We start from the raw sequence: 60,948 nt of genomic DNA on the forward strand, positions 1-60,948 counted from the left end.
AAGTTGTTTGTGTACATCTATGTAAGACTACACCAAAATACCTTCTTTCTAGGCAGCTGATAACTTTACCCTTACATTGGATATGAAGTTGTGAGTTTTTCTGGCTATGAACAACACTCTTAGGAGATATTAGGGGATCCATTGGGTAGCAAGAGGTGGCAGAGTGTGCATCAACCTCTACTGATGTTGGCCACTATCTGCACTGCAGTGGCTGATGGTTGACTGCTATACTACCTGGAAACCACTCTATTTTGTGAGACTCATGGTCATTCTTTAGTCAGGCTGGGAATGTCTGCCTGTGTTTAATCAGTGGTGCATAATTTGGATGGTTGACAAAGAAAGAATAAATGGTACCCCAGCCTAGAGTCTGGAAGAGAGTTCTTGCCAAGACAGGGAGAGCCCTAGGAAGTAGCAAGGTTTTCTATATATGTCATATCATATGTTCTGATATTTTTTTCCTGATTGATGCAGTGGTTCCCCAGAAGCACCTTTACAAACTGGGTGCGTTCGAACTTCAGAAGAGTACACAGAACTGGAGATTCAAGCCTAAAATTGAGAAACTAACAAGTATCCTCTCTCTGAAGGCTCAGAGATGAGGAGAAATTTTGCCTTGTCTCTTCTAGCTTTTGAGGATTTCTAGAAAGGCTTGACGTTTCTTGGTGTGTAAATCATACTACTCCTCATTTTCATGGCACCTTCTCCATCACAAGATGTCAGTTGTTTAGGTCATGGATTTTTATGCCAGTGTGATTTCATCTTAACTTGATAACATTCACCAAGACTTGCTATCTCCAAATAAGGTCATATTAGCAAGCTTTGGAGCCTAGAACTTTAACACATCTTGGTAGGGGAGAATTATACTTTTCTTGCATAGCCTTGAACATAAACTGCTGTATCTCCCACTGTTTAATGGACTTCTGCATCTCTTTAAACATAAACTACTGAATCGCCCACTGCTTAATGTACTATCTCCTCTCCAACACAATGTAAGCCTAATTGGATAATTGAGGATGTGCAGAGCCATGAGAGGGCAGAGTCCCAGGACATGTAGCACAGAGCTCCACCAGTACATGGAACACCAGCCTCCAACTTCCTTGCAGTTCTTTCTCCCCATTCCAAACTATGCTGAGTTTATCATTAGTAAGAAAAAAAGGCATACTTGGAGTAATTATCCACCCAAAGTGATAAAATCTTTGGAACCACCAGTCCTACATCATGTTCCTGCTTACTCCAACTATCAGGAGATGCTCCACCAGGCACGATCAAAGCACTTCAAAGTGCAAGAAAATTACCTAAGAGAGGGCTCAGTGGAGGTCATGATGCTCGATGCAGGAAGTCTATCATGAAGCTATTCATCACCAAGCAGCCAGAAAACAATCGCTTAAAGGTAGTGCTGGGCCTATCTCTGATCTGCACAAAACAGAAATGTTGACATCGATCTACTTTCTTTCTTTTGTTGAACACAAAATATATAAAAGTGCAAAAATAACTTTGAGTTGTCTTCTGTACCAAAGACAACTTGTACCAGATTTTGCTATGAGTTCCAACTTGCCAGCCAAGAATCAGAACCTCAGCATGTCAGGTATAAGAAAGTATCACAAGTACAGAGCTTGAATCTGTTCTTAGGGTATGTTTATGTTGACATTGACCCATGACAAGCAGCAACAGCTGATGAAGCTTAACACAATTACACACATCCTGTGTTTTTCCTTAAGTACACTATAATAAATTCTTGGTTAAGTAACTTGTACATTTCTTTCAAGTCGCACTAAAGTCTAAATCTGATGAGGGAAGAGCTTTAGTCTGAATTATAAAATACTCATTATTTAGTGGAGGCTGGGTAAATACCAGAGAGACTTTTTATGCAAAGCAAACCATGAAAGAAAATTCTCATAAGACTTCAGAGTTACTGTACCAAGGAACAGAAAGGAGGATCCAGTGAGTCAGTGTTTGAGTATGGACCCTGTCGCTGAGTGAGTATGAGTCACGATCAGCCCCTTGATTGCTGAGCTAGGACCATCTTAGCTCGAAAGCTAGCTTGGCTCCACAGCCCACTCAAGATCCAGGTGCCAAAGGCAACAATGATTTGAGACATCAGTGACTGAAAACTTACTCATCTCTCCCACTCAAACCCAAAGTTCTTTTTTTTTTAAAGCCAAACAGCTTTTATTATTAACCAATGGGAGTAATATATATTTATAGCATACAGAAGGATCATTCTAAAGCTCCTTATAGATACTGTAGAGAAGGGAATAGTGCTGGACATGGCAGCATTAGCTTGTATTGTTTTGTTTTGATTGAGCTATCATTTTTCCTACTCCCCTTCTTCCCTTTCCTCATGGCTTCTCCCTTCCCCTTGCCCCTGAACTCACAATTTACTAAGGAGATCTTGTCTTTTTCTCCTTCCTAAGTGGACTCATGTCTCTCTTAGGATCATCTTTATTGTCTAGGCTCTCTGGGGTTGTGAACTGCAGGCTGATTAACCTTTGCTTTATGTCTAATATTCAGTTATGAGTGAGTACATATAATATTTGTCTTTCTGGGTCTGGGTTACCTCACTCAGGATGTTTTTTTCTAGTTCCATCCATTTGCTTGCAAGTTTCAAGATATCATAATTTTTATTCCACTGAGTAGTACTTCATTATGTAAATGTACCACATTTTCCTTATTCATTCTTCAGTTGAAGGGCATCTGTATCGTTTCCAGGTTCCGGCTATTATAAATAATGCTTCTATGAACATAATTGAGCAAATATCTTTGTGGCATGGCAAATATCCTTTGGATATATGCCTAATTATCTGAGAAACCATCATACTGATTTCTGAAGCAGTTGTACAAGTTTGCACTCCCAAAGGTCTTTTTTAAAGGGAGAAAATATGGAGTTGCATAAAATGCATGATTGCTAAAAAAAAATCTAGCACAACAAATTGCAAATGAATCTACTATACTTCAGAATGGCATTTATAAATTAATGGTGTTATTTCACTATTTATTTTAACTACACTTTATAATTGCATAAAGTTATGTGCTACAAAGTTACTTTCTGATATGAATACAATATAAAATAAATAAAAAGCTAGATAGTGTATCTGTCATCAGTTTGGAGCAGTTTTCTAATACTCACTGTGTATTAGAATACACAATACCATATCTTCAAAATAGGAGCTTGTAGATTAGATGTTTATTGCACACTTTTTCTCTCTGAAAGTTTTTATAACTGTTTTAAAAAGAAACTACGTAGAGGACTGGAGAAATGTCTCAGGGGTTAAGAGCACTGATTGTTCTTCCAGAAGACCTGGGTTCAATTCCCAGCATCTACATAACAGTTTATTACTGTGTGTAATGTCAGTCCCTGGGGATCCAACACACATAGTGGTATACAGACACACAGATAGACAGAACACTTCTTCACATAAAATAAAAATAAAGATTAAAAAACATTTTTTTAAACTCTGAAAAAGTAAGAAAATTGTATATGAATCGCTAATATCAATGTTTGGAAGAAGGTACTTAATATTCATATAGACATATACACACATATACATACATGTACACACACTTTCATTCATGCATATTACAGGCACATATATATTTTTAGACTTGAAGTAAATCTCTAACAAATCACACAGCCAATGATACTTGTCCTAGTCAGCTTCATCAACTTGACAGAACCCAGAGTCATTTGAGAAGGGAGTCTCAGTAAGGAATTGTTTGCCCGGATCAGATAGGCGATGGCATGTCTGTGAGGGGTTGCCTTGACTGTTAGCTAATGCTGAACAGCCCAACTCACTGTGGCAGCACCATTTCTTAGGCAAGGATTTTTGACTGTATGAGAAATCCAGTTAAGCAGGGGATTACAAGCAAGTCAGCCAGCAAACAGCATCCTCATAGCTCTTTCCATACCTCCTTGGCTGTAATGTAAGTTCTTTGGTCAGAGATAATGATATCTGGAATAGCAAGAAAGTACCTTCAAGTTCCAGATTAGATCCCTGCCTCAACTTTCCTCAACAGTGGGCTATGACCTATAAGCTGAAATAAACCCTCTCCTTCCCTAAGATGGCTTTTGTAGTGGCATTTGTCACAGCAACAGAATAAAATTAAAACAACATAATAATCTGATATATATATGCATATATATATATATATATACAAACAAACATATATATTCAAAATGTAAGAAAGCTAGAAAGTAGGGGAGCTTTGACAAGCAATAAAATAGCAGTTTTTGTAGCAGGAAGGATGTCTTCCTGCCTTGTTTCTAGCTGAGGCATACTTATTTGGCTAAAGATATATTTGAAGCCCTAACTAGAGCAATAGTTAATAATGGTAATAGTTTACATAGCAGAAATCCTTCTGAATTAGCAGATTCATTTTAGTATTTTATTTTAGCCATGTGTGCCCACAGAAATCAGAAGCATTGGGTCTTCTGCAGCTGAGGATACAAACAGTTGCTGGGGTTGAACTTAGGTCCACTGAAGAGCAGTGTAAGCTGTCATCTGCTGGGCCATCTGTCCACCTCACAGAATTACCATATTCTTAAAGCAACAGTGCTTTCAAAGATCAGATTTGTGTTTAAAAATATACTAAATACTAATAGTAGCATATATGAAGCATTTTTGAAGTGAGTTTTACTTCAGTTTTATGTTAAGTACCTTGTTATTCGTAGCGGAATTGTTAGCCAGGAAGGAAAGGGACATATGGGATAAAATCAATGCTCCAGTCATCTGCAGACCAAGGAAAGAAAGTGAGATGCATGTTTTCTAGCATTTCCTCACTGGTCTCTGCTACTTACTGGCAGTGAACTTTGGTGTTCTAATGCATCCATTTCTCTTAAAGGGTGATGGCAACATTGAATACTGAAAGCAGTGGGCTTGGCAGAGATTTGCATGGTCAATAACCAGCCAGCATCTGAGCAGAGTGCAAAGTCCTGAACCTTCAGACTTACACATTCAGAATCTCCGTTCCTAGGAGACCCTGCCTGGTTTCTATGCATGTTAGACAGAGGACCACTGGAATAGATGGTTAGTTCAAGAAAGCACAAAATCCTTTGCTGTCCTTTGCTATGAAATAATCCTTTAGTACACTGTGAAGATGTCACTCACATTAGTTTAATAAAAAACTGATTGGCTGGTAGTCAGGCAGGAAGTACAGATGGAACAACCAAACAAAGAATACTGGAATGGAGGAGGGCTGAGCCTGGAGTTGCCAGTCAGACGCAGAGGGAAAAGGAGATGAACATGCCATGTTAATAAAAGTATTGCTATGTGGCCAAGCATAAATAAGGAATACAGGTTAACTTAAAATATAAGAGCTAGTTAATAATAAGTCTGAGCTTTTGACTGAGCATTTATAACTAATATAAGCTTCAGTGTATTTGAGAACAGCTGTGAGATAGGAAAACTCTGCCTATAGTCCTTCAAGTCCTAAAATTCCTTTCATATGAATGATGAGAAAAGCTTAAAGAGATGGTTTGTCTTTCCTTTTAGTCATCATTATAAATATAGAGATATTATATTTTTTCTATTCTTTTTTTCCTTTTTTTTTTTTTTGAGACAGGGTTTCTCTGTATAGCCCTGGCCATCCTGGAACTCACTCTGTAGACCAGGCCGGCCTCAAATTAGGAGATTTGCCTGATTCTGGGTCCTAAGAGCTAGAGCTAAGAGCATGTGTCAGCGCCACCTAGTCATATATGTTTTCGTAAACTGAGAAAACCAGGAGTTTCCCTTAGATGGAAAAGGTAAAACCATACAGTAGACATCAATTGCTTGGGACGGTGGAAAAAGATCTGGGAGACACTGTGGCAAATGCTTACAAGCATCACAAAGTCAGACATGTTTGGAGTAATTGGCGGCTAGTCTCCTTTTTTCCTCCCTCCATGAAATCTCTCAGAAGCCTGTCATATTGCTCACAGGCCTGACTGAAGCTTGCCTCCACTTCCTCTGAAACTTTTTTTTACCCAGATAAGCATCATCTGTTTCTAGACTAGAGAATTGGTCCCCCAATTGTCTCCTTGCCTCCGTCCAGTCCTCCTCCGGTGATAGTCTGGGGGAACTATGATAAATCTAACCACCGCCTGCATCAGTTCATGGTCTTTCTTGCTCCTATAAAAAGGCTGAGAGAACTTTGCAAGAACAGACCCCCACCTCCCAGCCTTTATGTCCCATAGCTGGCTTTTCCCTGCCTCTGGGTCCCCCTGTCCTTCTTTCCTCCCTCAGTGCATGAACTCTGGTTTCTCATGCCTCCTGGCTCATCTTCATCCTTACATCTCCTCTAAACAGCACCCCCCCCCCAATACCCTAGCCATTCTCTCTGATTTTTTCTAGTAGAAAATGGTATAATCAGTAATAACATTGTCTTAGTCAAGTTATACTGCTATGGTAAAAATACTAGAGTCTGTATTCCTTAAATAATGGGCCTCCTTGCCTTGCCTTGCCCCTTCCTTCCTTCCTTCCTTCCTTCCTTCCTTCCTTCCTTCCTTCCTTCCTTCCTTCCTTCCTTCCTTCCTTCCTCCCTTTCTTCTTTTTGAGACAACCTTGAGGTGTAGCCCAGGTTCTCTTGAACTCACCGTAGCCCCTAAGTACTGAGATTAGAGGTATGAGCCACCATGCCCAGCTCCATAGACACTCATTTCTTATCATTATAGAAACTAGAAATCTAATACTGGTTTCAGGTGATGGCTCTCTCTTTACAAATAATAAATTGAGGGGCTTGGAAGGAAGAAGGAAGGAAGAAAGGAAGGAGAGGGAGGATTTTTGAGTGGTTTATCTAAGACCATGCTAACAAGATGACTCTTAACTTTGAAACCCAAAAGACACTGCTCTTTTTTACATAAAAATATTTGGAGGTTGAAGATGCATTTCACCGGTTAAAAAAAAATACAGGCATTAGACACTGTGTTTCACCATAATAATGGGGAAAAAACATAAAGAAACAAAATCTTCCTTTTTGCAAATAAATTTAAAAGATTCTCTTAATGCATACTAAATTGAAGACTAAAATTTTCCTTAAGATGTACTTTTACAGACATGGTGAGATAAATAGACAATATTTATGGGGAAAAATGACTTTCTGAAACAATATAAGAATAATTTAGCAACACTATCCCTATTAAGGTTCTGGGTAATTTAAATCACCCTTGTTTACATAAATAGAAAAGATTTTGCCTGCATCCTGAAATCAGATCATAAAACTCAAGTATAAACAGTTGCTGAACCTTTAAAACTGCTTCTTTTTTTTCCCCCTTCAGCTATCAAGACTATTTCCAAAGCATAACTATTGCACCTGATTCTAAGCTCCTTGAGGGAAAAAGATGACAATTGTCACCTACTGAGAACTCCACAAGGAACTTTCCAGGGACTGGAAGAAGGCTGAAAAGGTCAAAACACTTGCTAAGCAGCCACAGAAACCAGAGTTCAGATCCTTGACACCCATGTAACAGAGGGAACGGCCAAGAGATCTGGGAGTACAGACCAGAGGATTGGTAGGGCTTGGAAGATAGCCAGTCTAGCTTTGTGACACACTCAGAAAATGATAAAATGGACACCTGACATCCTTCTCTGGCTTATGCACATGAACACCTAGGAGTGTGCACCTACATATACAAGAACATATACACCACACACACACACACACGCACGCATGCACACACATGCACGCACGCGCACACACACACACATACACACAAGAGTGCATAATTAAATCAAAATGAACTCACCCAATGAATGGTTCCATCTTTATTTTCTTTATCTGATTGATTTGAGTTTTTGAGACAGGATCACGTGTCACCCAAGCTGGCCTTGAACTCAATGTGCAGCTGACCTGGCCTTGAACTCCTGATTTCCCTGTTTCCATCTCGCAAGTCTGAGGTTATTTGTGCACATTACCACACACAGCTAGTTACTTTCATTTTTAAAGCAAGCACCAACACATGCATGTAACAGAAGGAAAGCATCTTAGGTAACAATTGCTACTAGCAAGTATTTCCAAATTGTCTATTAAAAATCAACAATATACACAATAAAAAGATCCATTATTGAGAACTTACCATGGTTCAGACACCTCAGCTTCTAAAAGTCTTTCAAGGGTGTATTATTAATATCCATATGTACAAGGCGTAGGCATGGGGACATGTCATGTCGCTTGTCCAAGTTAGCCAGTCATTGAGGGTCAGAGGAAATAATTGAACTCAATTTGGTTTAAATATTGCATTATCCTACCTTCTGTTTATCGTTTACTGCCTGTAGTCACTAAAAATAATTTCATAAGAATCTTTTCAAAAGAGAGGGCACATTCATGCTACTCTTACACCAATGAGAATATCTTTAGGAGAGTCATTTCTGTAGCTTGCAGAATTCACTGCTGGGTAAAACTGTTAATGGTTTTACTTCACCAACAGCCTAGAAAGCACCTTCCATCACTAGAAAGCCCCAGCAGGGAGAATGCTTCCCAATCTGCAGCCACGCGATTTCTCCATGTCCTATGAACCAAAGTGTATGTTGTCTTCTGCGATACGGTGGGACCACCATGTCTTAGTAGGAAACCAAGCACAACAACAAAAGCCTACATTGTTTAGGGAGAGGTTCCTCTGGGACGCCCCTAGCCAAGAGTTTTCTTTAGCAGTGTGACCCATGGTAGGCTGCCCATGCCCTGGCAGATGGCTCCCTATGCTCCTGCACCATTAGATAGATTCCATATGTCCTAGAAAAAGGAGAAAGAGGTTGAAGAGGCATGAAGTTGGCTGAGAAGAGTTGAGGGAGCGAACCAGTGGTGGGTATGATCTAAATATTTTGTACTCAGTTGCTCCAGAGATGGCTCAGCAGTTAAGAGCATTGGCTTCTCTTTCAGATGACCCACATGGCAACTCACAGGGGATCCTGTCCTGACTGCCATGGATATTGCATACAGGTGGGACACAGACATATACACAGATAAAATATTCATACATATAAAAAATAAAATTTTGAAATGTTAATATATATTGTATTAATTAATGGAATTATCAAAGAAAAAGCTTTTTAAAAAGCAAAGGAAGGAGCAAGCAACGGTCTCCTACTCCTAACTGCAGATATGAGGCATATTGAAAGCGCCTGTATAATGGCACAGACTGAAGCCAAGATGGTGGTTTTTAATAAAACTGAGAAAGGGTGGGTGGCTTCCCCACTGAAATTGTGGAAACAGATACTCTCCAACCTTAGAAATGTAAAATTGTTCATGTTTTTGATCTTGGGACCAAAGGAAAAACTACAAATTCCACTGTTTGGAACACTTTCTGGAAGAGATCAAGGAAACCATTATTATAATCGCGGTACCCACTAGCACTGGGAGACTCCAGGCTCTGTCAACATTTTCTTTATAAATTCCCTGCTAGGATTTTCTCACTCATCCGGTATTATTCAGCTAAACCGTCTGAAATGTCAGATCTTTAAGTGTGACTGATATTTTTCCAAGAACTGAGGGGGAAAGGGAGTAGCAGGCGATGCCACACAATAGAAAAATGTTTGCTTTAAGCAGTATTTGAACAGGTATAGCTGCCTTTTACTCCGTTTTTTTTTTTTTTCTTACTCTGGATGAAGGTTTTAGGGAGCGGTGAGGGCTGACCTGAAATAAAAGGTTGTTTGATCACTTAACTATGAGGAAAACTGTTAAAGTTTATTAATATATAATATATAGAGTTGGATAAGCTGTTAAAAACTTTCTCCACTTTTGAGTCTGCTCAAATGCCTGGAAACTCATGCAGAGATCATTTAAAAGAATTCTGGCACTTTGGCTTTAGTTTAAACCATAAACCCCCAGAGGGGCAGCCATTTCTAACCCTGTCCAGGACACTCCTGCTACATGGAAGCAAGGGGATACAAAATGAAAGAGGCATCATAACCCCTCAGAGCTTCAGCAAATACTGGTATCAGTACCTTTCATAGGAAGCCTTAAACCTGAGGGGTTGGGCTTCTTCTGAATTTACTTCCCTTGTCTCTACACTCTACACCCCTAAGGTAATCTTTTCTCCCATCTTCCTCCCTTAAGGTAACTTAACTTAGCCACAAAAGCAGAAATGAAAAAAATAATTATAGCAGATAGTATCTTATGAAGGAAAGCAAACTATGTTTATTTAACAATACAATCTTGGGTTCTATGTAGCCTACATTACTGTTTATCATGAGAAGCATGACAAGTAGAAAAGATACTTAATTTAAATCAGAAGACAACCAAAGAAAGCTGGGCAAGGTGATGCATGCCTTTTATTTTAATTGGGAAGCTAAAGTAGGAGAATCTCATGTTTGAGGTCAGTCTGAGCTACACTGCAAAACTCAGGAGGGAAGTAAAAACATAAAAAGAAACAACTTACTATGGCAAATCTATACAACAATAAAATATAAAGAGTGCCAAGGAAAATAATACCAGAATGAACTCTCCAGGACTACCCTACTGGCTTAGAATCATACATCGCCTTTCCTGGCTTCTTGTCCTAATATGATTATATTCCCACCTTGATGCATCTAAAAATATAATATAATATAATATAATATAATATAATATAATATAATATAATATAATATAATATAATATATATGAGTGTCTATGCATACACTCCCTTCTCCTCATAGAATCTAAAAACCTACTGGATGGTTATTAAAACACAAAGAAGTTTAGGTTTACATTCTAGGGGCACTTGACATTTCGCAACAAGTTTGGCTTTTGGATTTATTTTTAAATAGTGATCTTTCATCAAGAATTCACTCAATGAGTAGAGCCTCATAATCAGTGGGCCGGTATCCAATAACTAAGTCAACTCATGGGACTATAAGTTCACCAGCTCAGCCACTATTAAAATTTACACAATTTTCCTAATTCAACTTTTTAGTACATGACAATACTAACTAAAAATGGCTCGGTAGCTAAGGTATTTTATGAGTCAGCTTAATCTAAATATGGCTGGCATTTTCTTCTAAGCAGAAATTGTGCTAGAATTCTGAAGTTAGGTTTACTGGAAGAAGCAAAAATTCAGACACTCAACCAAAGTTGATCCAAACCGCTCAGGTTGAAAAATACAACAAAGTGGGTTTTTCCAAGATATGACCAATTTTTTATGATTTACCTAAGATGGAAATGAAATATGAACAATACTTCTTGTGGCATGTCACTGCTTCTACTTTTGGTTTGAAAACACCAACAAGTGACTATGAGTATGATGAATCAAAAGAAAAAAAGTTGGAGTAAAGAGGTGTTCTAAGCTAAGACAGGGAGTTAATGGGAACAGAATTTCCTAACCTGACCATTGGTTAACCATAGCTTGGATGCCCAATGGCCTGTGAGTCATTAACTACTTGCTCCAAAATAACACAAGAACATTTTGGGTTAGAAAGATCATTGCTGAGTATATTATTAATAATATTTCCAGAAAAAATGGGCAGAAATAGTTAGTGTATAAAGCAGTAGACATGTAAAACCCTTTACAGAGAATAACCTGGAAATGAGATAGAACACACAATTTGCTCTGCAGATAGTCTGTGATGAATCTCACAACATTCACTTAGAAACTGCAGACAAAATTTAGAGCTCACTTCAACACAGTTGGTAACTCTTGAAAAAAAATAGGGAATTGTTAAAGGAAGAATACACACTGAATCTTCAAATACTTTCTTAAACTGTGAAAAGGGAGAATAGTTTAAATTTTGTGAAAGGCCATATAATGGTCCAACATAATTTCTTAAAAGAGCTTTTTTAAAAAAATGGTTTTGTACTAATAGTTGAACCCTGGTCCTAGCACATATCAATCAAAGTCACTGCCACTGATGTCTGTTTACTTTTAAGTTTTGTTTTGGTTCTATCTAACGGGGGGAGCTCCTCACATTTGCCAGATTAGGCTTGAACTTGGGGTCCTCCTGTCTTAGACTCCCAAGTAGCTGAAACGACAGGCATTGTGGTGGTTTGAATGAGAATGTCTCCCATAGACTTGGATGTTTAAATGCCTGGTCACTGATTGGCAACATTGGTTGGGAATGCTTAGGAGATGTGGCCTTGCTAAAGGAAGCATGTCACTAGGGGTGAGCTTTGGGGTTTCAAAAGCCATACACCATTCAGGGTTTACTGTTTCCTGCCTGTAGCTCATGATGTAGGTTCTCAGCATAGCCAGGCCTGGTGCCTCTGCTCCACCGGTGTGGACTCTAACCCTTTCATGCTGGCAGAGATGGGAGATAAAGGAGAGGCCTGATCTGCACTGGAATAAAGGGAAAAGAGCCTTCGGAGCTGGGACCTTCAACTTGAACAGGAAGAGGCCTAAGGAGTGTTCTCCTTCTACAAAGCAACAATAATAATCACTGCTGCCAATGTGACTTGAGGGGACAAGGATCTGTCCCAAGATAGCCTCAGAATTGGGCAGTGTCTTTCAACTAGAAAAGATACAGAGAGGAGTAAAGGGGTTGTGAATCTTTTCCCAAAGTTTCAGAGAGCCACCAAGGCCAAGTATATGACAGGTGCCTGCACAGAAAACCTGAGAGGCCACTGAAAAAAAAGCTGTGGAAATAAAACCTGGGTGTTGGAGACCCCAACTATGGAGAAACCAGATCTGTGGGATAACTGCCAAGGAAAGCGGTATACAGAAAGTGGAGCAGCCCAGGAGAGAGATGGTCATTACAGCAGAAGAGTATCTGAAAGGGCAGAGCCCCTGCATCCTTTGACACTGAACACAGAACAGGATTTGGCGTTTGCATTGCTTGGTTTCACACTTGTTTTAGGCCAGTATTTCCTCACTTCCTTTTGGGATGATAATGCCTATGCTGTAACCGTCATATGGGGGAAGTACGTAATTTGCTTTTTGATTTTAAGGATGGCTATAATTAAGAGATCACCTCATGTCTCAGAAGAGAATTTGAGCTTCCAACTTGTAAACAGTATTGAGGGTGGAAGAGTATGGGGACTTTTGGAGTTGGACTAAATGAAGTTTCAGTATGATATGGCCACAAGCCTATAGGACCAGGAACTGTAATGTGGTAGTTGGAATGAGAATGTTCTCCATCATCTCAGCTCTCTGAATACTTGGTCCCCAGATGGCAGCTTGCGTATGCTCAAGAGGTATGGTTTTGCTGGAGAACCAAACCCACGGTTCACTGGAGACGGGCTTTGGGATTTCAAAAGGCACACGCCATTCACACTTTGTTCTCTTTGCTTGCAGTTAAAGATGTGAGTTCTCAACCTGCTGTTCCAGTAGCCATGCCGCCAGTCTCTTCTCCGTCATCATAGACTCTAACACTCTGGCATTGTAAGATCGAATAAACTATTTCCTCTATAAGTTGTCTTCATCATGGCATTTTATTGCAGCTATAGAAAAGTAACTATTATAGGCATGCACCATGGAGTATGGCAAAAACTTTTTAGCTGATGAGTTCAAACCACTAACATTCTATTATATTGCTAATGCTTTGTGAGATCTCTATAAAATTGATTTCTGTATATTAAATTCAGAAAGAAAACCTAGGAAGTGATGTTCATTTCTATTTGACTCTCCTATAAATCAATAATTGGTTACAAAATCCTACATGTCATTAATGTTGTAATATAGGAATGTCCTCTTCTATAACCTGAAAATATAACTTGTCCCCTAATACATAAATCTCAATGACAAAGCACACCAGGCTATTCCCAAAATGAGAAATTAAAGAGGCTAGGGGACAAAGCAAGTGCTCAGTATTTGTATTCAAGCACAATTTTATAGTTTACTGTATATAGTCATTCCTCAGTACAATTGTGGACTGGTTCTGCATCTCCCCCTGACACTGGAGACCAGAAATATCAAATTCCTTGTAAAAGAAGTCACCACAGATATACTTTAAATCATCTCTGTATTATGTATACTACCCAATATGGAGTGAGGACTGAGGCAAACAGTTATACTACTGTACAGAAAATAGTGATTTGTTTTGAAGTCTGAACTTTGTTCAGTGCAGACACTGTTTTGTCTGTTGTTTGCAATCAAGTAGTTAAGAGACCTCTTTTTTATCAGACAAGTAATCAAAACCAAAGTATCGAAGGCTGGGGCAAGCAGAACTTACAAACAAAAGGTTGCTTCTAGTCTCTGGTCATGTGAGGTTTTTTTTTTTTATTATTTTGTTGTTTTGTTTTGTTTTTTGTTTTCTCTGTGTAGCTTTGGAGCCTGTCCTAGAACTCTCTCTGTAGACCAGGCTGACCTCGAACTCACAGAGATCCACCTGCCTCTTCCTCCCACGTGCTGAGAAAAAAGGTGTGCGCCATCACTTCCTGACCAGTCAAGTGAGTCTTGGTCTATGTTTCTCTTCCCCTTGCCCACCATAGGGTTATCTGGAGAGCACCTTCTTCCTGGAATAGACCAAGACTTTCTTAGAAGCCATCCTCACCCACAGTTCAGTCTGATAGAACTGGGTGCATTAGGTGAACCGAGTGGTAAACCTATAAAATTGAGAAACTCTCTAGGGAAAAGCAATGGTTTCCTGCATGCAGTTTTTTTCTCTTCCATATTTTCTTGCAGTTTTTGGTTGAGTCTGGCTGCAGAATCCATGGGAATGGAAGGTCAACTGTGTAGTGATGCAAAGAATCTGCATGAGTTGTTGAAAAGAAGAGCAAACAGGAATGTGAAGATGACATGAAATAGCAAGACTAAGACAAGATGGCTATCACTGATCTCCTGACTCAAGCCTGTGCATTCCTGCTAGTCAAGGAGCCAGCCAAACTGACTGATGATCTTTCTGAAGACCCAGAAACTTGATGGTTAGTACAGTGAGCTAAAGGAGTAGGTGTGTGTGTCACTCAGAATTGACTCACCAAGATCTTGATGGTTATCATTCTAGGATAACAGAGAGATGTCAAGATGACAAACAAAAACAATTATGAAAAAGCCTTGACCCTCATAGGGAGTAATGCTAGGATGTGCTATGGGAGGGTGGAGTGAATGAGGACCTGCCTTCCAGGCTAAGGCAACTTATTCTGCTGTAGCCTTTCCCTAGTGTTGTGTCCACTGCCTTTTCGCCACGGTTCTTACTTATCCTCTAGGTTTATACCCCCAATACTCTATATGAATGCTGCTTGTACATTGTTCTTGGAAACTGAGGAATGCTTAATATGAAAACATTAATCAAGCACAAATATATCCCTTATTATTTCTTTTTTACAAGTGGCTTCAAAATTTAGCTAATGGATCTTAAAAAAAAATAATACTGCAACTGTTGTTTGGTGGCAATCAAGCTTTCTTCCTGGAGCCAGGCTGTTGGCAGACTGAAAAAGGCATGTGAATTCTGTTGGGATCATATTCAATGGATGGAAAAGCTTGGAATAGCCTTGCTGAACTTGAGTCTCACAAACTATGTCTATGAGTTTGTCAAACCTTGAATGTATGGCAAAAAGACTGTTGGGTCTCTTGATGAAGATTTGCCTACTGAGGCAATCTTTGGACAACATTCAAATTATTCCTAAGCAAAATAAGTGCACAAAGAGCCAAATAAGTACATAAAGAGCTCTCCAAATCCATCAATTACAGAACAATGAACCCCTTAGAATGAATTATTTCCCAGGGGCAAACCATGCCTTTTTCATTTTTATTTCCAGAGTCCAGGCAAAGTGCCTGGTGTATGTTGGGCGTTCTATAAACACTCATTGAACTGAGCTGACCTGCACTGCTTCATGTCCCCTGCACTGGTTGGTCCCTTTCATCAGGTCAACAGCCACACTTAACCTTGGCTGCCATGATTGCCCAGAGTGTCTCCAACCTCCCCAGCCTCATTCACTCCCCTCATGCTATTCTATTGCACACTCACCTTCTCAGTTCCACACCAGCCGAAGTTCGTACCCATAGAGCTCATTGATATAAACAGTACAAACCGTAAACAATAAATTCCAAGAAGGGAAGGACTATGGCCTTTTGTTTTTCAGTCATGCAGCGAATGTTGTTTTTTTTTTGGCTCTTGGTAAATATTTGTTAAAAATATTGAACCAGGAACCCATAATTTCCACGGTTTCCTCTCATGCTAATAATATTCAGAAGGCTTTAAATAATATGAAATAAATTATCCTTCACATGCTCACATAATAATGGGAACTGGAAAAGCAATGTTTTGTAACACAAGCTATCCAGTCAGGAAGAATTCTGATGAGGAAACAACACACACACACACACACACTAACCCAAAGTTACTCTTTATTCTGGAAAGCACAATGGAAATGTTTGTGGGAAAGTATATTCATTTGTAGGCATTTGCAATGTTGTCTTTAAAAATAACAAACAACCCCTTAAGTTTAACTTGAAGAAGGACTTTTTTAAACATATGGTTAAAAATTCTCAGTATCATCAACTTCATTAGGCTTGAGCTAATCATTCAGCCATATGTAAGCAGTTTTTCCGCGGAGCGGCATTCTGCAGCTCAAGAATGAGAGAAGAACGAACCCTGTTCTAATCTGAGCTACAGTACTAAAGAATATGGGCTGTGGTAAATAAGGAGGCTCTTTTCTGGTTACAGAGAAAGATCAGAAACTGAAACTGGTCACATTTAATCTAATACAGGAACATTTATAGTAAGCCAGAATACAGTATCCAGTTATTCCAGTCAACAACTTAATAAGCAAAATTCCAGGGGAATGATTAAAGCGAGAAGGAACATCCAAGAGCGCTCTTGCTTTCTTTCATTTGGCCGTGTTTATGAAGTAACCACCTTGTTAAGCAGCAGACACAGCACAAAAACAATAGGAAGAGAGCCAGGAACAGTCCCCGCTAGCAACAACATGCAATTAGGGATCCCCAGGCTAGCACTGCACCCCTCCTCTTCTGCCCCTCTCTTTCCTATCTGTCTCTAAGGTCAATACCAGACATGGGCAAGACAATAGGGGCTTCTCACCTTGTCCTAAAGGGAATCACTTCTCTTCATAACTAGGATTTATGGGGACCTTACTCTCTGTCAAGTTAAGTATCAATAAACAGTCCTGAAAGAACAAATTCATAAATGCTCCATTGACACAAGGGAGAAGCAGAATGGTGGCTTGGGCTACAACACCAATGGCTTTGGCTACAATACTAACAGTTTGGGCTACAACACCGATGGCTTAGGTACATTTAATCCAATTTAATCCCGCAACCCCAAAGCAAAACTACAAACACAAACAACAAATGAACAGGAAGTAGCCAGGTATACTGACTGGTGCCTGGAAAGCTAGCATTCTGAGGTTGAGGAAGGAGGACCACTATAAGTCTGATGCATCAAAAGGAGCTCTTTATCAACCTGAGCTATAGAGGGAGACCCCATCCTAATAAAATAAAACAAATGCACAACCAAAAGATCCGTATTCATTTTAAGAAATACGACACATCCATCCGATGCCCATGACTCTTAAGAAAATGACAGAGTTTCATTCCCGTCAATTTGTGACTTTGGAAAAATGACCTACTCAAGCTAAAACATTAGCAGGCATACAGAGATTCTACAGTGATCATATGAGGTAATTCACGAAAATTATTTGGCCTGGTATCTACAGACAGTAAGAGCTCAGTCGATATATTTTTGCATTACCAATATTTTTACATTATTTCTTGTATTATTATCACTCCTGTGTGCTTTTTGTTAAGTAAAATGAAAGTTCTAGTAAGGGTGAAGATTTTAGGTGTAAGAAAAGACCAAGAACTTATATTTTACTGACACTACAACTATTTGTTGAACTTCTGCAATGTACCTGGGTTGGGCACCTCCCGGATTCAAGCAAGTGAGTTTCTGAGAGCTTCCAATGGAGAAGGCAGAACCATAGAAGAATGGGCAAAGTTCATATGAACCGGACAGAACTAGGATCTAAGCCGTAAGGAAACGAAATTGAAACATCTGCAGCAGGTCAGTCACTGAAATGAACATCAGGGTCAGAGTTACATTTAAATTTATTAGTCTGACAGTATAAACCTAGAGAACATTGTTATAGAAGCCGGGGACTTCCTCAACCCTAAAGGCTACGGAAAATTCTCCAGTCATTGATAAGCATGCATTACACAAAAGACAATTTTTTTTCTTTTTGGTGTTATTGGCTCATCATAATGAAAATCATAGCATACAGAAAGGAGGGTTTTATTTTGCCCTTATCCAACATGAACTGGAGGTTGGTTCAGGAAGAAAAATCTAGCAGTAGACTAACAGTCAAATTCCAGCTTAGTAGGACATAGTGAAGCTAACTTCCAACTGTGCTGAGCAACATAATAGATGCTCAGTGCCTCAGTCTGAAAACCTGGATCCCAGGTTGTCCATCACTGCTCATAAACGGATTGACATCAAGAATGGAGGTGTCAGCAGAGTGGTCTAAAAGTCTGCAAATTGTTTGCATATCATTTCCTGACAACTTTGGCCAATTATCTACATGGTTTCCACAGGCAGTGTTCTGGGTGACTGTCGGGATCATGCTGACAAAGACTGCACCAGTGTCTTCTGATTCTATTTATCTACTTATTCACATATTTACTTTACGTAAAGCTAGAAGATGGTAGCCAAACATGGTGGTTCTGATGTCTTTAATCCCAGCATGTGGAAGGCAGAGGCAGGTGCATCTCTTTTGAGTTCATAAACAGCTTAATCTACATAAAAAGTTCCAACCCATTTAGGGCTGCCTAGTGAAACCCTGCCTCAAATAACAAACGAAAAAGTTAGAGGTGATGTGGAAGGGTTCCCCATGGTCCATCAAAAATTCTTAAGGCCAGTTTCAATCCAATATTTAGCATGGCATACTTCTACAGATGCTGGAAGAAGATTAAATCTCCCTAAGTCGGCCATAGCTGACCTTGTTACCCTCAGCAGCAGCAGTGATATCAGGATCTTGTTGCATCAGTTGTTGGATCCCTGATTGTCACAGGGCATCATTACAAAAGGGTCAGGCAGCATCCACACACACAGGAAGTATGATGGGAGAGGTAACTCCAGCACATGGAATCTGAGTCTTTTCTGGTGTGTAGTGGACATTCCTCTCAACTGCTCTATAGGCAGATCTTATCTTGCAATGCTGTTTGCTGTTCATACATTCTTGATTTTGTGTTTTTGTTTTTGTTTTAATTTGAGACAGGGTTACTCTATATAGTCCTGCCTGGCCTGTCACTCACTAAGTAGACCATGGTGGCCTCAAACTCACAATCTACCTGCCTCTGCCTCTCAAGTGCTGGGATCAAAGGCGTGCTGTTGTGAGAGCGGCGGGCTCAGCGTGCACACCACATCCAGATGCACACACATTCCTGAAATGATGGAATGTAGTAGAATCACTTCCTCTGCTCCCAAGACATGTTGAAAGGAGGTAAACCCATGAAAAATCCCCTAGCATCATGATCCCACATGAGGAATGCTCTCACAACAACATTATATGCTTGGCATCGTGTCGGTAGGCAGTTTAAACATCTTTAGTACAGGAGGTCATCTATCTGAAAAAAAATTATTGCACAGTTTTGGGAATAGTTCCTACACTCCTCAAACTACCACACTAGTGTCCCTTCCTCTTTTATAAGTTCCACATCAGCTTTCAAAACCTTCAACTGTCTCTATTTACCATAAGATTTGGGGATTCACACCATAAAAGGCTTCTGCAATCCAGACACTCTCTCTTCTACTAGCAACAAAATAGTACTGCAAACTATGTTCCATAACTGTTACTGGTTTAAAATAGTCATGCTCTTGCTCTCCAGGCCTATCTCTCCTGTGGCCCATGAGCTGTATGTATCCCAGGATAGCTATGATTAAGAGCCAGCACATTGGTAGATGATAGCATTATATCGCAATTTACACAACTGTGGTAAAATATGAGTACATGGCAATAATGATGTTACTTGTGCCCCTCCCCACAGCCAGGCCACCCAAGCCTCCTAAGCGAGCTGTGTAATACTGAATAGTATCAAACACATGAGTTTGGCTTTAAAGCAGTCTAGCTGTTGCCTGAAGGGGATCGCTTCTCTTTCTTCCACCTTACATTCCTCCTTGTGAAATGCGGATAACAATATTCATTCTCTCTCCCATCATTTTTGAGTTCAACAATACAACATCCGCAAAGTGTTTCACAGTCAAGCAAAGATCTTTAAGTGCTTCTATAGAGTCGTTAGTGTGAGCCGAAGCCAAGTGTGTCTGCAGGGAGAGCAAGGGCTGCTGGGCTTCATCTTTTCCTAGCCTCTGAAACTGGGGATCCACTAGACTGAGCAGAGTTGAGGTGATATGTTTGCAGGCCAGGAGAAATTCCCTCATCATCAGGGACCTAAGAAAGGTTGTGGGGTACAGGATAAAGGGAAGAAATACAAAGTTACTTCTAGGCTGTGACTAACTTCTGAATGTGTCCAGTAGCTGAGCTTTTAGGACATAAGCAGTCAGTTTTTAGTTAAACCTAGAGTTGAAAAAAATGGGTGATTTGGAAAGATAATTTTTCATTGTCCTTCTTTGTTTTGTATTTTACTGCTGTGTGGGTGACAAAAAAGCAATTTAGGAGAGAAAATATTTATTTTAGCTCATGATTTCATGTTACAGTCCATGACAGGGAAATCAGCTTGGCAGGAACCTAAGATAACTAGTCACATGACATCCACAGTCAAAAGTAGAGCACAATAAATAGTCCTTAGCACACTCCCTGGCCTATTCTATATGCAGGACCCAGACCCAGAGAACAGAGCTACTCATGATGGGTTTTATCCTCCTGCTTCAATCAGATACTCTAGATAATTCCCTTACAGACATGTTCATAAATGACAATCTTGCTCCCAGACTCTCTTCCCAAGTAAATCTAGACTGAAAATTAAAACTAACAATTCTATCTTCATAAGTTGGCTACCACATTTCTAACTTTCCCTTAAGACCCAATAAGACTGTTGTCACAGTTTATCCTTCCTTCTGCCCCCCAAAACATTAGGGTGGGCCTACAGGCAATGTCTAAAAATGCCATGAAAAGTAATTTAAGATTCATAAAAAGATGTGTGACAGCTGGTAAAACAGTCCTCATGCTTCAAATTACAAACATACTGGATTTTAAAAATCTGATTTCTTCCTAACTTTCCAGCATTTGAAAATCTCATGAACTTTCAAGATACTGGAATGGTTGGAATGAAGTTGATAGCTTCAGTCAATCAAAATAGGAAGGAAAATGAAGGGGTAAAAAGGAAGAGAAAGTGTAATGAGCAGGGGTCTGCCACTAAGCCAAACAGCTTTGAAATGAAAACAAGAATAGGTAAAGAAAAAGAATTAAACCATGGAAGTGTTTGGTGTCTCAGAAGTCTGTGTGATTTTTCTCTAGGAAGAGAATTTGACCCAGGATGTTCCTGCTTCCAAAATCCTGCATCCTGTCCTCAGTTCTCTCTTCAGATGTCATCAAGTCTGAATGAAGATAATACTGAAGGAAAGCATATCTCCCATTAAATTGAAAGTTTCAAACATAACAAAAAAGAAAAAAAAACCCTCCCATCCTCCCAAATTCCCTGGAAAACACAAATTCTTTGAATCAGCACAGAGGCTGAATGTGTCTGTGACTGTCATCAGTGTATCATGTGGTCTGGAAAGAAGTGACTCAACAGTGCAAATATAGGCTTTCTTTCCAGAGCACTGTGCGTTCAGAGGTCGTTTGGTATACCATGTGCCTAGGTGCTTGATGGTATTTACCATTCTGTTTCTCTATTTTGTTTTGACTTGTCTTACAGGTCAAAAGTTCTGGATTCTGATTAACTCACCCACCTGTTCAAGATGTTCAAGATGTTTAATCTTAAGTAATCTAGATCAATTCTAGAATATCCATTTGATTGTTTCAATGCTCTGAAGTTCATCATCTTACGTATTTTTCGTTATTTTCTCTCTCTTCTTAAGTTAATTGTAGACATTTTTGAGTCTTTATATAAAAGCTATAAATATAATAATATCTATGTCATCTATGGGTTTGTTGTCTTTTTAAATTGAGGATTCCAGTCATCTCTTCCTGTTTTATAGCGTACCTTGAATTTTTAAATTTATTACTGTATAATATAAGAGAGAGGTTATGAGGTTATGAATGAAATCTTTCTCGAAAATAGGGGTCAGGTTTTCTTCTGACAGTCAGAAAATAAGCACTTGTGACAACCTCTCAGTTCCCGTTTCCCTAGGACATGCTCCCTGCTCCTAGAACTTGTAAGCATGGTCTGCACTGAGAGCCTGCAGTTATGCACCAATGCTCTGCACATTGGCAGCACCATGTGACTGCAAGCATCTCAGATCAGCCACTTGACAATCCAGATAATAGTCTATGTTCTGCGTTGGATTTGTTGGAGGTTACTGACCTAAGAAGTCTGCCTACGTGCACAACCTCTTGCTAATAAAAGTAGAGAAAGGAGGATGGAACCTGGGGAGTCAAAGGCTAGATTACAATTCCTTATTAGGGAAGATACAAGATACAATCAGAAGATGAGACATAGCAGAGTACATTATTCAGCAACTGCTTCATCCATTTTCTGTCTGGATGTATGTCTTTGCACATCGCCTATGTTTCCGAGGGAGCCAGTTTCCTCACACAGACAAAGATACTATGCACAGTTCCCAAGGCAGAGCTCCAGCTGCCCTTGTTGGGTAGTGATTGCAACCCCAACCCTCCATTACAACAACCACAGTAGTGACTCTTAGTTCTTGTGCAAGATGTCATCTGTTCATTAGGTATCATTGCTAGTTATTGAGAAAGCACGTAAGACTCTAAAGACATTCTTCAGATCTTGGTATCTTTGTTCCTACGCATATAATTTAACTAGATGAACTATCAACATTTATAATCAGGCCCCCAAATAAGATGGCATTTATGATGCTTAATTTGGGGAAGATGTTCTAATGTGAATCTTCCAGGCCTTCATCGTATATCTAATAAATCCATTTCTGTAGTGATGAGGCGAGCAGGCCTGCTTTTCGTCCTGCCCAGCTCCCACACAGCTAGCTTAGCCCTGGAAATAACAACACAGAAAACTATATTCATTTAAACACTGCCTGACCCATTAGCTCTAGCCTCTTACTGGCTAACTCTCACATCTTGATTAACCCATTTCTATTAATGTGTTTAACACCATGAGGTTCTAGCTTACCAGGAAGATTCTAACCTACGCCCATCTTGGGCCGGAGTTTAATGGCAACTGCCTGACTCTGCTTTCTTTCTCCCAGCATTCTGTTCTGTCTTCACTACCTACCTATGTTCTGACCTATCAGGCCAAGCAGTTTTCATTATTAATTAACCAATGAAACAACAGATAGATAGAAGACACTCCTACATCACATGTCTAAAACTCATTTACTCAGAGTGCATGAGGATATTTTTTTTAGAACCAGGGCCACACTAGAAGAACTTCTCACTCTGCTTAACAGGTTTTTTTTTTTTTTTTTTTTTGGTGTAATTTCCAATTTGATAACTAAACTGTGAATTAACCTGGTTTGTTGGGGATTATGCTTAGTGACACTGCTAACTTCCTGCTTCTCTTCTATGGTCTTTGACTTAACAGTGCTTATGAGGTCACTGGCTCACTGTGATGCCCTTTCTAAGAGGTGAATTTTGAAGATTCATTCATTCATTCATTGATTTTAGCATCCTCAAGAGATATGGCTTACTGTGACGCCCTTTCTAAGAGGTGAATTTTGAAGATTCATTCATTCATTCATTCATTCATTCATTTTAGCATCCTCAAGAGATCTGACTCACTGTGACGCCCTTTCTAAGAGGTGAATTTTGAAGATTCATTCATTCATTCATTCATTTTAGCATCCTCAAGAGATCTGGCTCACTGTGATGCCCTTTCTAAGAGGTGAATTTTGAACATTTACTCTTTCATTTATTCATTTTAGCACCTTCAAGAGATCAGGCTCCTGAGTCCAGGCGTGAATCCTGAGTTGAGAAAGTCAATATCCACCAGGCTAACTACCATCGTGGAAAATGTGACCAAGTAAGAAGCTGACAACTTCCTAATCACACAATACTGTCAGAATCCAACCTGTTCTCTTCAATTTATTTCTATTTGATTCAGAGGCTATATCTCTGTGATAACTAAGACAAGAGCATGCAAAAGAAACTAAAGAAACAAGAAAGGGAAGGACAGGGAAGAAATGGAATATGAGAAGGAAGAAAGGAAACAAAGATGGCAAAGGAAAGGAGAAAAGGAAAAGCAACCAGATAGGACAGGAGGGCGGTTAAGAGGAAAGAGTGCAGAAAATCAAATAAAAACAACAGAGTAAACATCAGGAGAGCTGCAGTCAGAGCCAGCTCTGTCTGGACTCCTACAAGGCTTCCCATACATCTTAAATACAGACTCTAAGACTGAGAGGAAAAAGAAACTCTAGTTTTTCTACATAAAAAACTCAAAAGGGCCGGGCGGTGGTGGCGCACGCCTTTAATCCCAGCACTTGGGAGGCAGAGGTAGGCGGATCTCTGTGAGTTCGAGACCAGCCTGGTCTACAAGAACTAGTTCCAGGACAGGCTCCAAAGCCACAGAGAAACCCTATCTCGAAAAACCAAAAAAAAAAAAAAAAAAAAAAAAAAACTCAAAAGGGCTTTGAAAATGCTGCCAATTGCATTATCGCTACGAGATACTGACATCCAAGCTTTAATTGATATTTCTATAATACTGTCCTAAGCTGAGGCTTTGAGAGAGAGAGAGAGAGAGAGAGAGAGAGAGAGAGAGAGAGACAGCACTACAAGGAAGTTTAGAGCAGGTTTTTTTTACAGAAGACTTTTCCTGTAGATAAGAGCAGGACTGACAGTGTTTCCCAAATTAGCCCCCCCCTTCCTTGCAGATAGAACACAGCAAATAATGTGCAGAGGCCAAATTTAGAAGATACGATACTTAGAGCTGCCAGCTAGATCCGCAGTGACTGTACATGTCTTAATCGCAGAATTCCAGAAGCTGCGGGGAGGGGGCTGCATATTTGAAGGCAGCCTTGGTTATATAGCAAGTCCTCAAAAGCAACTACATACTTAAATGATTCTGCTAACCCTAAGAACTACGTGGTTCAGAGTCTTTGCTTACAGGATGAGAGAATCTGACAAAGGTGGCTTCAATCGAAAGTAAGACACGGTTCTGTATAGACAGAGGTTTCTGTCCTGCCCGGTCCTGCAGTCGTTCAGTCCCAAAGAAAAACACAGAAGTCTACATTAATTATGAACTGATTGGCCTATTAGCTCAGGCTTCTTATTAACTCTTATAACTTATAGTCCATAATTCTTGTCTGTGTTAGCCACGTGGCTTGGTACCTTTATCAGTGAGGCAGTCACATCTGGGTGACGACTGCAGACTGAATCCTCTTCCCAAAATTCTCCTGTTCTTGTCGCATAGCCTATATTTCCTCCCTGGTTTTTGGCCAATCAGTGTTTTGTTAAAATACAATTGAAAGGGTACAAACTATTGTCCCACAGCAATTCTGTGTGTTAGAGAAAATAAACTTTATATCTCTTCAAGATAAATTCAATATGTGTTAACTCAGGCTACTATTCAAAGCATAAGGTTGGGACATGGAGAAAGTAAAGACACCTCGCTGGGCCTAGGAAGTTCTAGGGATCATGAATACCTCATAATATCTCTTGAGACAAAAATGCCACATGTGCTGATTCACCAGTTTCCCATGTCAGTTTTATATTTAACTCTCTGTTTCAGATAGCATTCTGGGCATGCGGTGATGTCATTGCTACCACATAACTAACTAGGGCATGCCAATTGCCTCAGGTCACCGCTCGGTTCACAATTGCTACTTTACCTTATATGTAAATAGGGGATATTCTGAGAAGTATTGGAGGAGACTGAAAATTCATAATCAAGTAAATAAGAATATTGTTACAGCTTGTATTCTATTTCATATGAACAATATTACTAAGGGCTGTGTGTGTACATATCTCTGTGTGTGTGTGTGTGTGTGTGTAGTACATGCACTTTAGCGTGTGGATGCATGCTGTCTGTGTGCACAGGACCTGTAATAAAACATCCTGTGTCTTCCTCTGGCACTCTCTGCCTCATTGCTTTAAGACAAGGTCCCTCCCTAAACTAAAAGGCTGCCCTTTGGGTAAGCTTGTTGTAATAAGAGCGGCAGGGCTGCGTCTCTGGCACCTGGCCGCCCGCATGGCTAGCTTATGCCCCGAAATAATTACACGGAAACTGTATTCTTTTAAACACTGCCTGGCCCATTAGTTCCAGCCTCTTATTGGCTAGCTCTTACATATTGATCTAACCCATTTCTAATATTCTGTGTAGCCCCATGAGCTGGCTTACCAGGAAAGATCTTAACCTGTGTCTGTCTGGAGTGGGAGAATCATGGCAACTCCTGACTCGGCTTCTTTCTCCCAGCATTCTGTCTGTTTACTCCACCCACCTAAGGGCTGGCCTATAAATGGGCCAAGGCAGTTTCTTTATTATTTAACCAATGACCTTCCTCCATCATAAGCTGGCTACCCATCAAGCTCTTGGGATCCACCTGTCTTTGTCTCACCATTCTGAGCTCACAGGGTCATACAGGCTTGCCTGGGTACTGGGGATTTGAACTCAGGTCCTTGGGCTTGTGGAGAAAACTCTCCTACTGAGTCTAACCTCATGTTTTCAAAACAGTTAATTTTTTTATGAATCAGTTTCTATTTCTAGTTTAAGGACAATGCTCTATTATTTATTTGTTCTGGGAGTATCAAAATATTTTGCTAGTTGAGTATTTAAACAGTCAGTTCACTATTATCTTAAACTTTTAATGAGCACCATGACTTTATTAATATGAATACTCTAATTTGATTTTTAAATCTAGATCTCTGCTGTAAAAATACCAATATAGTAACATTGATGTGGGTTTGAAGAAAGGATTGTATATATTATAAATGACTGTAATTCCTTTCAAGTAAGTTTAACCATGAAAAATGTGATTTTATTATATAGTTAAACAAAATTTATGATCTACTGTGGCAACAATTACTACTGAGTTTAGCCTTTCTGCTTTTATATGTCCAGGAAATTGTAATTAACTATAAATAATAATAAATCTCTTATGACAAGGTGACAATTTTTTTGTTTATTTGTTCAAAGAAGCATGTGCTCATTCAGATATTGGTTTACCAAGAACACTAAGTAGGTATGTAAATTTTCAAAAAAAAATGTGTTTTGCTTACCTTGACATATGTATTACCTGGCAAATCAAACAATCGCCACATTCTTATTACTTTATAGAAGGTGTCATAATGTCTGGGAAGCCTACAAAATGGCGGCATGTACAGGTCAAGCAAGAGTCCTGGTCTCACCACTAATCTTCTGAGTGAAATTCTCTCCACAACTCACAACCCCAGACTTGTGAAAGGGAACTGACCTTATGAGGTTGAGTGAAGCAGTGCAGACAGAACCTATACAACCACTCTTGCATGGGTCACCTGTGAGTGGCAGTCCACTACAGGCAGAGTATCCCTTTTGTCCAAAATTCAGAAAGGTTTCCAATTTGGGAACTTTTGAATTTTAGAATGTTTCCACCACCCTTTTTATATGCACAGTCGACTAACTGCCTCACAGTAACCTTAAACAGTGTTCTCGATAACATTGTGTACGATTAGTTTCATGGCATGGACTTTTCCATTTTTTACTATTACGTCAGGGATTCAAAATTTCAGGTTTGGCAGCACTCTGGATTTGACATTTTCAGATCACAGATGCTCAACCTGCATTATCGTTCACACATATGAAGACTACCCTTGTAGATTGTGGTGAGGCCTATGTTGTGACCCTTTCCTTCTTCCCTTAGAAGGGATGGTCAAAAAAAAAAAAAACATGAGCGGGGGGAGCCAGTCACCAAGTGGCAGTAGCAGCTTCCTGAAGCCGACTAGGCTAGTAGGAAAACTGTGGGAGGAGGGGAAAGACTGGTACTTGAAAGAAGGACTCTTACAAGTTTGTAGCACTGAGACAACCCCCACCGACATGTAAACTCTAGAAAGAGTGCCTTCGTCTATTCAATTGGTATTTGCACTGAAGTTCCTGTAGTCTGCTGTCTTCACATATAATGCATATTGCAAGGGTTTCTGCAAAACAAAACACTCACTAGAGAGCAAAATTCTGCCCTAAAAAATGTAAGTAATGACCACAATAAGAATCGCTTATAAATGATAACTTGCAGTCTGACAGATTCTCCTGTACATTTTTTTTTTGTTTTCATTTTTTCCTTCCTTTTAAGTCATCTTTTGCCTCAAGTTGATATAATTCTTGGTGGTTTTTTCACTTAGTTTTCTGAGCACAACGTTCAAATGCCTAATAGTCCCGTCAAATCCACATGCACCATCATTGATAACGCATTTGCTCTACCGACACCCAGAACACGCTCATGAAGTGGCACCAAGACACACAGTACTAAGGTTGTTTCAAGGCTAGTGAGAGAGGAGCAGCTCAGTTCTGCTCTTGTGGGGTGAGACATAAAGACAGTCATCATTTGTAAAAGAAAAGCTGTGAAAGGTTCGCTCTGGAAAGTCACACAGAAAGTGCATAACAGCTCGAGAATGGGTGAGGGTGGCCAACTTGAACAGCAGCAGAAAGACGAGAGATTTCTGTAGAAATCACCATTAGATGCGATAGCCTTCATATTAGGACATTAGTCGATGCACCTTTTATTGAGTGAAAGAATGAGCAGAGGAATGTATGGGCCAACTTGGTCCCGCAATGACTTTAGTCACATTTGTCCCTCTTTGATATGACAGTATTCAAGAATTATGTTTGCTCATGTAGACATACCATACCACCTGGAAAACACAAACATGTCACTACATTCTCATTACTTAATAAAAGGTGTCATTGTGACTGGGAAACCTTTGAATTGGGAATGTTCGAAGAGCTAGAAAGAACCCTGTGTCACCACTGATCTGTTCTTGCAATGTTATCCTCAGAACCCATAACACCTGCATTTGAAGAAGAATATTTTCAATACTTTATAGTTGTTGGATGTGTACTGAATGCAAAATATCAACAACAGAAGTGGCAAAAAATCATAAAGAATATGGTACCTTCCTTCAAGAAGCATATTTTAGCTCAATACATACTTATTATGCTTTGTGTCACTTTCCCATACACATAGAATTTTGTAAAGTATGGTAAAAAAAATTAGGTATTATTTGCTGAAACAATAAGAGAAATAAATAAACATTATTATTCTTCCTCCTAAATCTGTCATTCGTTCCTGAAAACTATTATGAAATCACACACACACACACACATGCACGCACGCATCTAAGCATACATATGTTGGTAATAGAATACATTATACCCTAAAAGGACTAGAAATAAAAGTTATAAATTAGACATATGAGTAAAAGATAGAAGGGAAAAAAAGCAGAATGAGTTTTTTGGCTCCTATTTTACAATCCCCTCCTCACAGTTTCCAATTCATCCACATGTTGCCTTAGGTCCAAGTCATCCATCTTCTCTCTTCCATATATGCCACATCATTCCCAGCGTTTTCCATTTTTCAGATCTGTAATGCCTGTTCTGCTTCTCTGTTTCTCTTCTTTTAGCTATACCCATAAGAAAACCCAGGCCATCTGTTTGTACATTGGTTGCTTCCCTTCTTCACTCACAGGGGACTTACCTCCGTTTTGTGACCACCCACTGTCAGCCCATACACTCAGATAGGTGAGCAAGGAATCCTATACTCTGGGCAAATAGCTACGTCATAGTCAGTGCCTCAGATTCGACAATAGCTCCATGTTCAGGCTCATGACACAAGCTATTGCTCTGATACTGCAGAATTTTCAGTGTTTTATGCTCCCAACTCACACAACTGTGAAAGTCATCGATTTATTCTCAGTATATATTTCTGGCTTCTTCAACCGGATCAGAATCTTCTTGCAAGCTAGGACCTGGTACCTGTTCATATTCCACTGTACTTTAACACAATATGTTAAACTGTTAAATGAAATGAAATGCACAAAATATTGTGAATTCTCTTTTTTATTCAGAGGTAAATAAAATAAATTACTAACTTTTTTTTTTTTTTTTTTTTTTTGATTTTCGAGACAGGGTTTCTCTGTAGCTTTTTGGTTCCTGTCCTGGAACTAGCTCTTCTAGACCAGGCTGGCCTCGAACTCACAGAGATCCACCTGCCTCTGCCTCCCGAGTGCTGGGATTAAAGGCGTGCGCCACCACCGCCAAGCTAATTACTAACTTTTATACAGTGCTTTGGAAAAGATTACTCAATCTGTGAGGACTTCACACTGAAATTTTTTATTGATTTTATTGAACTATATATTTTTCTCTGTCCCTCCACCCCTTCCTTGATCCCCAGGGACCCAATTTACTCAGGAGATCTTGTCTTTTTTTAACTTCCCATGTAGATCAAATCCATCTATGTCTCTCTTATGGTCCTTTTTGTTGTCTAGACAACAAAGACAAAGCTGAAATATTTTTATACCTAAAGTTTGGCGACTTTGACAACTCTTTACATTTTCAGTTCATTGACCAGTCAGCAACTTTCCCTAAACATGTACTAGTGACATTATCTGACTTAGAAGTTGTTTTTTTTTAGAGAATAATGGTTTGAGTTACATAGGCACTGAATTCTCTAGTGTTTTGAGAAGCATAAACTTACCAGGTATGAACATAAAACCCTCAGAAGTTTTATTTATGTTATCAATAAAAACAAAATACTTACCTAGAGGCTGATATAAATATGTAGTATTATAAAGCATCATAGTTCCTAAGACCTTAGTAAGCATGTGATCTTAGCTAAATATGGACTTATTTATAGAATATTTTACAGTCCAAGCTATTTCCCAAACTTTATATAAGGAACCCACTCCATGGTTGGTTTGTTTATACTCAGTGCTATGTAAGAAGTTATTCATAAGTTCTCAGAAATCAGCTTCTGAGAAATACCTTAAATTACTAACTTTTTCAAAAAGCAGCATTTTCCCAGGGAGCTCCCTATGGTCTTTGATATCCTGAAGCCAAAGGAATTCTTCTACCTGCTCCCCTCCAAAACTTCAGAATTAAAAAAAAAAAGTTTGTCTCATAATCAAATATCATAAAATAATATCTTTTTGGGTTTTTTTTTTTTTTTTTTTTTTTTTTTTTTTTTTTTTTTTTTTTTTTTTTTTGGTTTTCTGAAACAGGGTTTCTCTGTAGTTTTGGAGCCTGTCCTAGAACTAGCTCTTGTAGACCTGGCTGGCCAAGGTCTTCCTGTCTCTGCTTCCCAAGTGCTGGGACTAAAGGTTTGCTCCACAACTGCCGGACTCACGTAGTATCATCTTCTATATAGCCTACCATGCTTAAAAAAAATAAAAGGCTATGAGGTCTTGTTTTGTCCTAATGCAATGCAGGAATTTTTTTAAATGCTGCAAGTATTACACCAGAAAATATTCACGCAAATGTGAAATAGTATGTCTCCCACATAGGCAAATTCCACCTCTGACAGGATCATTTGTAGTGCAATAACCAGACATCATTTTTTTGCAGATGGGAGAGTATTTGAAAATGTCACACACACACACACACACACACACATACACACACGACAAAGTAGTACTGTCCAGCCACTAAAAAGAACTAGATTCTGCCATTTGAAAAAAATGGATGGAGATCATGATATTAGGCTAAATAAGTCAGACTTACACAAATAACGTGATTTTTTTCTCTCATATGCAGACTCTATCTCATGGGGGACTACTTACAAAGAGAAGGGATCATTTAGAGATGGAGAGGTGACAAGATTTTTGATTTTGTGGTGCTGGGGTTTGAATTCGAGATTTTATGAGCTAGATATCTTAGCTATTGATATGATAACATACTATGAGTAAGGCTATCTGCAGTAAAAGGCCGTTCATTTGTTTCCCTGCCACCCAGACTTCCAAAATGATCACATAAAAACTGTATTTAGATCACTGCTTGGTCTATTATCTCTAGCTTCTTATTGGATAGCTCTTACATCTTGAATTAACCCATTCCTATTATTTTATACTTTACAACGAGGCTCATGGTTTACCAGCAAGGTTCCAGCTCATCTGTCCCTGGCAGCTTCTCCGTGGCATCTCTTGACTCTGCCTTCTTTCTTCCAGCATTCAATTTAGTTTTTCCCGCCTACCTCTATTCTGCCCTGTGCAGGGCCAAGAGTTTCTTTATTAACCAATGGTATTCGCAGCATACACAGGGGAATCCCACATCAGCAATCTATAGAAAGAAGAGTTTATAAGAGTTTATATCTTCAGGGAGTGAGTCCATGAACCTCATGACAGAAAGCACGGCAAAAGGCAAGTAGCAATGGTGCTGGAGCAGTAGCTGAGAGCTTACATCTTGACATGAACACCATAAGGCAGAGAACTGAGGGAGACACTGGGAATGGTGTAAGCTTTTAATACATCTCCTCCATAAGGGCACACCTCCTAATGCTCCCAAACATTTCCATCAACTGGAAACTAAGGTTCAAATATATTAGCCTATTGGAGCCATTCTCATCCAAATCACCACACTAGATGAGTACTCTACCACTGAATTATATCCCCAGCCAGTGAGGAAACATTAAAAGTGATAAGGTAAAAGTTCATTACACACGCACATATGCTATCATCATGAAGCCCATACTTCTGTAAAATTAACATAGATTAAATTAACATTTATTAGTAAAAATAATTAAACACACACATGTATATATATTCAAAGATCTATGCATGACATTCTGTCCTGCTAAGAGCACAAATGAACTTAGAGTGGCATTTCTACTCACAATATAGAGAGCAAGGAACAACAAAACAACAGTTGAAGAATACAACTAAGGATAAAAGATTAGGAGCTACCTATATCAAAGACTGGCAGAAGGAAATGAGGCACAAAGAAACTAAAGAGAATCATCAGAAAGATGGTAAAATCTGGTGAAATACCATCACAGTAAGATCAAGTTATCAAAGATCTGGAAGGTTTGCATTGGGCAATGAAGAGGTAATTTGGTGGCAATTTGCAGTGCTGGAATCACTCCCATTGTGATGGCTTGATTATTTGGAGACAGTAGATATAGGGTGTCTCTGAGTACTTATGTGTGTGGGTACCTTGGTGATGCATGCATTTTAGAAGTATCTAAAGCAGTCTTTATCAACCTATGGGTCTTGATCCCCAAATGACCATCAGAAAAGCACAGATAGATATTTACAATTTATAACAGTGACAAAACCACAGTTATCAAGTAGCATGAAAAATATTTATAGTTGAGAGTCACCACAACATGAAGAGCTACATTAAAGGATCACAGCATTAGGAAGATTGAGAACCAATTCTTTAAAGGAATGTAAGGAGAAAGAAGAAGATGGCTTGTTGGAGAATGAGGAGTCTCTTGTATGTGAGAGACCATGTATATGTCCCTGAGTCAAGAAGCAGAAGGAAATAAAGATAAATTGAAAGACACAGGAAAAAAGGAAAGAGCATGGTCTTATAGGAGACAGAAGGATGTCCGCTCTAAAGTACAAGAGTTTTATTTCAACTTTGTCCAGCAAACTTCCTCCATCGACAGAAAGTTCTCCAAAGTTCAAGTAGGGTACTTACTAGACCTATGTGGCCAGTGGGCATACACACTATAACTGAGGAAAGGAACTTTTCATTTTGATTTCTTAAAGTGCATTTATTTCTTTATCAAGACAGGATTTCACTGAGCAGCCCAGGCTACCCTGGAAGTTGGTATGTACAAGAGGCTGGCCTCAAAGTCAAAGAGGTCTGCCTGTCCTACTCCTGACCCTGCTTCTGCAGTGCTAGTATTAAACTAGTATGCCACCATGACCATCTGAGTGATTTACATTGCAATACTCATGTGTGGACACAGCTACAAAGTGTAGGAACGAGGGAATTGAGGCTGAAGATCCCTCTCTCCATCCCAGCATCAAAGCTAGAGCTGATCCCACCACCTGGTCTCCTACAGGAATGAACACATCACTAAAGCAAGAGGATTGGTTGAAAAAAATGTTGGGAGGATAAATACCAAAGTGGCTAATAAGAGACAGCTGGCAAAAAAGTACTAAGTCATAGAGAAGGAACTAAAACCATGTGTTCAAGTGTAAGGGAAGAAGCAAGAGATCAAAGTCTCAATTCAATCCAAGAGCTGACAGAATGGGTAAGTGAGCAGGGCCGGAATTACAGGATAGGTGACCGAGGACGAAGAGGGACAGAGCGGTTCTGGCTGGCTTAGTAGGAGCGGGCAACAGGAACCTGGCAGGGAGTTTGAATAACTGTTATTTGTGGTTTCAGGGTAAGAGAAGATGGCAGCCAAAATCCGGATGTGAGCAACAGAAGCAGAAAGAGACTGACATGATCCATGTTGACTGCTGTGGGAAGTCTCCCCACCTACCAGCTTCTTGCTGGAGTGGTGGTGATACAGCTTTAAGGCCTCAAAGCCAGACAGCCATGATACAGCTTCCAGATTGGGTCTGAAGGCATGAAAATGAGCCCAAAGCAAAAGAGATCCACACTGTAACTCCCCCATCAGCAGAAGAAGGGAAAACCCAGCTTCCTCTCCTTCAGATCCTCATTGGATTACAGGGTTCCCAACCACACAGGGGTGAGCCTACTGTTTTACTCAAGCCCAGTTGTAATCAGATACTTGGGCACCCCATGCCTTAATACCCACTACAAGGTGCAAGGGAGTGTGAACCAGACACTAGACCGTCAATAAATCAGGGAAACCATAATCCCTCTGTGCTGCAAACAGAAGAGACACAAATGGGGTGATCCTGTAAGGAAACAGGCTTCTTCAGAACACACATAACAGGGCAGTGGGGAACAGAGGAATAAGGTGGAATGGTGGTGTCTATGAGACTGAGCTGAGCTTTGGAGGAAAGGAGGGAGGCTGGAAGGAGGCGGAGTGGTGATCATTTCCCAGCAGGGAGGGACTCTGGGTGTTGTAATCAAACTGTCCACCCTTTAAGATCCTCTCTTTCTAGGGGGGGTTGTGTTTTACCAGCTTCAAAAGGCAAAGGGAGTGATCATAGGGTTTTTTTCTACCAGTGACATAAAATTGGGCAATAGTATTTTGTAACTATTAAGTGCAATCATAATATGCAAAAACTGTTCCAAGCTTCACTTGCATAGTCCTTTCAGTTTGGGGATTGCCCTATGCAGTTTCTGGTTTTCACCAGGACTCATGACCCTATATGTGCTGGATGTCATCCGTTGTGAGGCTGTGGTTTTGTCATCATTGCCTTCCAGTCATCCTTGCCCTCAGGTTTTATAGACGAGCATACGCTCTTCCTCTTTATTAATTCATGATTTTAGTGCAAAACTAAGAAATGTATAATTTCTTCTTCAATGCTAATGCTATACACATATGCACAGACACATGAGTACACAACACTCATGCATACACACACATAAGCACTTGCACACCCATGCACATGCATGAATATACCACACATACAAACATGAACACATACACATGTATGCACACATAAATGCATGCACATCCTGCCATGTTTCACACACATATTTTTCATCTACTATTTCTACTACTATCACAAAATTATTAAGTCCTAGAAGGAACTTACTTGTCATATTTTATTGTAAGCATTAGGTATTTTATATTATATGTATATTGTGTGTATATATATATATATATATATATATATATATGCTTTCCTTCTCTCAAAAACTTATACTTCCCTGTGGTAATCTGATGACAGAAAAAAAGAAGGATGAAGAGGAGGAGGGGAAGGGGGAAGAGAAGGAAGAAGAGGAGGAGGGAAAGAGGAAGAAGAGAAGGAGGACGGAGAGGAGGAGGAGGGAGAAGAAAGGAAAAAAAGAGGGGGAGGAGTGATAGGAGGGGGGATGAGGAAGAAGAAAGGGAAGAGAAGGGGGAGGAGAGACAGGAAGGGAGGAGGAGGAAGAGGAGAGGGAAGAAGGAGAGGAGGGGGAGGAGGAGGAAGAAGAAGAGGATAAGGGTCATCCTAACGGCAGGATCACAGCACAAACATCATTCACAAGTTAAAACAACAATACATATGTCTTGCTGGGAAAAGATTGTCAACACAACTGTCACAACCTTCTTTATCTCGAAGTGGAGTCTGTATAAGACTTGGCCCTGAAAGCTACTGAGTTAAGAGGTTGAGTTTGACAAATGTGCTAATGAAGAATTGACTATCTGAAAATATTTAGACATACATTAAAAGCAGAATGGCCCCACCCAGGGCCAGTCCTCGGAAGGCTACTAGGCAATGTGCCTCTTGCTGCATTTGGTTCATTGAAGCTACCTTACTGTCTCCTGCTCTCGCTCTCTCTCTCTCTCTCTCTCTCTCTCTCTCTCTCTCTCTCTCACACACACACACACACACACACACACACACACACACACGCACATGCATGCACACACACACACACACACAGAGAGAGAGAGAGAGAGAGAGAGTCAGAAAGACAGAAAGACAGAGGGAACCTGAGATTTCCCTTCACCTTTACCACTTACTATGGACAAAAAAAAAAAGAAAGAAAGAAAGAAAAGAAAAGAAAAGAAAGAAAGAAAGAAAGAAAGAAAGAAAGAAAGAAAGAAAGAAAGAAAGAAAGAAAGAAAGAAAAATGGCTTCCAGATGCCATTTCTGCTCAGTGGAAGCCCATTTCCCTTTCTTGGAAAGTTGGCTGTGATGCATGAGAAACATAAGAGTTTGGCGCTCTGGAGTCCAGCTGAGATTGAGAGCAGGCTTCAGCGAGTAAATGAGAACACATGAGAGGCAGATGCTGTACCACCATACTGTGATCCCCCTTCTGACAGCTACTTCAGAAGCTGGCCAGGAAAAATCTACTTGTCGGTAAGGGAGGGGCATACCTGGAAGGTGGTCAAAGCCAGAATGGGATAACTTGGCCATGGTAATGCCCAGCCCTACTGCAAAGAAAGGCTCGTTCAAAGTCTATCCAAAGCTAGCCCGACAGGAAGCTTGCTTACTTACCTACTGGGTTGAAAACAAACAGATGGAGCCTCAGGAATCAGCTATAAGTGGAAAGAGCAGAGCAAAACAAGATGAAAAACAACAGCAACAACAATTAAAAAAAAAAGCATAGAAATGTTAGAAGTCATGAAAATGCTCCAAACGATCCATTTGGACAAAATAAATATACAAGGAAGAAATACCTTCGTGGTAAAATATTTCCAGACATTAGTAAGTCCGTGATTAGATGAAACTTCATGTTATAGTTCTTCACTTTCTCACACACGATGACTTAATGAGAAAATTCCCTTGTCATGAGCATGCCATTCCTAGACAACACTCTCAAACTTTGCCACACGCAGTTACCACAGAGATCACATTCCACTAATGACACGACCTGAGACATGGTTCAACGCCAGTCACTCGTCACCTAAAGGGGAGAGAGCAGGAGCTACAGAGGCAGCTATACATCCAAGGTACCTAGTTTAAGGAATGTGCATTTTCAACGAAGACTAGCTCATAAAATATACTTAGAATTTATTCCATCCTGAGACATGTCTATTGGGCGTCATTCACGGAAACCCCGTGTTTACTGAGGCTGTCACCTGGGTGTGGATAGCCTGCCACAGACTCTTTCATATTTATTCATAAGAGCAGCTTATCAGTGAATGGTGCAGTTATTCAAGAAACCTTTTATGATGTCTGTGGTTGGTCCGATTCTCAGCCTAAACAAGACAGCACAGTGTTGGACATGGACCTTTTCAGCGTGGGATAAAGCTGATGTCACAGTGGGGCACACCCTGACGTGAGCCTCTGGGATTCTAGCCATCATCTTGATTCATTTTTTCTTGTTGAGCTGGATCAGTTCATCTGTAGACAAGATGCAACACGTCGGTCTACCCAGCAAAATCACCAAACCTTAATTGGTAACAATAGAAACAAATAAAGAAAAATGCATCCTTAAGTCCAAATTTCTCTTCTAATATAGGCTAGTAACCATTATCTCTCAACTTCCCATTTATCAGACACACCAAAGTAACAGACTTCCATGCCAAGTAGCCGGGGGGTGTTTCACATGCCTCTCGAGGTGTGTGTTTCAAGAGAGATAACTATCTGAAGGACAGACGCTGTACAAAGAATGAGACGGAAAGCAAGTTTGGAAGCAAAGACAAGGGTATTGTTTGTAGAAAAGCAAAATTCAGCTTCGCACGTTACTGCACCACCTCTAGCGACACTTGTGTTGTGTGAACACCCTTGCACCTCAATTCCCATCCCTACAAACTGGAAAGATTAATACCTCATAGAGTTACAATGAAGCTGAAGCAAGATGCCGTATATAGAGCCAGGTGTTGGCCAGGTCTGTCATCCCAGCATTTCTGGAGGCTATGGCCTCCAGAAGACCAATAATAGTTCAAGGCCAGCCTGGGTTATGTAGCCAAACTTTGTCACAAAGCAAACTGAACTGTCACCATAAGTAAAGGGTTTTATAAATGTGTAGTAACTGTTCCAGGCACCCAGAACTTTAAGGAGTGTTCTAGTTAAATTGATTGAATAAAATCTGCGTGTGTTTGAATATCAGATGAAACCTAGCATGGGGCATTACTTCAGTTCCTTAGAACCTGATATGCCAAGTGTTTATGCAGAATATGATTTTCCTCTTTACATATGGTAATAGTTTTGGTTCTGAGATAATATACCTTCTCTAAAAGCCTTTTTTAATGTGCTGGTATTTTAACACAGGCCTTCACACACAACGGAGTAGTTCCATCAGGTGGGAATGAAACTCACCCCTTCAGCCTCCTCACTTTTTCCTCTAGTTTCTCTCTGATGATTTTCAAGCCCAAATCTAACGGCCCCTGGCATTGCAAAATGAGGGGGAGGGGGGGCAGCAAGCTGAGATGGAAGCACATTTCCAAGTTTTGGTTGATGGGGTTCTGTCTAAATTTATCTCACTCTCCACCAAAAATCTGGGGCATGTTTGTGTATAGTTCATAGTAGTTCTTCATACCCTTTCATTCACTCCTGTTCCTTGGCATGGATAAAGTCTATCTCAATTCTCTCCTCCGACATCTATTGATTAGTCCCTCCAAACTACACCATTTAGTAAGTGAGCATCTCCCTTTTAAAATTTACATGTCACTTTTTTTTGTTGCGCTCAGCTTGATGAGAAAAGAGTGGGGAATGCTCCCAAATTCTCAGTTATAAACACATTGAGTTCACCACCTGAGAAAGCTGGGTCCTGGCGACACTGTGCCCTCTAGCGCCACCTCCTGTTAGCCGAGGCCTAGAACGAGGACAGGCTTCTGAGTCAGCTAACACTCAAGTCCAGTAAAACTAACAAAGAGAGAAAAATGGTATGGTGTGGGAAGCATCTCATTAAAGCACAAACCATCTTTCCTTCCACCTCGCCCCACAGCTCTGGGTACAAGCAAGGAAATGAACAGGCAAACGCAAAACAAACCACACAGAGCCATTGCCTGGACCTTGGAATCCGAAAATACCCTAAGTTAGAGAAATCATTATAAAAAAGGGAAAAGCAGGAAGGCAACAAATATAATTTTCATAGCAAACATCCATGTTTCCTTCCACCTGTGACTCCCAGGGGAGGGGGTTGGGCTGGGGGGGGGGGGGCGCTGAGGGCACTTTCCTTAACCTTCAACTGAAGCAAATAGAAGGCCATGGAAACCCAGCTAGGGTTCCTGGGAGTTTTAGAATAAGATTTATTACTATTTTTCAAAAAGACTCTGGCAAGCTCCCTGCCCCATGTTTTGGTTTTTGTTTGGTTGGTTTGTTTTTTTGTTTTTGTTCTTTTTTAGGGGGAAGGTTGGTGGAATTCAATGTCATGACTGAACCTAGGACATGCCAGAAACACTGGGAAACCCATTCCCTACCCAACCTATTAAAAAAAAATCACCAGAGTGTCCAGATGCCCTTATACAGCTAGGGACAGACTTCCCACAAGCCTGACAGCTCAGTGTATGCATTGCGTTTGGGTTTTGGCTTTGAGTCACATTGGGACTTTTGATTTCCTCTTTGAGGGCTGGCACTGACTTCTGCTTGCTCTTATAAGAAAATGTCTACAACTGAAAACTGAAAATGTGCAAGATTCCTTCTTTAAGTACACAAACACTCTAAGTCTGGCTGCTTTGCTGTAGTCCTGCTGGATTCTCTCTCTCTCTCTCTCTCTCTCTCTCTCTCTCTCCTACCTGATCAAATTGATCAAGTAACATTTCTGTGGGAGGGGAGGAGGGGAAGCAACAGAAAACATACGGGAAGGAACATAATACAAGCACAGTCAAACGTCACACAAGACTCACCCAAAAGACCTGCTTAGAGGATGCCCCATTTTATCCACACATACTTTCTGTGGCCACCTTTGTGAATTCCTTATCTACTTGGGGGGTCTGGGCAAGAATGCTTGCTTAAAGTCATTTACTAACTAAACCCCTGCTCTCAAGTTCAAATAAGCATCTTTATTGGGCCTACCATTTCAAGGATTTTTCTCTCCCATTTCTGACCTGCTGTCAATCAAAATGTTTGGGATAGGGCAGAGTTGGATGAAGCTGTAAGAAGCCACTATTTCCAGTTTACCGCCCAGGTGCACACAAACATTTGCTGAGTCATTTATAATAGTGTAAGGATTCAGGTGCCATGGCATGGACTGAGGCTGGAGTGTCAGCTTTTCCTTCTAGATTTCCTGGCACTTAATGACCTGTATCATAATAAAAACATACTTTCCAGTCTATGAATGTCTTGGATGTCCTCTGCCGCCGCCACCCCTCCTCCCTCCTTCCTCCTCCCCCTCTTTTCTGTGTGATTCCTGGAGAAATAGCCTTTTGTTCTCACCTCTTCTAGTGATTTGATCAGAAAGCTTCAAACGACATTTCAAATAAACAGTACATTTCTTCTAAGATTTTTATAGGGACTGTACATTTCAACAAGGTAGCTTCCCCTAGTTAATATTAAAACCATTCATTTGGAACTCATAGTGGATTTATTGAGAATTTGAGGTGTGAATTTTATGGCAAAACCACAAGTTATAATGCTGATATATTTTAACAGCAGTACAGAGTGGCAATGTACTCTTAACAGCAGGAAAGAAGAACAAAAGGGGGGTGGAGGTGGAGTGAGAGAGGGGAAAAATGAAGGAAGGATAAAGAGATGAAAATTGAGATTAAAAGGCTCCAAAACTACACAGAGAAACCCTATCTCAAAAAAAACAAAACAAACAAACAGGCAAAAAAACAGGAAGTATCTGTTTATGAGAATTTTAGCATAACTTATCCCCACTGAAAGCTGTGAATCTGAAATTTCTTATCTTTATTTTATAAATGACAGCCTGGAGTAGAGCTCCTCCTTGTGACTTTCCCGAGATTTGTGAATGGCAGTTTTAAGAACATAACCAAAGTTCCTCAATTATAAAAAGCCCAGCCACTTACCCTTATGACTGAGCCTGCTCTCTGCCTGCAGAAAGCCCTTGGTGGCTCCTAGGATGCTCTTGTGGTTTCCAAGACTGCTCCACCTTCTCTCCTGCCCCACCCCCCATCACATAGCAAGCCAGAGAGCTTGCCTCAGAGTCCACATGCCACCTTAGATGGTACTTGCCCTTCAATCCTGCCCCTTCCTCCCCATCCCACCATTCTGACCATCGGTGGCACGGATAATGATTGGCAGGTTAACACTTGAAAGTCTTCACTGTGGCTTCCCACATATTTGGGGCTTTTCAAAAATCATCAATGAGGAAAGCAAGTTAGGGGCCAGGCTGCCTTTAATATGACATGTGGTTATTCTCATCACTTGGAATGTTCTTTCTTTAAATAGGAACTCCCTGGCCTCTTCTCTTTGAGGAATGTTTGGAAAGAACACTAACTAACAACGATGAAAATTCTTCCTGCACTTCAGAGGCTGCTCACACTTCCAGCCACTTCTCACTGTTCACTGTTGACATGCAACTGCCCCGTACAGCATGTGGCTGGCTTAACGAGGTAATTGTTTGCAGACAATGGGGCCATTGCCAAGGTTGAAGTGCTTAGCTCTCATCCCTGCGCTGTTTGTCCATGAAAATTAAAAAAAAAAAATTAAATAAAAGCGACCAATTTAAACGGACTATTTTCACGCTGTAAATCTATACAGGGTTTCTGAAGTTACCCCGTGAAGGTACACTTACCTTAAACTTCCATTCAGAAGCATCAGCAATGAGAGGAAGTCATCCTCCGGTATCAGCCACAGTAAATGATGTGGCATTACGGCAAAGAGTGTCATGGTCCCAGGATCTCTCTACATAAAATGGAAATTATTGAAGTTATTCTCAAAAGAAGCCAATAAATAACATAGGTCCTAAATGACCACACAGTATTTTATAAACGGGGTCCTTACTGTAGCTAAATAGCAATGTTAAGAAATGGAGACAGGCTTAGGCACATTGTTTAAATTTAACATCAACACACAAATGGGGAATAAACGTATTCTTTCCTGGACTTTACCTCCCTCCCCTGGATGGCAAGCTACTTGGGTAGTTTGAGGTCCATCACTATTCATAGACCCTTGGGGGAGTCACTAAAAATATATTAAGCGCTGACACTTGTAGCTTATAGACAGGTTATAACTAGACACAAACCAACTGGTTGTCGTTTTGTGATGTCAACAAATGTTTTACTTCCAAACAACCGTCAACATCGTTAGATTATGGGGTTTACTTTAAGTAAAATCCAAGGATGAACCTCAGGACAGCAGTGTTTAAAATGCCCCAACTGAACCCCTCAGTCTCCCTCTTGTTTCTCCCAGCCTGTGTCCCATCCTGATACCTACCAACCCAACACATAGCCACTTGCTCTGAAATCATATAGACCTACTAATGGTTTTCGGTCATTCTCCTTCCCTCCCTGAACCTCCAAAATAAGGTTCCTACAACTATAAAGAGGGCTGGAATTCTCCCCCAGGAACCTCCATTCTTACTCAAAACCTTGGTTTTGTCCTCTCTCTCACTCTCTCTCTCCACCCCCACCCCCCAACACCCCTTCCAGCCTGGCTGTCAGTCACTAAAACCGTTATCTCGAGTGACCAAAGATCAAATGCCTATATTTCAGCTATAGAATTTACTTTTGCACAGAGACATCTTGAAATCCGGGATGGGGAGGGGGCTTTCATATGGCTATAAGCATCCCTCTACTCTCTGTAGAACTCCAAGAGACTAGAGCCCCTTTAAAGAAAAAAAATGCAAAAATAATGAAAAGGAAATAATTTTGGACTTTTCTCTTAGTGGCTCTTCAACTACCTCAGTTCTGAGAAGTTTTTTGTTTTTTTTTTTTTTTATGTTAGTAGATAGAACTGGCAAGGCGATTTTTTAAAAAGAAGAAATACGAGAAATAATCATTGTCCATGTATTTCTAAATGATATTATCAAGAGGGGTGCAAGGAGGACACGGTGGGGGAAAAATCTATTTGGTGTTGTGCTGGAAACACAGCGCCCTTTTTTTTTTTTTTTTTTTTCTAGTGAGCTGAAGTGTGCCAGCTTTTTCAGACGGAGGAATGCGGAGTGTCAAGGGGTCAGGATCAATCCGGTGTGAGTTGATGAGGCAGGAAGGTGGGGAGGAATGCAAGGAATGTCCCTGTTTGTGTAGGACTCCATTCAGTTCTTTGGCGAGCCGGCCGCTTGGGAGAGTATAAAAGCCAGCGCCGCCCGCCCAGCCTCACACAACTCTTCCCTCCAAGAAGAGGCAGCCAGAGCCACTCCAGCTCCGACCCCAGGAGACCGACCTCCTCCAGACTGCAGCCGCCCCAGCCAACAGTCCTAGACGCCACCGCCTGGAGCTCCCAGACACCAACCTCCGCCCAGAGTCCGTGTCCAGGCTCCGGCCGCGCCCCTCGTCGCCTCTGCACCCCGCTGCTGTGCGTCCTCCCGCCGCGCCCGGACCATGATCGCGAGTCCCGTCAGCCTCGCTTTGGTGCTCCTCCTCGCCCTCTGCAGTCGGGTAAGCTTCTAGAATGAGGGAAAGGACGGAGGGAGGGCAGAGCGAGTTGCGATCGCAGACTGACCGCCCTCCTCTTCCTCTCCGCAGCCCACTACCGGCCAGGACTGCGGCGCGCAGTGCCACTGTACCGAGCCGGCGCCGCGCTGCCCAGCTGGTGTGAGCCTGGTGCTGGACGGATGCGGTTGCTGCCGCGTTTGCGCCAAGCAGCTGGGAGAGCTGTGCACAGAGCGTGACCCCTGCGACCCACACAAGGGTCTCTACTGCGACTTCGGCTCTCCGGCCAACCGCAAGATCGGCGTGTGCACCGGTAAGACCCGCAGCCCCCAATCCTAGGCCCCTGGCAAGAGAGAGCCCCTGTTTGGTGTTGAACCACCACTTCTGTCAAGTCCACCATGATTCAGTCTAGAAAGGGAATTGCTCACCTAAGTCCCTGTCTACAACTGCTTCCAGTCCTGACCCTAGCTCACTGCCTTGACAGGTACAGTGTCACAGCTGTTCTGATCTCTGGGACCCTCTGACATTTACATATTTCTCTTGCTCTCCTGCAGCCAAAGATGGTGCGCCCTGTGTCTTCGGCGGGTCTGTGTACCGCAGCGGTGAGTCCTTCCAAAGCAGCTGCAAATATCAATGCACTTGTCTGGACGGGGCTGTGGGCTGCGTGCCCCTGTGCAGCATGGACGTCCGCCTGCCCAGCCCTGACTGCCCCTTCCCGAGAAGAGTTAAGCTGCCCGGGAAATGCTGTGAGGAATGGGTGTGTGATGAGCCCAAGGATCGCACCATGGTTGGCCCTGCCCTGGCTGGTGAGTTCTTGTCTTCTAAGTTTCTGTTATTCATTGTCCCCTACCTCGGGGCCCAGGCCCAAGTTCACCAAGTGAAGGGGAAAATTGTCCTATCTGCGTGTTTTACTGTGTTTATGTGTCCTGCTCTCACAGCCTACCGACTGGAAGACACATTTGGCCCAGACCCAACTATGATGAGAGCCAACTGCCTGGTCCAGACCACAGAATGGAGTGCCTGTTCCAAGACCTGTGGGATGGGCATCTCTACCCGGGTTACCAACGACAATGCGTTCTGCAGACTGGAGAAGCAAAGTCGCCTCTGCATGGTCAGGCCTTGTGAAGCTGATCTGGAAGAGAACATTAAGGTACATATTCTGCCCTCAGTCCCTCATTTTCCCGGAATGATAATGAAGAGAAGTAAAGTTAGGTGTCTCGACTCCCTTGTAATTATAGGCCTGTTATCTCTAAAAATATCTAACCGTGGAGCTGTCTGGCTGGAATGAGAGATTGTGTAAGAGCAGCCACTGGTTCTCCACTACAAAATTCTCCACGGTGTTAGCTAATTCAAGACACTCCAAAAGAGGCTATGGCTATTTTGGGAAAACTGGCAACTGAAACTCCCAGTCTCTCCACTAGGAATATAAACACAAGTCAGATGACACAGGGCTAGAATAGAGAGGGCTGAGGAAGGGCCACTCCCCTTATAGTAATTGCCATTTCTCTTCTTGTCTTCCTTAGAAGGGCAAAAAGTGCATCCGTACCCCTAAAATCTCCAAGCCTGTCAAGTTTGAACTTTCCGGCTGCAGCAGCGTGAAGACCTACCGGGCTAAGTTCTGTGGGGTGTGCACGGACGGCCGATGCTGCACACCGCACAGAACCACCACCCTGCCCGTGGAATTCAAATGTCCCGACGGCGAGATCATGAAAAAGAACATGATGTTCATCAAGACCTGTGCCTGCCATTACAACTGTCCTGGGGACAATGACATCTTTGAGTCCCTGTACTACAGGAAGATGTATGGAGACATGGCATAAAGCCAGGGAGTAAGGGACATAGACTTGTTAGACTATAACTTGAACTGAGTTACATCTCATTTTTCTGTAAAAACCATTACAGTAGCACATTAATTTAAATCTGTGTTTCTAACTGCTGGGGGAGAAAACTTCCCACCAAAAGTGAGAACGTTATGCCATTGTCATACAAATAGTCTGCCAATCTCAGACACTGGTTTGAAGACAGTTTAGACTTGACAGTTGGACTTCATTAGCACACAGCGCCAGAATGTATGTATGCTGGGGTGTGTCTCCGGTAAAACAGTGGAGACACCAGGAGAAAGGCTGGTGCTATCCGAGGTCATCTTAAAAGCAGCAATGTGCCTGCTGTTTGGAGTGTAGTTGGGGAGGAAAATTATAGCATGCTTGCAGACGGACCTGCTCTAGCAACAGCTGGGCAGTGTATCCTCCTCCTAGAGGAGGCTGAGTCCAGCTGTTCTTTAACTGATAACAGCAGATTCAGCTCTGACATTCTGATTCAAATGACGGTGGTCAGGAGTCGGAATCTTGTCTATTAGACTGGACAGCTTGTGGCAAGTGAATTTGCCTGTAACAAGCCAGATTTTTTTATTGATATTGTAAATATTGTGGATATATATATATATATTTGTACAGTTATCTAAGTTAATTTAAAATTGTCTGTGCCTATTTTTGTTTTAAATGCTTTTGGTATTTTAAACTGATAGTCTCAAATTCTGAACACCATAGTTAAGACATAAAGATTGTCTGTGATTCAAAACCAAGGAGATACTGAAGTGGAAATGGCAGCCTGAGTGATGGAGGTTTGCTGACGGTGAAGCAACACCGCACAGGTCAGCTTTCTGGTGGGAAATGTGGTAACCTCACTGTCCGTGAACAAATGGCCATTATTAAGAAGTGGCTGGCTCAGGGGAGCTGGTCAGATTCCCATGTGGAAGTGTTTGCTTCAGCTTTGACTATGACTGTTTTTTGGGCAGTTTATTTGTTGAGAGTGTGACCAAAAGTTACATGTTTGCACCTTTCTAGTTGAAAATAAAGTATATATTTTTTATATGAAGAGCTTGACTGTTCTTTCTTATAAGCATTTCTTGAGTTTTCCTGAATGAAAATGGGAAGTTCCGATTTATCTTAAGGTAACTCACTTAGGAGTTCACAAATACCTTTGGGATATATGAATAATAGGAATCAATAGAATCTTGCATAAGCATCCTCTGCACTGAACGAAGTGTCATAGGATTGCAGATATGCACATCATGTTGAATACACAGGCATATGTAGTTGCTTAAGGAGCACTTTAAATTCAGTTCTATGTAGATGACTCTAGACTCCACTGACCCCTGTGATATTCTACTCAGTCCCCTTCACACCGGTACCTCTGGACTTAGGAGTTAATTTCTAATCTTGCACATCACAAATTAGTCTGTGCCTTGCATAGATAAAATATTTAAAATATCTTGCGTGTTCAGCTAAGCTGTTTCTGAACTTGATGCTATCAACTGTTTAAATAGAAAGTATAGAATAACATGCACATTAAAATGAAATCCATGTTTTATTGTGCACAATTATGTTTTCCTATTGCCATGGTAACTTATGACAACTGTAAAAGACAGGATAAGGCAGTTTTCCATTCGTTAACATTAATGGAAATGGTTTTCATTGTAAAATGATTCCACACTATTGTCCCACGTGTTTGGCTGCATCAGACCTTATAATCAACATATCCTAATTACCAATGTGGCTTACTATCAAGAACCCTGATGTAGAGATGATCCGGGACACACCTGGCTTCTGCTGAACAGTGAAAAAGAGAGACCCACAAACACTGTAAAGGCAATTAAAAACCTGTTTTCTTTTCCTAGATGAGGATAGCTGTGGATTTCAATGAGGAAAAACACATTGCAGACAGACTGTCCTGCAGTAGTTAGAAATCTTGTAGTCATTCTGAGAGACAAAAATTGCACCCGGAGGTGGAGACATGCTACAAACAGTGCCCACACCACAAACCAAATGAAAAACTTCCCATGAGAACAGGACTTCTGGTCGCAACACTGGGCTTTAGAGTGTGCCCTCACAGGTACAGGCAACGCTTGCAGTAGCAGCCATTACCCAAGTGGGCATAAACAGTACATTGCTGGCTCCCACTTCCTTTCTGTCAACTGATGCCCAGCTGCAAAGATGAAGAGCCATGGTAAAACAGCCTAACTTCTGAAGGGAATCAGAGAATTCTGGAAAAACTAGAACTTGTAGTGGATGAAAGGATTTCCAAATCTGCACACAGAAACAATAAGTAAATTGCATAACCAAACTCCCATGAGCAGAATGTAATAAAATTAGGAGACAAGACACCCCTTGACCCCAAGATAAGAATGAAGAAAAATCACCAACCACCCAAAGGCCTGTATGAGCAGGCGTGGGAAAAGAGAAAAAGAACAAGGGGACATGTGATGTTTTGAGAACAAGAGAGCTCCCAAGGAACCAGCAAGTGCTGGCTAGAACTACAGCTGGTTGGTTTGAAAACAGTGCTGACATGGTTGGGACGGGGGTTGGGTGACTCCAATACAACTTACAATCAGGGCTGCTTTCCAAGACAAAACGCACACACTTAAAAATGGAATCAAAATAGAGCCTGTCAGGGCAACAGAAAGAAGACTGAGATAAAAATAGGAAGCTGGGCCAAGTGGCAGAGGCCTGTGATCCCAGCTACTTGGGAGACTAAGTGTCTTAAGTGCTTGTTCTGCTGCTGTGACAAGATCCCTAGCAAAAGCAACTGAAGGAAGGAAGGGCTTAATTTGGGACACAGTTGAAGGACACAGGTGTTGGGGGCTATTGGATCACACTGTGAAGCCCAAATTTGCATTTGCATTAATTAAATAAAATTAACCTTGGGTCAGAAGGCTGCCTTAGCAGCTAATGGACAGAAAGCAACCATAGAGCTAGGGAGGAGAGATAGAGAAGCACCGGAAGTAGTAGGCTGTTGGAGCAAAGGCCCACTTGTTCGTCCTGGGTGGAGTTTGGTTTTTCTCATTTGGTGAAGCAGAATCACCCATCTACCATCTCACCAGAAAGTTGAGAAAGTCAGCTAGTTGCTACTCAGCCTGAGCTCACAGGTTTTCACCCCATCCTTTGAATCTCAAGTCTTATTCTCATTAGAATGATGGAGATTTAGTTAAAGAGACCTTTAGTGGCAACAACAGGGCTGGTGCCTGTGGGAGCAGAATTTTCAGCAGGACCTTAATTTCGACATTGCAATCTCTGGCAGAGGTAGCAGTAGATTAAGGTGCAACCACTGTGCCAAAGATGACACGCAGTCTGTTGTGGAGGGGAAGTCGGAATGGTAAGAGCTTGAGGTGCCTGGTCAGAGTGCATCCTCAGTCAATGAGCAGACAGATAGAAATGCTCGAGTGTTCAGCTAGCATTCTTGGTTTTATTCACTTGAGGGCCGGACCACATCCGATGCAAGGGGATGGCCCCACAACTGAGGTGGGTCTTAGCGTCTCAATTAACCTGATAGAGAAAAAGTCTCTCAACCAGACCCAGAGGCTTGTTGTAGTAGTTCTCTTTCTGTTACTATGATAAAAAACACTGAGCACTGAAATAAACAAGGGTTTATTTCAGGTTACAGTATCTGGTCCATCATTAAGCGAAGCCAAGTAACGAGTTCAAAGCAGACACCTGGAGGTGGGCACTTAAACAGAGACCGTGGTGGAACATTGTTTACTTGGCTTGCATTCTTGGGCTTGCTCATTTACCATTCCTATACAGCCCAGACCCACCGCCCTGGGATGGTACTACCCATAGTATCAGTGCCCTGTTTTATCAATTAGCCATCGAGAAAACTCCTACTAATATGTTCACAGGCCAATTCAATGGAGGACATTCTTCTGTTAAGGTTCCCTCTTCCCTGGTATACCAATTTGACATTGAAACTCACTATGGCACTGCCTTTATGATTTTAGATTCTGTCAAGTTGACAATATTAGCCACCGTGAGTCTATCGTTTGTCAACTAGACATGCAAACATAATCACACATAAGTCACAATCTTTGAGTCCTTCTCTCCATAGGCTCTTGGATCTGTTGGCATTGAACACTAACCATCACACTGAATTGGGAACCCAGAAAGATGATTCATCTGTCAAGGAAACAATATTAAACTTGTCTCAAATTCAGTTGCTCAGATTCAACAAGTTTACAACAGTGAAAAACAAAGATATCAGAACCTTAGAGGATGGTGTCTATGTTTCTGCAAAAGAAATGATAGGGCAGATAAGTAAGTAAGTAATAAGTAAGATGTTATTGTTAACTAAGATCTGAGTTATCCAGCTACAGAAAAAGATCCTGGATTCCATGAACAAGTTGGTATGTCTTTGAACACAATAAAAGACTTTAATTGAAAAAAAAATGAAAGCAATGTACAAAGTACACAGTCAAACCATTAAAAACATTTGAGAACTCAAAGGCATACTGATCCTACGAACTGTTTTTAAGAAACGTATTAGTGAGCCAGTTCCAAAAGCACATGTTTGAGATGTTAATATAAGAACTTGTCAACCACAATGAATAAGTAGATCCTTTAAAAAAAACCCTTTTAATGTGTAGTCATTTCACAAAATAATAGGTTTTGTTTTGATATCTTCATGTGTCTCATGGACTTAGCTCATATCCACCCACCACCCTTTTCCTTCTCCTTTCTTTTCTACTTGTCTTTTACTTCTTCCCAAAAACTTCCCCTTTCTTTATCCCATGCATGCGTGTGTGTGCGTGTGTGCATGCATGCATGCGTGCATGCATGCGTGCATGCATGCGTGTGTTATGTGAGATGTAAATCCACATTCTGGATATGAGCAAAAATATACAATGCCACCTTTATGTATTTTGAAAACAAATGGTCTCTAGTTCCATTTGTTTTCTTACAAATGACAGGGTTTTGTTTTAGAGCTGAATAAAATGCTACTGTGTATGATCCCACATTTTCGTTTGTTGATGCCTACCTAGACCAAAGCCATAAGTTGGCTATGGTGAATTATACTGCAGTTAAAATGAATGTGCATGTATTTTTGTGGTCTGTAGACTTGGATTCCTTCAGGTATGTTCTCAGAAGTGATTTAGCTGGGTTGTATGTTAGTTCCCTTTTTATTTTTCTGAGGAAACACAGCATAGACTTCCAGAGCAGCTGAACTAATTTTCATTCCCACACATAGTGTCTAGACTGTCTTTTTTCCTGACTCCTCATCAGAATTGATTGTCCTGTCTTCATTGTTAACCATTTCGGCTGGGATAAGAACACATCTTATCTTTAGAACTAAGATGAAAAGAAAGTTCGAGAGAGGAAAACACAACCTACGGTGGCTGCATACAGAAAGAAGAGCCATTAAAGATGAAGCAGAAAATGAAGGTAGCATGTGCTCCACAAAGCAGAATGAGGAAGCAGGAAGACAGATAATCCAGCCACAGTGAAAAGGGGGGAACTACAAGCTCTTTCCTGAGCTGGTCTTGGAAATAGCCGAATCAGTGAGTCCCCTTTAAAATGTGCACATGGGGGCTGCAGAGATGGCTCAGCAACTAAGAGCACTTACTGATCTTGCAGAGGACCTGAGTACAGTTTCCTGCACCTCCACGGCTGCTCACAACCATCTGTAATTCCAGCACCAGGGCATCAGAGGTTATTTCCTGGCCTCCTCAGGTACTGGCACACACATGCCACAACACATTCATGCAAGCAAATGCTCATACACGTAAAGCTCTTTAAATTTAAAAGTGTGCATGCACACAAGTACAGATGCACACGTGCACATATACATACCTCTTCTCTGCATTGTCCACTGCAAAAGCTTCCGCAGAATGAGAACTTAGCAACGAAGGATCTCTAAGAGCAGGTTTTTATTTGAAATGGAGGCACTGAAACACCAAGGACTTTCTGGTAGTAGTTGACTCTAAGTAGAAGTATTAGGTCTTTAAAAGGGGGAAGCCTAGAGAAAGATGGAAAGATAACTGAGGGCACCATTTTCAAAAAGCATCAGTGTGCTTCTCGTGGAGCCTGTTATGTGCCACAAGAGTGAATGACTAGAAAAGAATGCAAATGCCCCTTGAGTCCTCCTTGCTCCTGGTCTCAGCACATCACTATTCTTTGCCTTTTCCATTCAGTCCTGTCAAGATGTCATCCTCCATACTGCAACGTGACCAGAAGGCATGCATGCAGCAGAGACTCAATGAGAATACTGAATCTTGGACATTCAGCCTCAAAACTGTGCCAGCCTACCCTTAAAAATAGAAAGGAAGAACCCATTAAGGTTAGAGGGATGCCTCAGTGTTTAAGAGGACTGACCGATCTTCTGAATGACTTGGGTTTGACTCTTAGTACCCTCAAGGTGGCTCAGAGCTATCTGTAACTCCAGTTCCAGGGGATCCAATGTCTTTTTCTGGGCATGCACATGTTACACATACATACATGTAGACAAAATACTTATACACATAAAGTAAAATAAAATATAATTTATTTTTTAAAAAACACTAACCTTAGGTCTTTGTCATGACAACAGAAACATGTCTAAGACGGTTGAACAGCATCATAACGCACAAAATAAAATTTTTCTACTATGTCATTTTTTGGAGTATACTACATGTCTTATATAGTACCTCAGAGGAGATTAGTCCCTGATGGACCAAGTCCATAAATAACCTAGGAAAAGCTTTGAAAAAATAAATTTTTTTATCAATACTATTACTTCATGATGTTCTGTTTAAAGAAAATTTGTGTCTTTTTTATCATCTATAGTGTAGTTTTACAAATTCAAAAAGTAAGCAAATGTTTTGTTACAGGAAATGAAAAAAATGTATCTCATTTCCTCATTTAAAATAACAAAGAATATAACAAAGTTGTTGGAGATTGCCACAATTTGGGATTTTGATAAACAATTCACAAAAATAAATAAATAAATGGCTCAGCTGTTCAAGTTAGCATATCTTAATTTGCTTATGGCCAAACAGACCCACATCCTCTAAAAATCCACACATGTGTTGCTTGTCTAGTCTATCTGCTTGTCTCATGTCTCCATGGACTTTCCTCCACAAGCCTATAACTATTCTTTACCTCATGAATCATGCCGATTATATATAGACTGTTACCAAGACTAAGAACAAAGTAAACAAAGTAAAAATATTCTCAAAATACTCAGTTCCCAATCTAAATATAGGGTCCAAGGTAAAAGACATGTGGATCCATCTTCTGTATTAGATGTTTAGAAAAATAGTCTGAAGTAAGGACGGGGAGAAAGACAATGATTCAGAGGCGGTTACATCTCAAGAGTGCAAACTGGAGGGCTAGAATTATGACTCAGTGGTTAGGAGAACATGCTGCACTTATGGAAGACCAAGGTTCAGTTCCCAGTACCTATATGGCAGCTCACAGTCATCTGTGACCCCAGTTCCAGGGTTCTGATGCCCTCTTCTGATCTCTTTAGGTACCAGACACACAGACGTAACATAGACATACAAACAGGCAACACTTATACACATAAATTAATATAAATAAATCTTTCAAACTTACCAGTAGGGTAGCAAACAGAATTGAAATAAACAAGTGTAAAAGATATTAAGGCTTGCGTTAGCCGACAAATATTATAACCATGTTGCTATCAAAGTTAACATGCACAATTTATGTAAAGCCTAACTGTATATCTTAGTTAGGGTTTTTATTGCTGTGAAGAGACACCATGATCACACCAACTCTTAAAAAGAAAATATTTAATTGGGGTACCTTGCTTACAGTTTCAAAGGTCCAGTCCCTTATCATCATGATGGGGAGAATGGTGGGATGCAGGAAGATGTGGTGGGATGCAGGAAGATGTGGTGGGATGCAGGAAGATGTGGTATCAGAGAAGTAGCTACGGGTCCTACATCTTGCAGCAAACAGGAAGTCGACTGAGACACTGGGTGGTATTTTGAGCATAAGAAACCTCAAAGTCCGCCTCCACAGTGACACACTTCCTCTAACAGGACCATACCCACTCAACAAAGCCACACCTCCTAATAGTGCCACTCCCTATGAGATTATGGAAGCCAATTACACTCAAACTACCACACTATACATCTATGATACAATAAAACTTCACTCTCTAATATTTATGTAAGAGAAATGAACAAAAAAATATATGAAATATTCAAAGCAATTTTGTTCAGCCACAAATTGAAAAATATACATAAATGTCTCTTAATAAGGGAACAGATAGAATAAGGGACATTTACCCGGTGGTATACTACACAGTGACAGAAAAGGAACTAACTATGCTATTTCAAGAAAAACAAAACTGAGCACAAAATCATATAAACTGAACAATTACATCTATATGAGACCAGATAAGCAAAATTAATCAACAATGATAGAAGTCATCATTATAGCTACTTTTGGAGGCAGAACATAAAATAACTTGAACCTAATTATCAAATGTATACATTCTATTTTAAAAGCCTTGGATGCTTTGAAAAAAATGCATCCAAGAACTTTTAATAATTTTGCCATAACACTCAAAAGAATAATCTGGAGTGATTTTTTTCATCTTTATATTTTCTATTTTCTGAGTTATCCACAAAGAATAGCTATTACTCTTTATTTACATAACATAATTCTTGATTGATTTTTTGGGAACTTCACATTATACACCCCAATCTCACTCACCTCCCTGTCCCTCTATATCTGCCCCTCACTACTTCAGTGTCTCTCTCCCAAAAGGAAACGGCCCCTCAAAATTAACTAGAAAAGAAAAAGAAAAAAATACATCGCGCTCCTCTCTCTTTCCTGTCTCTTTAACACCTCTTCATTATCCTAGAAGCTTGGGAGCTGCAGTGTGTCACGTATTAGAGCCTTTTGTCTAAGCAGCCTTTCCCACAAAGGTTCATTGCAATGAGTCATTGGTCTGGTTCAAGGCCTCTGGTACACCATATCCCTGGACCATCCTTGAAACTCCTCTTGAATATCCTGCTCTTGTTCCAAGGTCCTGGAGATCCTGTGGCTATCATTCTGCAGAAAGAGTCCCTTCATGCACTCTGGCAGATCATAGATGTTAGGGTGGGCCAACGCAAGGCCCAGGATGTGGGTCTGGGTGGTAACTCAGCTAGTCAATTTGGGCTGCTAGGACCACTCAGCCGAGGGTGGAGTCAGCTCTCCTAGACCCTTTCCATAGAGGTCAGCTCTCCCTTGCCTGTGGGAAAGATGGGTCATTTCTCCTGAAGTGGGGGTGGCAATTTTCCCCTGACGGGCAAGGCCAGCTATCCCAAGGCCAGTGAAAGACCAGGCAGCTCAGCATATCCACCAGATTTCAACAGGCATAGTCCCATGACCCCCTTGTGGAAACAGGGCCATGGACATCATCACAGACGCCAGCTGCATCAATATCTTGAACCTAGAAGTGACCCTCAGCATAGCTATTACTCTTTAGTTAGAAAAATAAACTATTTTTAATATCTCATCTGATTTCTTGAAAGATAGCATGTAGTACACATAATATTTATAACATGTTTAACTACAGTGTTATATGTATGGAAAATCAAATGTATCATTTTATGAGTGTAAAACCTCTATCCCGGGAGCACCTCTGAGAAAGTCCCAAGATGCAAGTCTCTTACAGATAAGCTATGTCTGATTAAATATCTGGGGGACTCATGCCAACTTTTATTTGAATCTTACACAACACCTCGATCTCATTAGCATTTATTTTTGTATTTGCTTATCAGCTCTGTCCCTTAAATAATAAATTCAAAAAGGAAGTAATGAATGGAAGTTACAAAATTATATGTTTGATTTATGCTTAAGGGATGGGAAGAACTTCATTTGATTGTGGAATACAGTCAGGTTCTAAGGTTTCTGGAGTCCCATGTTGAAAATAGTGTCTTGCTATGTGCGATTCAATTTAGAAATAGTAGTTTTCAACACATTATTTATTTGTAAACGTATTCCATTAGGATCCTGGTAGGAAAATAGATAGAAAATACCACTTTAAAAAAATGGCAGAGAAACCCTGTCTCGAAAAAACAACAACAAAAAAAGATTCTTATCTACTTTCCTTTTATCTAATTAAAAAAGTATCAAAAACTAACAAGATAAAACCTAGAAGCATTCTAGAACAGGAGTCAAACAAAGTAGTGTTTTCAATCATCTGTATTCACATGCGTATAAATAAAATTATTAAAAATACTCTGTATAAACATATTTTTATACAAAAAAAAACAGGCTCAAATGCACCACAGAGTTTCTAAGTCCTTTTTCTGCAAAGGTTGTTGATAACAAGACACATAAAGTTTCCATTTTTATCCAAAATGTTATAAAGACAAAGTTGGGAAAATAAGGTTCTTGAGGAAAGCTGATTGAGGGCGGTCTTTACTCCTCATCCTGCATTTCCAGGTGACTTGGTATCACCCTTAGAAGAGTAACTCACAAAGCACTGCAATTCAGCCGCCAGTGTGCTGGGTGCTCCACAAAGCAATCTGAACTTGCGAAACAAAGTTGAATCTGATATAAAACACGCGTAATCCGAGCACCTAAAAAGCAATTCGTGTTGAAAATGTTTGATCCGTCTTTCAAACCGAAAACCCTTCATCCACTTTCACAATGTTGACTTGTACTCATTTTTCATCCAGTGCCTCTCTGATCTGGTCTGTTTGTGACTAAAGTCCTCGAAAACTGAAACATCTACCATAAAAAATTAAAGATAAATGTCTATTTTCATATTTTAAAAAATATCCTTTCATGTCATTCCAGAGGATTTTTTTTTAGTGTGAACAGACAAAAACTCCCTTTTCATCACAATCTGAAATCCTCCCCAGTTAAATTCTTTCGCTGTGTGTCAGCTTTGCCCCGTGTTTATTAGACTCTGCAGGGAGGGCCACTGAACACCAAAAATGACATTCAGTTCAAGATCTTAGAAAGTGCTCTCAACAACACTGATTAGTTTTTATTTTACTTATTTTCATTTTTAAATGCTTAATTTAATTAGTTTGTTCTGTGCCGATCATGAGTATGTGTGTGCAGGTTTGTGAATGCTTTGGCATGCATGGAGGCCAGAGAGTAAATTTGAAAAGTCAGTTCCTTCCTTCCACCTCAGGTTCCTGGGATTGAACTAAGGTCATGAGGTGCTTTTCCCTGTGAGTCAGCTGACCAGCCCTTTATTTGTGCTTTTAAACTTAGCCCATCATTTGGGCTGATGGATCTCAGGGCAGGAATTGTAATTTTAAAGACAGGGTTATTGGGCAAGTTTATATATTTATATTAAGGGGCACTGGGAGGTCTGGGGCATTTCCCAGAATTCTATTGACATAGACGCCACAATGTCAGGATGTGGTGAGAGAGAGAGAGAGAGTCATGTGGGGGAGTTGGCCAACACCACAGTTCCCTAAATTGGGGGTATTTGGGAAAAAAATGACCAGCTTTCTCATGTGACCTTAGGAGCTCAGTGTGTGGCATTGGGTTTGACCTTAGTGTCTTAGTGACCAACAGAAGCAAGTCAGAAAAGCAACCAGAATTGTGACCCTGAAATAATACCAAACATGTCCACTCCGACTCACGTAGGCAGTTCTCAATGATTTTTCAAACTCTTTGTCAAGGCTGTCCTTTTTCTATCTATTGTAGTAATTTTTTTCCTCTTACACTGTTCTAGACATGGCTCTTTGGTGACCTCTCATAGATACAAATTACTGGCCAAGCATATAGAGCAAGGGTTCTCAACCTTCCTAAGGCTGCCGTTAATTTAATATAGTTCCTCATGTTGTAGTGATCACCCCACCATAAAATCATTCTCATTGCTCCTGTATAAATGGTTTTATTACTATTATGAATCATAATGTAAATATCTGTGTTTTCTGATGGTCTTAGGTGACCCTGTGAAAGGGTCATTCCATCACCACAGCGGTTGCAATCCACAGATTGAGAACCACTGACATAGAAGAGTCCATGAAGAGAAAACGCCTTTTCAGTCATTCACACTGAAAGTCCAACATCTCTAAGCAAGGTTTCTGCTCATGATAGGGAGAGAAGCTATTCAGTCAAGCCTTTCAGAATCTATCAATGTTCCAGGGGCATAGGAGTCAGAAGCAAAAGAGGTGATTCTTTAGAGAAGTATCCAGAGAGCTGCTTTAGGTACTGTTGGTAAAGATGGAACCCAGCGGGAGGGGCCCCTGGAAGTGACTGCTATGGCAACCTTTGATTACCAGCATTGGAAAGAAACTCCTGGAAGCTGCAATTGCCAGAAGCTATAGCCAGAAGGCTCCATTAGGAGTTCACTGCCTAGAAGCTTCATTGGGTATATCTAGCAGAGAACTAGGTCTGTGGACCAGCTATGCAAACGGAGTTTTTTGGGTGAAGGGTGTTTTTCTTTCAGGTGACTCACCCTTGATTTTAGAGAAAATCTTATTGCCATTCACATTGAGCATCATAGTTTCCCTCAAAACCTGGGCGTCCATGTGATCCTGTGTGTCTATTAATAGCAGTATTAATAGCAGAGCTGCCCAGGTGGAAATTCTCCATTATTCGTGATGCTTCGACTTCCCTCTCACCCACATACAGATATTTTTAAGTCTGCTTTGGAAACTTATCCAGGTAAACAGTGGTCCTGGAGCCAGGAACCCCCTGACCTTCCCAAAACACTTTGGGGAGTTTTACCCACAGGAGCTCTACCGTGTCTTCACAGGGAAAAATTACCCCTGGGTCCAGGAAGGAGGTTAAGAAAAACAGTCATGTTCAAACAAACAGAGTGCAGAATTCTGTTTTTTTTTTTTTTAACAAAACTGCATGCAGAAGCAACTGCTCTAGCAAGGCTTCACCTGTTGTGGGTCTGTCAGAAGCTAACCCATTTAAAGTGGACTCTTGTGGACAGGAGACAGTTACGTCTTGTTTTTCAATCTACTCCTGACATTCTTTACATTGGTGTGTTGTGATAATTGGAATTTAAAGGGTTTATTGGCACAGCTGAGCTATCGTCTGTTCTGTTTGTTACTGTACTGTGTCCGCCCTTTTTCTCCATCCTCTTTCTTGTCATCCGCATATTTTGTCTGCTGTGACACCCTTTGAGCACTGTCTGTGGCTTGGTTTTCGCTCTTTTCTTAGAACACCAATTATGCCTTTAAGCTGTTGTTAGGGTTTGCTCTAATACTCGGATGGCACACTTCTAGCTGGTCCAGGTCCGCTTTTACAGCAGTGATCACTTCACTTCATACAGTGTCTTTTAGTAACAAGGCGCCTCCTTGCTCCTGCCCAACTGTTGTCTCATGGTCATCATTCACTTCACTCACACACAAACACATATGTGCATTCTAACACATACAAAGGTTCTCTAAAATTATTTGTCAACTAAAAGACATTCTCCCATGCTGTGGTATCAATAATTCAGTTGACTAGAGAGAGCATAAAGTAACTCTGGAAGAACATGTACTTAACCCCCTCACCCCAGGCTTGTGACTATAGGTCACCTTCTTCTGTGACTGGCCACTAGGGCTGAAGGGTAGGTACTGGGGAGGTGGCAGAAGCAGTCACATTACACATCTGGGCCCATGTGATCTCTTTGGGTAATTTCTTTGCTTTCCCTCTGGTCACCTGGCTGCTGTTAGAGACAATTGCTAAGATTTTGTCTAAATATTGGCCTTTGTTTCACTGAATGATGTTCAGCATTAGCCCATTATCTTCCATCATTGAGACACTCCTCATAGTTAGAAAGTTGTTTACACTTCTCCTTAGGTGTGATTTCCCAGAGCTCTAGGCCATCACTAAGTCTCTCCATTGCTTCTGCATGCCTACATTCTGTCACATGTCTTGGCGAGCAAGGAAAGCACAGGGGTCTCCCTTCCATTCACTGAGAGGCTTCAGAAGACTGAAATTGGATTTGGTATTCCCCTATACTATTCTAAGGTACCAAAGTCTTTTCTTCATCTAATGGTTGAAGATAAGTGGCAAACCATTCCATCTGCAGAACTTTCCAGAAAAGAAGCAAGTACCAATCCATATTCACACATTCACATACCTTTAAACTCAAAGTCTCTTCTCAACCTGCTCCGTGTTCCCATCACTCTTGGTGTAGGTTCCATCATTTTCAAACAGCATTATTTTTATAAGTCCACTAGTTAATTTTCCTATTTTTAGAAGTCTACTAATTAATTTCCTATTAATATTTCCTGTTCCTCTCATTTATCCACTCTAAGAAGTGCAATGTTTCCCTAGTGGCTATCAATTCTCCCCCTTTCAATGTGGCCTTCAAGATGACCTCACCGGAAGGGAGGCGAGAAGAGGGAAGCTAAAACACATCACTACGATTTCTTTCTCTCTGTCTTTCTCCAGAAATGTGCCTTTGTAACTTCAATACAGAAGACAAGTGAGACTTTCCATCCTTAGAAGGCTTCCACCATGACCTACGAGGCATTCTTCTAAACTTAGAACATGCATGAAATTCTAGAACTGTATCCCAGAATTCCAAACAAATTTCCTGAGTTTTCATGGATGGCACAAGCTTGACTGAATGAGTACCTCGAACTAATCAATTGTTCCAGTTGATAAAATAGAGAACTTATTCTAAGTGAGCCTTGAAGCCCATGCATGGAGTCAGCTTTGAAAGCTGGAGTATGTAGGTGCTGGGAAGCATCTACAGAGCAAGGGTTAGCAATCTTTTCATGAGAGGACCCTGTAGTGCCTATTAGCTATTGGGGGGGCATAAAGTCTTACTATTCAACTCTGCCATTGTAGATTAGAAGCTGCAATGGGTAATGTATCAATAAACAGGCATAGATATCTATCATGAAATTTCAGCTACAAAATCATGAGGAAGGTCAGATGTAGCCAATAGACCAAATCTTACCCACTCCTACACTAGTGAGACACTGGATACAGTCACCAGGATGTGAGTCAGACAATAAAAATGATAATAATAAATGGTCACTATGCACGCAATGCATGCGCAAAACACATGCTTCTCTGAGTATTTATATTTCCCCCTTTTGTGATGATTATCATAGCCTAAAACCTTTGGGTTAGTCTTTTTCTTTCTGAAGTTTACTTGGTCCTAAATTTAAATGACCTACAGAGTCCAGTTGGCTATGACAGACATATACAACCCAAGAGGAAGGGTGATAGGTACCCTTCACTGCAGCAAGCCTGAGTCCAATGACAGCCCCAGTTATCAATATTTGCCTGTAGAACAGCATTTCCACATGCTAAGTCTTGTAATCTCCCTCTCCATGCCCAAATAATCTACTTCTTCGTTAGTGTTCACCATGTCCGCCAATAGAGCACCACAGTTTTTCCAGCCACACAAGCCAAATGCTGAGGTGACCCCCTGGATACTCTTGGGGCTCACACCCAATAGCTAACCTGTC

The 60,948-nt window shown here is 40.8% G+C and overlaps 1 protein-coding gene across 1 annotated transcript; it reads left to right on the forward strand.

The window, feature by feature from the left end:
* Positions 1-43,517: 43,517 nt before the first annotated feature.
* Positions 43,518-46,658, forward strand: Ccn2 (cellular communication network factor 2). Its single transcript, XM_057756140.1, has 5 exons — positions 43,518-43,790; positions 43,878-44,097; positions 44,339-44,590; positions 44,723-44,934; positions 45,308-46,658. Exons 1-5 carry the CDS (start codon positions 43,734-43,736, stop codon positions 45,602-45,604), a joined length of 1,038 nt encoding a protein of 345 aa, XP_057612123.1. The 5' UTR covers positions 43,518-43,733; the 3' UTR covers positions 45,605-46,658.
* The last annotated feature ends 14,290 nt before the right edge of the window (positions 46,659-60,948 follow it).

This window comes from Chionomys nivalis, chromosome 2 (genome assembly GCF_950005125.1).
Source record: "Chionomys nivalis chromosome 2, mChiNiv1.1, whole genome shotgun sequence".
Taxonomy (NCBI): Eukaryota; Metazoa; Chordata; class Mammalia; order Rodentia; family Cricetidae; genus Chionomys; species Chionomys nivalis.

Coding starts and splice junctions, on each gene's coding strand:
- Ccn2 (XM_057756140.1), top strand. CDS start 43,734: ATGATCGCGAGTCCCGTCAGCCTCGCTTTGGTGCTCCTCCTCGCCCTC. Junction 44,098..44,338: donor CAAGATCGGCGTGTGCACCG/GTAAGACCCGCA, acceptor GCTCTCCTGCAG/CCAAAGATGGTGCGCCCTGT. Junction 44,935..45,307: donor ATCTGGAAGAGAACATTAAG/GTACATATTCTG, acceptor TGTCTTCCTTAG/AAGGGCAAAAAGTGCATCCG.